The 71,915-nt window shown below is 37.1% G+C and overlaps 5 protein-coding genes across 5 annotated transcripts; all 5 read right to left on the bottom strand.

Moving 5' to 3' along the window:
- Positions 1-14,478: 14,478 nt before the first annotated feature.
- LOC133815601 (uncharacterized) lies at positions 14,479-15,342 on the bottom strand. Its single transcript, XM_062248419.1, has 3 exons — positions 15,191-15,342; positions 14,824-15,103; positions 14,479-14,730 (listed from the first exon to the last, which is right to left on the bottom strand). Exons 1-3 carry the CDS (start codon positions 15,340-15,342, stop codon positions 14,479-14,481), a joined length of 684 nt encoding a protein of 227 aa, XP_062104403.1.
- Positions 15,343-23,312: 7,970 nt separating this feature from the next.
- LOC133819582 (desiccation-related protein PCC13-62-like) lies at positions 23,313-25,312 on the bottom strand. The gene is made up of 3 exons (XM_062252864.1): positions 24,875-25,312; positions 24,542-24,767; positions 23,313-23,800 (listed from the first exon to the last, which is right to left on the bottom strand). Exons 1-3 carry the CDS (start codon positions 25,264-25,266, stop codon positions 23,417-23,419), a joined length of 1,002 nt encoding a protein of 333 aa, XP_062108848.1. The 5' UTR covers positions 25,267-25,312; the 3' UTR covers positions 23,313-23,416.
- Positions 25,313-26,393: 1,081 nt separating this feature from the next.
- Positions 26,394-28,468, bottom strand: LOC133819579 (protein REGULATOR OF FATTY ACID COMPOSITION 3, chloroplastic). Its single transcript, XM_062252862.1, has 5 exons — positions 28,124-28,468; positions 27,729-27,783; positions 27,585-27,644; positions 27,400-27,477; positions 26,394-27,190 (listed from the first exon to the last, which is right to left on the bottom strand). Exons 1-5 carry the CDS (start codon positions 28,382-28,384, stop codon positions 26,739-26,741), a joined length of 906 nt encoding a protein of 301 aa, XP_062108846.1. The 5' UTR covers positions 28,385-28,468; the 3' UTR covers positions 26,394-26,738.
- A 676-nt stretch (positions 28,469-29,144) lies between these two features.
- Positions 29,145-34,372, bottom strand: LOC133819581 (uncharacterized). The gene is made up of 10 exons (XM_062252863.1): positions 34,145-34,372; positions 32,529-33,454; positions 32,298-32,427; positions 31,748-32,199; positions 31,472-31,552; positions 31,296-31,394; positions 30,445-30,603; positions 30,211-30,297; positions 29,966-30,037; positions 29,145-29,790 (listed from the first exon to the last, which is right to left on the bottom strand). The coding sequence occupies exons 2-10, from the start codon at positions 33,351-33,353 to the stop codon at positions 29,467-29,469; spliced, it is 2,229 nt and encodes a 742-aa protein (XP_062108847.1). The 5' UTR covers positions 33,354-33,454; positions 34,145-34,372; the 3' UTR covers positions 29,145-29,466.
- A 3,059-nt stretch (positions 34,373-37,431) lies between these two features.
- LOC133819583 (F-box protein At5g49610) lies at positions 37,432-39,075 on the bottom strand. Its single transcript, XM_062252865.1, has one exon. The coding sequence runs from the start codon at positions 38,745-38,747 to the stop codon at positions 37,665-37,667; it is 1,083 nt and encodes a 360-aa protein (XP_062108849.1). The 5' UTR covers positions 38,748-39,075; the 3' UTR covers positions 37,432-37,664.
- Between the last annotated feature and the right edge of the window lie 32,840 nt (positions 39,076-71,915).

Genomic DNA, 71,915 nt, shown 5'->3' on the forward strand with positions numbered 1-71,915 from the left:
TGGTGAACCAGAATTCTTTTCAAGCTTTCCCTCCATAGATCAAAGTCTCATGTTCCATCGAATTTCTCAAGTTCGAATCTAGCTGATGTAGTCATCTTTGAATGTTGATCAATCTTGGATGAATCTTGGTCCCTTCTTGCGGATCACGAACCTGGCTCTGATTTGTTGTAAATTCTCAATCAAAAACCAGACTCATCTAAGATATAAACAGATCAAACAAGTCAAAGTGACAATCACAAATACACAAACTAATGAATAAGAACAGTAAAGAGAACAAAGAATTTATCCTGATTCCGGCCCTAGAGATCAATATGATCCCTAGCCATACTCCAGCTGAGCATCATCATCTCGAATCCACTATGATCAATCTGAACTTGTACAAACACCAATGATAAAGAGAGCATACAATACTCGAATATGAAAGAACAATCTCAGCACTTTCCCTAGCCCCGAGTACACCCAAGTTCTTAGTCTCAAAGAACTTTCTCTCTGGCTCTCTCTTTCTAAGATTTAATTACAAGTTACAAACTGAAAAGAAAAGAACTTAAGCTATTTATAGCACATAGCTGTTACAGAGTAGTTGTAACCGAATCTAACTAATTCTCAGTTCCAGCAATGAGTTAGTTGTTACAATTAATACTTAAGAGGATTAAATACCACAATGTCAGTAAACTGTTTTTGAGTTTTAAAAAACTAAATCTGTGATTGGTATTAAATTTGAAAATATAACAGAAATTGAAAACGTGATTGGTTCAGCTGAATCTGAATATTATTTTAGTTGTATATATTTTATATACATAGGTTGTATAATATTAAATTTTGATTTATCAATAGATTTAATTAAGTAAAATTTAATTATATTGATAAATTAAAATTTAATAATAGTGCATTGATTAAATTCATAACAATATTGCATTGTCATTAATTTTGATTTTTTTTTCTAAATTAAAGTTACATTTTTTTAATTAACTAAACATTGTTGCTATAACTAAGTCACATTTGTCCAGCAATGTCTTCTATAAAATTTTCCATCGAGCCATATAAGCTTGACTGAAATTAATCTGTGGTGCCTCAGATTTTCGTACTTCATCTCCTTCTTGTTGGTTTTCTATTATTGTATTAGATTGGTTTTCAATTCCTTCAATATCTTCAACAGGTGTGGCATCAACTGAATATTGTTTAAACATTCTATCATTAATAGAATGCATTTTGATCCAGTTGTGGATAGCGCAACATGCTATTGGTATTCGACGTTGCTTTCCAAGCAAGTATGGAGGCATTGACTTCAAAACTGGAAACCTGGCTTTTAGAAGTCCAAAACAACGTTCAATCACATTACACAATGATGAGTGCCTATAATTGAATAACTCTGTTGACGCCGTTTTTCGTCAACAGATAAAAGAAGAGCACAAAAACAATGAATAACAATGGCCAAACAGTACAAACAAATCAAACACACGGCTTTTTACGTGGTTCAGCAGTTAAATCTGCCTAGTCCACGAGTCTCTGTTATTAATCTTAAGATTATCTCTGAAAAATTCTTTAGTATGAATTCGCCAGAGTTTTCTCTCAAGGATCAGAATCTCGGTCCATTACAATGGTGCATGGCTTCTCTATTTATAGAGAAGGATGCAGAATACTATCCCACATATTTTGGGTAGTTACTCTTTTGTGAATAAAATAAATGGCTTTAAATGCCTTTAATCATATAAAAAAGGAAACGTCCCTGAAGACCAAGAAACGCATAACTGACTAAATAATATCCCACGATTCTTGGGGATTTACATCAATAAATGAGGATTACATCTCATGTTTACAATATTTGTAGACATTCAAGGTGGTCATATCGTATCTCCAAGGCTTCAGCATCTCAGATTTCACGTCATTGTGCGAGCCACTGACTTCTCCCGAGCTAACATTGCTTTCGAGATAGTACATCGAGCTCAAGATCCCTGCTCCGAAGTTGTTCCTAAAGATGAAGGGCTCTCAGAGCTACCTTTCGAGATCGAGATCATTTCAAGGTCACTACATTCGAGGTCATGTATCATACTTTGCAGGCTCGATTTACAATCGTAGAGCATACCCTAACCCTCACGAGACCATTTAATGCGAACTCAGCTTTCGAGGTCATATTTACTATGGCTCGAAATCTGGGTATAACATCTTGCCCCCTCAAAAGTATTTGTTCAAATCCTAAGAGAAGGAAACTTTTGAACTACTTTTTCTGGGAACCGTACCGTCACAATCTTTAAAAATGGACACGCGTCAGCCGGGTATTGCTCACTTTAGGCACTTGAGTACCTTGGGAACACGCCCATGATCGTCCATCTGACAAATTTTCGGCGCCTTCTTTTCATTGATCCCCATCCGTTCGATCTAGTGAGCATTCCATTCGACGCTCCTGATTAATTCCATTTTTCCACCTATATATACAAGACCCCCCCCCCCCCCCCCTCTTCATCTTCTTCTTCACGTTTGTTCATCGTAAGCAAGAAAAGAAAAACAACCAGAAAACCAGACTCTCCTAAGAAGCTTCTGTCCTGCGCATGTTTTCTCGACCCAAGAAACAAAGAAATCCTGGTCTGTTCGAGTCAGTGAGTTCTTTCTTGCAACCTCTTCTTCAGTAGACGATTTCTCTACAATCACCATCACTGTGTAAGTATGCCATTTCTGTTGTTTTCAGTTTTTTTTTTTTATACTGTTTTTGATGTGTATGCTAGTTTACATTCTTAGCATAATAAGATAGGGGGTTTCATTTCAATAGGCTTTCAGGTTTCCTAGACTTTCCCTGCTGGATTTCACATCACTGGTTTATGTCCAGTTTTAACGTTTGAGCAAAGTTTCAATTTTCTGGGTTTTGAAAATTTTAGGCCATGTTTCTTGTCCACTAAGTTTTCGGGTAAAAACCCTTGTCCTTGACAAATGCACGAAAACCAAGAATGCCCTTCCTGGCTAACCGCCACCTTTCTTTCCCTTGAATTTCGGGATTTTCAAAAAATCTTCCACGCTCCTTTTCTCTCCCGTGGAACACACGTTCTGACTCTTTAGTAAGGGTCTCAATATTTAATTTCTTGTTCCTAAATCCCCGAGCTCATACCATCGAGCTCGTGATTCTTGCATGCATGGCCCTCACCATTTTTTTCTTTCTCGTTAGATGTCACAGAATCTGGAAAGACGGTGGGGGTCATTGCGAGCCATCCCTTACGAGCCCAAACCTCCGAGCCCAGAATCGCTGTTCGTCTGGAATCAGCGTCGGATAAAAGAATACGAGCTTGCTTGCGAGCAAGAGGACATTCGAGCCCACTATCGCCGTCAGATAGACGAGGTCATCGAAAAGAAGAAAAGAGTTCTTCGGGAGGCCATCTACCCGGAGCCCAACCCAGGACCTAGGCCAATCCCCCTCGACCCTGCGTTAAAAGTCACGGTTGCATATCATCTGGGGGAACTCCAATTTTCTTTAATGGCGGAGCCTTCGTCTTCGCAGCATAGGAGGGAGATGTTCGAAGCTGAGTTCTACCAGAGCTCGGTTACCACCACCGACCAAATAACTGACATCCTGGCCCTCCATGGCCTTAGTTCGTTAGACACCCTGAAGTGTCGAGCTCCGGCTAGTCACGAACGGAGCTGTTTCGCCCCTGGGGGCCGCGATGCCAGTGTGAAATACGCGGCCTGGAGCCAGGAACATATAAGGGCGGGAGCTCTGCTACCTTTGAAATCCTTTTTCAGAGACTTCATTGATTTCGTTGGGTTGGCTCCATTCCAACTCAACACCAATTCGTACAGGGTGATGTCTGCCCTGAGATCCTTGTTCCACGAGCTGCAGTGGAAAGGACCTTCGCCTCAAGAGATTTTATATCTCTTTTGTTTGAAAAGTAACCCCTCCCGAGCTCGGGGAGGGGATGGTTTTTACTATCTCTCGAGCTACCCTAAGGAGACGAAGATTTTCGAAGATCTTCCCAACCACCCTCCTGACTCCAAAAAGGCTTTTTTCTGGACAGACGGTCTGTCCCCGTCTCGACATCGTTCTTTCAGGCGGATTCGTAAGTACTCTTGTTACTTTTATTTTTTTTTTAGCTTGGAGTTTTAGCCCTTAAGACCATACTTAGCTGAAATGTGCTTCGCCTTTCAGCTAATTTTCAGCGTCCCTCCCCCTCCAAGACAATGAGGGAACACAGAGAGGCCTTGCTCGGACTTCCTTATGGAAGGAGGTCTCTCTCGTATCTTCTTCATGAGGACCAGCTCCGAGCCTGTGGGTTGTTGGGAGAAGGTCAGTCAACCTCTGACTGGTCTAATAAAAAATACGAACGTTGGGAGGAGGTGCCACAGCCCACAAACACCCTTCTTCCGAGGAGAGAAAAGAGGGCACCTCTCCCAGTTCGCTTGAGGAGTCCGCGATCTGGGAACGAAGCCAACGACGAAGCCTCGAGCTCGGACTCAGATGAAGGTAAAACCCTTCCTACTTCGAGAATGTGGTCCCCCACTTTGCTAAAACACAGACCCAACAGGTTAGTCTCGTGCCCACAGGATAGATACCACTTCTACATATGGAGTTGGGTAGACGACTGTGTCCATAGGTTCGATAGTGGGCTCGGGAAATATGATACCATGTACACCACGGACGAGGTGTGGAATGGGATAGCGGTGCAGTACGGGACCAATGACTATAGGGACCTCTCGAGGTTATCACCAACTTATAGGGAAGGCACTCCCCCCGCCTCTTCTGAAGACGGGGGAATTTCATGGTCCCCAAGCTCAAGCTCGGGGGAAAGTTCCAGTTAGGTTTTTTCTACCATCACTCTATACGTCTGTGATACTGAAGTAACTTGTACACCTCTTTTACTGACTCACTGTGTTGACTTGTGCAGGCGATATGGACTCCGACCTCGACGCCCTTATCGACAATGCGGGTGCCAAGAGGAGCAAACGCCCCAGGGCAGGGGGACTGAAAACCAGCCAGCCAGGGAAAGGCTCCAAGAGATCTAGGAAAACGCCTCCTCCTCCTCCCCCGCCGGCTTCGAGCTCTGCTGCTGCGTCGACTGGCCAGACTAACGCCCCCACGACGATGCCATCCTCGCAGGCCGTCGTCTCTGCGGTGGCACCGGCCTCGCAGGCTGGTGTCCCTGCCGTGGTCGAATCCCAACCTCCTGTGGCGGGTCAAACGTCTTCTGCTCAGCTCGCCAAGAGACCTTCTGCTTCTCGAGCTCAGAAGCTAACCATCTCCACCCATATGGACTCATATGTGGTGGATAACGCTGCCGGACCTCATGGATCTATGCTGATTTCGGATGTCATGTCCCGGATCGGCCAGAGCTACGGCAGTTTCGAGGCTCCTCAGTGGCAGTGCCTAACTGGCACCCGAGACCGCACTGTCCTGTACGAGAAGAGTATCGAGCACACTTCCGCAGTAAGTATCTTTCTACATTCCTTTTGCTTATATTCGTACTGTTCCGAGGCTAATGGTGGTTTCTTCCTTTTTTCAGGCTCTTGCCTTCACTGCCCAGCTCAATTACGAGCTGAACAACGAGATCCATTCGAGCAAGACTCATGCTCAAGAGGAGAGAGACCTCCACCTTAGAGCGAACGACGATCTAAAGGCGGCGAATACTAAGCTCGAGGCAGTGGTTAAGGAGCGTGAGGAAATGGCCAAGGAGCTCGGAAAGCTGAAAACTGAACTCGAGGAGCAGAAGAAAGATAACATCCAGCTTCAGGAGACCAATAAGATGCTCGAGGAGGACAAGACCACCACCTTCGACCTTATAGAGGATGTCAAAGCTCGCCTTACTGCCGAGTACAAAGAAAAGAAGGAAACAGCGGTCGACTCAGCCATGTACCGGATGTGGGCTTATAACGAAGAGCTTGACACCAGCTTTTTGGGTCCCCACGAGGCGCCGTTTCTTGAGCGATGGAATGCTCGGCTCGAGAAGGAAGAGGCTGAACGGCTTGAGAAGGAGAAGGCTGAGCAACTCGAGAAGGAAAAGGCTGCTCCGGGCACTGTTTCGGAGGAAGCTCAGGAGGATAGTCATGTTATTCGTCCTGAGGGATCCGGTGCCACTGATGCTGAGAAGGCCAAGGAGACTCCTCTTCTTTGAATCTGACCTCGGGGAGATCAATTTTCGGGGCTGCGTCCCCTTATTTCTGTAATTATTTTAATTTATGCCCACGGGGCTGATACAATTCCCTTTACTATTCTTTTATATGCTTACATTTCTTGGCTCGAAATATTTTGCACATTTTTTCATTGATGAACCGGTTATGTTTATTTATTCATACAAACATAGTTTGGATTTTTAGGTTCGAAATTCGATGCATTCATGCATAGTGTATTCGAATTATCCGCTTCCGACCTCGTTACTTATCAAGGTCGGATATTACTTTTACCATGAACTCAAGAGTACTTATATGGTGTGTAATATGAATGATCTGGTTATATCTTTTTTTGTTTAGTCACTTTTCCTCATCCTCAGTTCTTGCTCCGAGGTTAAGAGTTCGAAACTATTTTTCTTTAAGATATTCCAGCCTCGATCTCGACTTATCTCGTGATGGGTTTAGGCTCCCATTTATCATCGATCGATAATTTGGCTGGTTAGTTCCAAATCTGTTAAGCTTGCACATCTGGTTAACTCCAAACGTTTTAGGTTTTTGGTAGTTCGGTTATGTCCGAACTATCTAAGCCCGCGTACTTGGTTATTTCCAAATACTTAATGTTTTTGATAACTCGGTTAAGTCCGAACTATCTAAGCTCGCTCGGTTAAGTCCGAACTATCTAAGCTCCCGTATTTAGTTATATCCAAATACTTTATGTTTTATTATTTTATTTTTTTTTAAGCTGGTGGTATGTATAACAATGATGCCCCCTTAATATCCCATGAGTGTGACCATAGGTTATTAAATTAAGAGAGATTGCAAAAATAAAAATAAATTACATGTGAAACAAAGTAGACCCTTTATTTGATGAAATTCAAAAATATACTAAATACAGATAGAAAATCATGGTTACAGGCGACACTTCTTACGCTATTGATAATATGGTCTAAGGTGTTCGCCATTCCATGCTCGAGGTATCAGGCTCCCATCTAATCTCGCAAGTTTGTATACGCCAGGTCGGATGACTGATTCTATCTGGTATGGTCCTTCCCAGTTCGGCCCGAGCACCCCAGCTGCTGGATCTCGGGTTGCCAAGAATACTCGTCTCAAAATCAGGTCTCCCACTCCGAAATTTCGATCTCGAACCCTCTTTTTGAAATATCTCATGGTTCGTTGCTGGTAAGCAGCATTTCTCAGCTGAGCCTCTTCTCTTTTTTCTTCAATCAAGTCTAGGGTTTCTTCGAGCTGAGTATGATTGGAACTTTGATCGTAAATCTGAGTTCGGATCGTCGGAATTTCGACCTCGATGGGCAACATCGCCTCGCAGCCGTACGCTAGAGAGAACGGAGTATGTCCTGTTGATGTCCGAGCTGTTGTCCTATATCCCCAAAGGACTTGAGGCAATTCCTCGGGCCATCGTCCCTTTGCCTCTTCTAACTTTTTCTTTAGAGAGCTCTTGAGAGTTTTGTTAACGGCTTCGACCTGACCATTCGCTTGAGGGTGAGCCACTGATGAAAAACTCTTTATTATGCCGTTCTTGTTACAAAAGTTGGTGAATAAGTCGCAATCGAACTGGGTTCCGTTATCAGATACAATCTTTCTTGGTACTCCATATCGGCATACGATGTTTTTTACCACAAAATCAAGGATCTTTTTCGAAGTTATGGTCGCCAATGGTTCAGCCTCCGTCCATTTCGTGAAGTAATCAACGGCGACCACAGCATATTTAACTCCGCCTTTGCCAGTTGGGAGTGAGCCTATGAGGTCGATGCCCCACACCGCGAAAGGCCATGGGGATGTCAACATGGTCAGTTCGGAAGGTGGAGCTCGGGGTATCGTGGAGAATCTCTGGCATTTGTCACACTTTTTTACGTACTCGAAAGAGTCCGTTTTAATGGTTGGCAAGAAATATCCTTGGCGTATAATCTTCTTGGAAAGGCTATGCCCCCCGGTATGGTCTCCGCAGAACCCTTCATGAATTTCTTCAATGATCTTCTTAGCCTCGGGAGGGGTTACACATCTAAGCAGCGGCATGGAATACCCTCTTCTGTATAACCTTCCATCCAGAATGGTGTAACGAGGAAGTTGATACATCAATCTTCGAGCTTGATTTCGATCTCTTGGAAGAGTTCCATTTTCGAGATAATCAACTATTGGACTCATCCAGGTCGGTTCTGTTTCAATCATACACACATCTTCCTCGTCTGGCTTAGTAATGCTGGATGCGGATAGGTGCTCTACGGGTATAACATTTAGCTCTTCATTTTCGACGGAAGTGGCGAGCCGAGCTAAGGCATCTGCATTTGAGTTTTGTTCTCGGGGAACCTGTTCGATTGCATAAAACTCGAAATACTCTAATGCGGATTTTGCCTTCGCCAGATAAGCTGCCATTCTTGTGCCACGAGCCTGGTATTCCCCCAAGATTTGATTAACCACGAGCTGGGAGTCGCTGTAGCAATGTATAGCTTTGGCCTTGAGCTCTTTTTCTATTCGCAGTCCCGCAAGTAGAGCCTCGTACTCAGCTTCATTATTAGATGCTTTAAAGCCAAATCTTAAAGCAGAGTGAAATTTTCTCCCTGCAGGAGTGATCAGAATAACTCCTACCCCCGCTCCATTTTCATTTGACGAGCCGTCGACGTAAAGTTTCCACAGCTCGTGGGCCGTGGTTATTACCTCGTCGTCGGCTATACCAGTGCACTCCACTATAAAGTCTGCCAAGGCTTGTGCCTTAATGGTCGTTCTCGGATGGTAGGTGATCTCGAACTGTCCGAGCTCAACAGCCCATTTAAGGAGTCGACCTGACGCCTCTGGTTTAGATAGGACTTGCCTTAGTGGTTGATCTGTCAGTACATGGATGGGATGTGCCTGAAAGTAGGGGCGGAGCTTGCAAGATGAGTGGATTAGGCTGAGGGCAAGCTTCTCCATCAATGGATATCTTGACTCTGCCCCCAGTAATCTTTTACTTATGTAATAGACGGGTTTCTGCACCCTCTCTTCCTCCCGAACGAGCACCGCGCTTATCGCGTGTTCGGTGGTTGAGAGGTAGAGGAACAATACTTCTCCCGTCTCAGGCTTCGAGAGGATGAGCGGTTTGGCTAAGTGCTTTTTGAGCTCCTGAAAGGCCAGTTCGCACTCCTCCGTCCATTCAAACTTCTTACTTCCTTTCAATAAGTTGAAGAATGGAAGGCCACGATCCATTGACTTCGAGATGAATCTGTTCAGGGCGGCCATCCTCCCAGTCAAGCTTTGGACATATTTATGCTTCCGAGGTGAAGGCATGTCAATCAGGGCCTTTATTTTGTCGGGATTAGCCTCGATCCCTCGAGAGTTGACAATAAAGCCTAGAAATTTTCCTGAAGACACTCCAAAAGTGCACTTCATAGGATTTAGCTTCATGTTGTATTTCCTGAGTATGCCAAAGCACTCTTCGAGATCGTCAACATGGTTCTTGTTAAGTTGAGACTTTACAAGCATGTCCTCAACGTAAACTTCCATGTTGTTCCCTATTTGCTCTGAAAACATCATGTTTACAAGCCGCTGGTACGTGGCTCCAGCATTCTTGAGTCCAAATGGCATGACATTGTAGCAGTAGAGCCCTTTATCTATGATGAAACTCGTATGCTCTTGGTCGGGGGCATGCATGGGAATCTGGTTATATCCAGAATAGGCATCCATGAACGACATCAGGCCATGCCCCGCCGTGGCATCCACGAGCTAGTCAATTCTTGGCAGCGAAAAACAGTCTTTCGGGCAGGCCTTGTTGAGGTCTGAGTAGTCAATGCAGGTTCTCCACGTCCCATTGGGCTTCGGGACCAACACTGGATTGGCTACCCAATCAGGGTAAAAAGCGTCCCTAATGAAATTGTTTGCTTTCAACCTGTCAACTTCCTCCTTTAGTGCTTTCTTTCTATCCTCGTCCAGTTGTCTTCGCTTTTGTTGCTTCGGGGGAAAGCTTTTGTCTATATTCAATGTGTGGCTCGCAACATTTGGGCTTATCCCCACCATGTCTGAGTGTGACCATGCGAAGACATCCTGGTTTTTCTTCAGAAAGCAAATTAATTGCTATTTGGCTTCGTCTAGGAGGTGTTTTCTGACCTTTACCTTCTTCGAGGGTTCAGCTTCGTCGAGCTGAACTTCTTCGAGCTCTTCCGACGGTTCGAGGTCAACTTTCTCCTCAATCCTTGGATCGATTTCCTCGTCGATTTCTAAAACCGTCCCATCTTTATTTTGTATGATAACGAGTGCTTGAGCGCTCGTTTGTTTCTTTCCCCTTAAAGAGATGTTGTAGCACTCTCTCCCTGCCAATTGATCTCCCCTTAATGTTCCGACCCCGCTTGGAGTAGGGAACTTGAGGGCTAGATGCCTTACAGATGAAACTGCCCCCAGCCCGACCAGGGCGGGTCTCCCGAGCAATACATTGTAGGCAGATGGTAACTCTACTACCACGAACTCCATCATCTTGGTCACCGAGACTGGATAGTCTCCCAAGGTCACAGGGAGTTCGATGGACCCCATACAGGCGGTTCCTTCTCCAGAAAAGTCGTACAAAGTGGTTGCACAAGCCTTCAGGTCGCGAAGGGAGAGTCCCATTTTCTCTAGTGTTGCTTTATAGAGAATGTTAACTGAGCTCCCATTGTCTATGAGAACTCGGCGCACTCTTTTGTTGGCAAGCTGCAGGGTGATGACTAGTGGATCATGATGAGGGAACTGGACATAGGAGGCATCTTCCTCGGTGAAGGTTATAGGTTGAGTTTCAACCCTTTGCTTTTTGGTGCCCTTGGTTCGGGTTCATAAGGAGACCCGTCCCCCGTCTTCAACTCATTCACGTATCGCTTTTGATCATTTCTACCCCCTCCTGCGAGATGAGGCCCTCCCGAGATGGTTATTACATCCTCTCCATCAATCGGTGGGGGCCTGTCTTCTTCCCGAGATCGGGAGTTATTATTCTGTGCCGCCGAAGGCGCGGCTATTCTCTGGCTTGCAGTGGTCTGTCCAGTACTCTGGTTTTTGACATACTGCCTGAAATAACCTCTCGAGATCAACCCTTCGATCTCGTCCTTCAGCTGTCGGCACTCATCAGTTGTGTGTCCGGTATCTCTATGGAACCGGCAATATTTACTGGAATCCCTTTTGGACTTTTGATTCCTCATTGGGTCCGGACGCCTGAAGGGGACCTGGTTTTCATTAGCCAGGTATATGTTTTCCCGAGACTCGTTGAGCTCGGTGTGCACTTTATATACGGAGAAATACCTTTCTCCTTTCTTCTTCTTTCCTCCTTCAGCCTCGGGGTTATTTCCCTCGCTCTTTTTCCTCTTGGAGGGATTCTCTGAGGTAGGCTGTGGAGCTGCTGGGTCAGCCGAGGTTGAGGCGGAGTTAATGTTTATCGTTGTAGTTTCGGTCTGCGAGGTCTCCTTGAGCGTTGACCTCGCCTCCTCTACATTGACAAATCTCTGCGCCCGTCTGTTAAACTCGGTTATCGACCTCACCGGTTTCCCTTGCATGTCATCCCAAAGGGCACTCCCAGGTAAAACACCAGCTCGGATAGCCATTAGGTGCCCACTGTCATCCACTTCTCGAGCTCGGGCGACCTCAAGATTAAATCTTGTCAGATAGCTTTTCAGTGTTTCGCCCGGCTGTTGTCGGACGTTGGTCAAAGTGGATGCCTCTGGTCTGACTCCCATCATAGCCCGAAACTGCTTCTTGAAGTCCCTAGACAACTGATCCCATGAATTTATCGAGTGTCTCTTGTACTTCTCGAACCAACTCTTGGCAGGTCCGGCCAATGATGTTGGAAACAACATGCACCTGAGCTCGTAACCCACGTTACTAGCTCTCATAATAGTGTTGAATGTACTCAGGTGGTTACATGGGTCGGTTTTTCCCTCAAACGCTGGGACGTGAGGAATCCGGAACCCTTGGGGAAACTGAGTGTTAGAAATATTGGGAGCAAACGGCTCGAGCTCCTCGTCAGAGTCCTCATATCGACCGTTCCCTCGTTCATTCTTTAAAAACTGACCCATGTAGCCACCTGAGTACATTCAAAACTATTATGAGAGCTAGTAACGTGGGTTACGAGCTCTCATAATAGTGTTGAATGTACTCAGGTGGCTACATGGGTCGGTTTTTCCCTCAAACGCTGGGACGTGAGGAATCCGGAACCCTTGGGGAAACTGAGTGTTAGAAATATTGGGAGCAAACGGCTCGAGCTCCTCGTCAGAGTCCTCATATCGACCGTTCCCTCGTTCATTCTTTAAAAGCCTAAAGGCTTTTTCGAGCTGATCGATCCTTTCTTGGACTGGGTCCTTAGGTGGTGTCTGGAATTGATAATCATTGATCATGATTCCAGGCTCGCGTCTCCGTGAGGGATCTCTACGCCCATTCAGGTGATTCCTCAGGTCTGGATTTGTCTGATCTCCCTTCCCCCTGCTCTGATTCAGATGATTTCGCAGGTCAGGACGATTCTTGCGGCTTCCAGTATTTTTACAACCTCGGTCGTGTTTACTGACGGACCTGGTTTCTCCGGACTCGTCACTGGTGAAACTCATTGATCGGTCATTTCGCGATGGGTTCTTCCTATGTCGCCTCGTCTCCGCAGTGCGAGACCGGGACGTCTGACTTCTCTCAGATTGTGCGCCTCTCCACTCTTGGAAAGTCTCCCTGTGCCCTTGTCTATCCCCCGTACGCCCTTGATCCTGATTTCGAACAGGTTGAGCGTTTCTACGGGGAGGTGAAGGATATCTTACGGGAGACGGAGGGAACCGTATGGGCGACGGTGGTGGTCGCTCTTGCCTCGGCCTAGAGGGTCCAGAATTTGCCCGAGATGGGTCAGTCGTGTTCGGTGCACTACCAGGAACCTGAGTCCGAGCCTCGGCAGGAGCTCGGTTATTCTCAGTTCCTGCAGGCACTTCCACAGGCGGATTAGGCAGGACCCGAGCTCGGGTACTCCTCTGGGGCCTAGAAGGAGCGAATGGCTCTGCTGGTGCTGGAGGTTGAGTCGGCCTCCTTGTGGCAGCATCTTTCCGTGGATGTCCACGGGGCCTCTGGGGAGGAACATGCACGTCCCTTGGAGGAGGGACTTGGTTTTCGCGCGGAGGCGGGGGCTGAGCCACCTGCGCCTCTGTGGCCATCCTAGTCAACTCCTCATTCCGTTTGTTGGCTTCTGCCAGTAGCTGTTTCAATTGCCGATTTTCTAGTTCTACAATAGGAACATAACGCTCAGGATTGTAGTACATGTCCTCATCCCTTGGTTGTGGAGGTGGTCCCCGGGAGTCAGATGACCCACTTCTTTCATCAGCATCCGGGTTCTCCATTGGTTGTTTTCCAGGACGCCTTGGGTAATTTTCTTCAGGAGTGTTCTGATTGTTTGCAGCCATGAATCTCTCAGGGATGAATGCTTAAGGCTCTCAATGAAAGCACCAAACTGTTGACGTCGTTTTTCGTCAACAGATAAAAGAAGAGCACAAAAACAATGAATAACAATGGCCAAACGGTACAAACAAATCAAACACACGGCTTTTTACGTGGTTCAGCAGTTAAATCTGCCTAGTCCACGAGTCTCTATTATTAATCTTAAGATTATCTCTGAAAAATTCTTTAGTATGAATTCGCCAGAGTTTTCTCTCAAGGATCAGAATCTCGGTCCATTACAATGGTGCATGGCTTCTCTATTTATAGAGAAGGATGCAGAATACTATCCCACATATTTTGGGTAGTTACTCTTTTGTGAATAAAATAAATGGCTTTAAATGCCTTTAATCAGATAAAAAAGGAAACGTCCCTGAAGACCAGGAAACGCATAACTGACTAAATAATATCCCACGATTCTTGGGGATTTACATCAATAAATGAGGATTACATCTCATGTTTACAATATTTGTAGACATTCAAGGTGGTCATAGCGTATCTCCAAGGCTTCAGCATCTCAGGTTTCACGTCATTGTGCGAGCCACTGACTTCTCCCGAGCTAACATTGCTTTCGAGATAGTACATCGAGCTCAAGATCCCTGCTCCGAAGTTGTTCTTGAAGATGAGGGGCTCTCAGAGCTACCTTTCGAGATCGAGATCATTTCGAGGTCACTACATTCGAGGTCATGTATCATACTTTGCAGGCTCGATTTACAATCGTAGAGCATACCCTAACCCTCACGAGACCATTTAATGCGAACTCAGCTTTCGAGGTCATATTTACTATGGCTCGAAATCTGGGTATAACAAACTCCATCGCACATCTAGGATGGTTCCCTCTTCCTCTAAAGCAACACAAGTGATAACGTTCACCACGATATGGTGCTAGAAACTCAGACATATTTGGATAGCCAGAATCAACAACATAGTATTTACCTATATTAAAATCACTTATTATTAAAAGGGAATGTGAAATAAAATTATAATGCATCAAGACAAGTGTAATTTAAGACCTGGTGGTGGCATGGGAAAGTTATCATCTTTTCTAATTGCATCAAGAAGCACTCGAGAGTCATTAGTTGTTCCTTCCCATCCAACGTAGACATAAGTAAACATCATATTAAAGGTGCATGCATCCATTACATTTTGTGTTACATTTACTTTTCTTCCTCTATATGCAAGTTGTTTTAGAGCTGGTGCAACTACACTTACATGAGTACCATCAATTGCTCCAATACAATCCTACACAACAATTCAGATAAATCATTACCAACTTCAATTAAATTGATATGAATTATAACAAGTATTTTATTAAAAATAATAAATAAAATTTACCTTAAACCATGGGAAATACTTCGAATTATTTTGAATTTCTACTTGCACAGTGTTAAAGTGAAGAGGCCTTATTACTTCATTTCCTAAATAACACAATGCATCTAGCACTCTGCCAAACTGATGACAAACAGTTTCTACTGAATGTTGATATCTTTCGGCCACAGTCCTAACTCGTTGGTTGTGTGTTACTATCCATAGAAACATGACAACAACTTCTTCAACACTAATTACCCTGTCATGTTCTATGACTTCCATTTCAACTAATCGACGACATAAAGATCTAAAAGTATTAACGTCCATTCTAATTGTGTAAAACAATCTATCAGGATGTCCATTTAGCAACTCAAGTAATTATTGACATCCAGACATATCTGAAGTGCGCAGTGGTCGTCTAATCTGTTGAGATTTTTGCATCTCATGTATTTGATTAGCCATGAGAACTTGACCAATTAATTCCTCGCTTGATGAAGATGAAGTATCACCAAATAATATTTCAAACTCCTCATCCAAATCATCCATCTTAGGTACCTAATTATGACAATAATAAAATTTCAATCACGACAATCAATACCAAGTCAAGTTCATTACACATTATCTAAGAAAATGTAAACTTCATGGTTTAGTAGTTCATAACAAACAAAGTCATAATAAATAAACAATATTAAATCACTCCAAAAATGAATCAAGATAAGCATGTCGACGCTCCTCATTCATTCTCATGAATATTCCGCGCCATTCCGGGGTTGTTACAAACTCATGCAACGCTTTGAGGTATATTTTGTTATCCAAGTCTGGAATACCATCAAGAATGTTTTGACAATCTTCCACATTGTAATAATTAGTGACATTGCTGGTTTCCTCGCTAATTCTCCTTTCTCTAGATTCATAATACTTACGCATAGTCTCACTCCGTGTTAATGATGCCTCAGTCTTAGCAAAAATACTTTTTGCAAGTTCTTCCATCACTTGGTCGAAGGCAGAATTAGTCCCTTTGTTCTTTTTCTCTTTTGGTTTTGGTGCATCTGGTGGAGCAGAAGTAGCTCGACGACGTACACGAGTAACTTTTTCTTCCTCTCCATAATTATCACCATCAAATTCAAAACCAACATCAACGTGTGCTCCAGTGCCAACAAAATGACGCTCTTGTTGCCGTTCCTCAACTGAAGACGACAGAAGTTGAGTAGAGGCATAACTCATACCATTAGTGGTTGTTTTATTATTGAATATTTCTCCAAGCATCTCATAATGTTGCAATCCTTTTTTTCGAAATCTCTTCGCATTTGGATATTTCTACAAAAATCCAAAAACACACAACATTACTACATAACATGAATTTAGAATAATCAAGTAATCAACAACACAAGTATATTATAAGTTTATTACCTTTAGATAAGTATCTCATACTTCATCACTTGATGTAACATTATTTTTTTGAGGATCCTATCCCATACCAGTTTGTTCCAAAAGATGAGAAAAATCTCGATGTGCCTTTCTCAACCGATTGAATTTGGATTTCAATTGAGGCATTTTATATCTCTTTCCAAAAGAATTAAATATGTCATTTTCTATTTTTAACCATCCTTTTTTGTCCAAAGTTGTTGTTTGTAATCCTTTTTTGGCCTCTTCATACAGAAAACCAATAAAATGTGATTCAATAGCCTCAGGCCAAGAAGCATGATCGTCAATGTCTACATTCTTCGCATCCATCTAATCATAATTTTAACTATCACAATCTATGTCTTCATAATTAATTCTTATTTTAAATTTATTAGCCCAAATTTTCAAAATCAAACATTCAAATCAAAGAATTCCAAGATGTAAAGAAAGTGGAGTGAGTGAGAAAAAGAGCTCACCTCAGATGTTGCAGATTGAGAACAAAGGGACTATAATGGTTTACTACCAAGCTTGTTCTCTGCATTACAACATACAACCATTAAAAAAGTCAATTTTACAATAAATATTTAATAAATAATTATGCAAAGAAGGTTTTCTTTGTGTTGCAATCAAAATCTAGGCACAAACTAATATAAATCAATGAATCTGACTAATACATATATATATATAGATCCAGTTGATTGATGGACATATATATAATATCAAAAAAGTTATACTACAAGTTTAAGCAAAATATGCACTCGTCAAGTTTCCTCACAGCAAAACAAAGTATGATTTGATGTTATAAACTTATAATTAGCAAAACGTTTCTATATTGCATCAAGGCCTAATGATTTAAATCGTTGATTATATGAAGTCTAATAAATAATTGACTAATAGCAAGAATAAGCATTGCATTCACAAATACCAAACATACATATGTTGATATCAACTACCAAAAATGTATTCAAAAGACAACAAATTAAACAAAATCAATCAAGTGTGTGTACTAGAGTATATATACACATCAAAAGCATCAAACTCACAAATGACTAACATAGGGAACATAAATGGCAAACTCAATGAAAGAAAACTAATGCTCATAAGAGCAAAACTAGTACGGCCAACCAAGTGTGTAAAAACCATTATCACTCTTTACTACTGTTCTCCAAAAAGTATCTAATAGTAATAATTCATAAAATACTAGTAAAGCAACATCATTATTTTAAGAAAAAAACAAGAATACTTCCTAAAGTGGCTTTACTACCACACACCTCAATCTCAATCTTTTCTTCTAAATTACTTCCTCTAAATTCTCATTAATATTTTAAAATTGAACATAATATATTTCAAGTAAACTTCAGTAAAAAAAATATCAAAATCCAACAACAATAACTCATAGAAGACCCAGTATAACAACATCACATAATAAACACATAAGGAATTGAATCTAAAATAGCTAACGAATGGACATAATAACACCCGATATCTACATCAAAGGGACTGTAGTGATAGCTACATCAAATGCATTAGTTTAAGCCTTATAAATATATATATATAACATATATATGTTATGTGATGGGAGATACACTACAACAAAATCCTAACTTTAATAATAGAGGTCAGCACTAGAAAACTAGTGAACTAGAAAAGTTTATGGTTCACTCAATTGTACATTTCTATACAGAGTTGATTAAATTGTAATAACATATAATAAGCACAAGTCTACACACCATTTGCTAATTAGTATGTTAGTTTTGAGATAGTGTACTTGTCTGCAAGTACACACTGCTATAAGCATCCAAAGAATGCAACTCTTTATCTAAAAAACTTTCTTAGAAATTAAAAACAAACTTCTGAGTAATTATACCATATAAATTATATTGATTGACAATAGGTGATATGGGATCTCTCTCTTTGCACATACATTTATACATACGAATTGTCCAATTTTACTTTTGTATTTTTGCAGCTCTATTAACAGTGGTGCATATTTCATTAATGCTCTTACTGTAATCTTTTCACTTGAATCATTAACAACAATAACAATCACTCCAATATCATACAACTATTAACTTGGTCAAATTTTGACAGCTTCTAAAATTTCGGCTAAAATCTTTTTTCTTACACTATAAACCAAACTCAAGAAAGTACCTAGAATTAGACTCAACCGTAACACAAGAGCCTCCATTTCAACCCTCAACAATGACATACAACCCAAGATTTTACACACACACACACATATTTATATATATATATTCAAAGAAGATTTTACTTAAAGACTTAAAAAAAAATGAATTCTCACAATAGAATACTAAAGCAAGGAATTCCATTTAGTGATAGAAAGTTAAAGAAAGATATAACGAGTATAAATTTACACAATAAAAAGACAAACTAGTAGGCCATAGAAGAATCATTACGTTTTCCAGACACTTATTGGAATTTTCCTACGAAACAAACTAAATTCTATCTGAATTGTAAACACCACTTGAAAATTTGAAGCCTAAAAGAAACAATTCATTACAAAAAGCGCAGGCTTAATTCATCCATTAATTAACTGAAGGAGAAGAAAGAAAGCTGCTCTTTTTCTCTGACAACAATTGTTCAGAAAGCCCCAAATAAAACCTGTAATGATAAGCTAAAAATGAACAGTCATGATGATAAGCTGAAAATTTCACATGCCCAAAAAGGCCTTTGAATTCATAAAACATATAGTAGGGGGAATCATTCATTATTCATTTTCCTCCCCATACTTCGTCACAACATTATAATCTTGATGATATATCATATGTCTTAACAATTACGCCCATATCTTCACATAATTAGACATTATTGTGTCCAGTTCCAATACAATGAGCAACTTCTATGGACCACAGCAACAAGTGGTCCAGCTTCCTTCATTGGTAGATGTCTTGTAGTATGGTACCCATCACTTATTTTTCCAAAACGTAATAACATAAAACACTATATGGTACTAAATCTTCACCAAAAGAATATGAAGTAGTAAGAATTTTTAGTAATTGCATACAAAGAAAAAAAAACACATATACTCGCACATAACTTCAAACCCAAAGCTTAGTAATACCTTTTGTGGCCGGTGCAACAAACACAAAAGAGAGGGAGATCTGGAGTTGGGAGATATGGAGGGAGATCTGGAATGATATCTGGAGTTAGGAGGGGCGGCCAGTTGAATGAATTTGATGAGATAGAGCGGTGTCATCGTTGAGCTTACAGCAAACCCACACAGTCGAGGGCAGGAGTGGAGAGAAATGGAGATGGTCTGATTTTCACGAATGATGGAGGGGAGGGGAGCAGAGAGAGAAGTGGATTTTTTTTTCAGGGATTTTGGGAAGAAGTTAGAAAAAGTGATTTTCTTGTTTTCAATTTTACAACACAAAATCCAGATATTGTTTTGGATTTTGTTTCAAAAAACAAGCTTCCAATCATGTATTTTTGTGGGGTCCACAAATTTTAAGTTTTCAAAATAATAAAAATGGATTCAAATACCCTACCAATCAGAGCCTTAATGTCAAATGCAAATTTCTTGAAGTATTTTGATGAGATTGACAAAGATGGAAAGAAAAAATGAGGGATACTGAAATGGACTGGGAGAATGCAACAGTCTTTGTGAAGTTTTTGGAGACTTTGTACGAGGTGACATTAAGGTTTAATGGATCAACCTATGTTACGACATACAAGTACTTTATTGAAATATGTAATATGTAGCACACTTTGTATTAAATGGAAGTTAAGGAGGATGACTCGTTGTTAGTGAGTATAGCACAGAGCATGAAAGTGAAATATGAAAAAATACTATGGAAAGATTGAGGAATGTAATGAGGCCCTTATAATTGCCTTGGTTCTTGACCCAAGATACAAGCTCAAGTATCTCAATCATTGTTTCAAAGCTTTTTATGGTCCACTGACATGCACTCAGATGGTTAATGAGGTAGAACAAACATTACGATCCCTGTTTGATTTGTATGGTGGTGGGAATTCTACATTACTTCAGCCTCAGCCTAGTGGATTCCTCTTCCTCATTCACTTTTACTTCTAGTTTGAAGAAGTATGCTTCATTGCTTGTACAACAAAGGAATGAGGAAGTTGGTGGTAAGACAAAGAATGAGGTTGATAGGTATCTAACTGGGGATGTTGAACCTATGATTGAGGGTGACAACTTTGAATTTTGAAACGGTGGACCAGAAATGCATCCAAGTACAAGATCTTGTCAACCATTGCTTGTGATGTGTTGGCCATACCAATTACAATTGTTGCTTCTACGACTACTTTTTCGACTGGTGGTCAGATTTTAGATCCTTTTAGGAGCTCATTGAGACCTAAAATGGTTGAATGTTTAATATGTCTCAAAAACTGGTGGAGCAATTCACATCAACCAACCATTGTTCGAGACTACATGGATGAAGTAAAAGTGCAAGAGACTTCAGAGATTCTCAAGTCTGGTAAGTTGGTAAACAAACTTTTATTTGGTATTTTAGTTGTAATTATTGTTTGAATCATATTTATGGAAGTATATAATATATGGAATCTATTGATATATTGCAGAAATCACAGGTGATGATGCTACTGCTAGTGCTAGTGAAAAATGTTTCTACTTTACCTTCGCCTTCTGGTTCTATTAATGCTCCATCTACAGCTTCATATGTTGCACAAGGAACTGAATGAATGAAGATGAGAACCTCATATGATGTATCTTGACTTGTAAGAATTTAAGAACCTCATAATTCAAAATTCATACTTAGCATTTTTGTTTTAATTTATTTAACTTATTTATTTTTCTATGTTAAGGTTTACATTATTTTGGAATTGGAAATTGGGGAGGAGAAATGGAGGAAATGAAGGGAAGGATGATGGATGACTTTTTATTTCTATATTGGCAATATTTTATTTGGACTTTGGACATTTTGTGGACTTTTTAAGTTTGAGTAGTTTAGTAACTTTTGTTAAGGACTTTGAATTTGGACTTTTGGACTATGGTATCGGTATGGTTGGTATGGACTTTATAATTTTAATTAAGGAGTTTGGAAATTATGGATATTTGTTTTTTGTTAGAGTTGGAACTTGGAATGGTATGGGTATGGTTGGCATGGACTTTATAATTTTAATTAAGGACTTTGGAAATTATGGATATTTTTTTTTGTTAGAGTTGGAACTTGGAATGGTATCGGTATGGTTGGTATGGACTTTATAATTTTAATTAAGGAATTTTGAAATTATGGATATTTGTTTTTGGTTAGAGTTGGAACTTGGATGTTTCATGTTAGTTTTATATTTGTGAATTGGAATATAGCCAATACTCTCTTGTAATATTCAAGTCAATACTCAATATTTTTATAAATTAACCCAATTGTAAAAAAAAAAAAAAAAGAGTTAATAGTCTAATTTTGCAAGGGTAAAAAATAAAAATAAGTAAAGTCTCGGGCCCACCCGAACCCGACCCCACCAGAGTCTATTTCGGTCGGGTTTGGTTACACTTCTTCCCCACCCGAACCCGAGGTTCCCCCCTCGACCCAGTCCAAACCCGGTCTAACCCTGACTACATTTCGGGCGAGTTCGGTATTACCTTCTCTTACCCGAACCCGACCAACCCACCCAATGTGAAGCCCTACCCTCCACTCCCTTATTATTAATATCATCACTTACACAACGATAATTCATTTTCACGTGAACCGAACGGTAACAAATGACCACTTATTTTTATATATGTTTGTTATCCCTTGTTTTTTATTTTTAAATATTTTTTAATCAATTTTATTTTTTATTAACAAAACAATGATAATTAAAAAAGAAGAAGAAAAAAGTATTTCATATAATAAAAAAAGTAGTCTAATAAAAAATGATGATATCAATGTATAATAATATTAATAGTAATAACATTTTTCAAGTACTAATGGTTCTCACAAGATCACTAGATTATGTGGAAAGAAGAAACTTATATGAATATTTTTAGGTGGTCTTGTGGTGGAGTTGGTAGAACCATTGTTGGACATGATCTAGTCACAATTATTAAACGTATCATACTTACTAACCCATATGCATGTTTACTAAGTATCATGTTCATAATAATGTACTCGCGTTCGTGCCAAACATGTGCCTTTATTGTACCTATTATCGTACTATGTTATTACAAACAAAAAAAATACTAGTTTATGTCTATATTAATCTATATTAGACTAGGCTTATGTGTTCTTATCAATGTAAACTAAAAAGGACATCACTTATAGGGATAATTAATGATATAAAGTAGAATTGAATAGGCCATCAAGGTTCAAGGGTTGGATGCCCAACTAAATTTAGATTTTATTGGATGAAAAGTAATAAGATTGATTCGGTTAACAGATTATGTATGTTTTAAAATCTAATTCAAACTGAACTAATAAATCAAAAGCAAATTGTGCAAAACTTTCGAATTCTTCGAATTGATGTGCCCATTTTAATTTTAATGATTTCACAGCTACTCGTTCCATCACTGATCTAATTTTACATATTTATTATCAAATAGATATAATAATATATAATGTGTTCCCTGTTATTGATAAAGTTTAACCTTGATTATATCTCCATAGCTTTCTAGCGTTAATTAATAGCTAGGAACAACTTTGCAAGCAAACAAAATACAATATATTATACCAGTGCAACCACCTTCATTTCAGTTATATAAATATGAACATATTAATTAACTACTTAAACTTGAGTTCGGTAGTTAATGGTATATTATAAAATGCTTGCAATTTTTGTAGATAGCGCAAATAATTTTGAACAATAAATTTTATTAGAGTTTAAAGTATTTTAATTTTTAAAAGTAAAGAAAAACATATAAATATATATTGCAAGAAAAAAAAATCAACCAAAAGCTCTTTTCTAGTGGGACTTTTCTGGATTCCAAATTTATACTTCTTTTTCTAGTGTATTTTTGTTATTCTATAGGCTTTATTGTCTAAATTATGAGCTTTTTGGATCAAAAAAATCTCTCCACCAATAGTGTATCTCTTTTTCAATCATTATGTGATTGAATCAATTTTAAAAAATAATCTAAAAAGACTATAGTTTTATATTTATAGTATTGATTAAACACAGTCAAACACATACTTGCATGGTGACCAAAAAAGTTTAGAGAAGTTGTGTTATTAACTTTCTTAGCTTGGAATCCAAGCTATGAAACATGCACGTACATGCATGCATGTTGTAATAAGATTGATAATTAAGGAATAGGAGCAAGATATGATCTAGCAATATGACCATTAGCTCCCTTAGGATAGAAACCCCCAGCCACATGTTCATCACCATTTCCACCATATACAATTCTAAGTATCTCTTCCGGTGTCCTACCATAAGAAAGTGAGTATTGGTCTCCGGCGAGCACATTTCCGGCCACTCTTCCCTCGGCGCCTAGAATGGGCAGTACCACTAGCCCTTCGTCTTTGAGACCACCATGCCCTAGTTGCGTCCTTAGATTAGAAATTTGGTTTGTGAACTCTGCCACAGTTATCCCATATGGCTTCACTTTTGTCATTGCACGTTCGTATAGCAATGCTCTAATTACAGCGTCTTGGCCTGATTCTACACCTAAAAGACCCGCCACTAGCTGAGAAAATGAAAATAATTATAAGCATTATATACATGTCTAATAATCCATAATGAAAAGCCACTAACATCAAAATCTAGGGTTCGATCAACCTAAGGTCGACACTAGCTTAATATTAATGAAAAGTCATTCAGTAGAATAAGAGATGGATTATAGTCTAGACTCAGTAGTGAGACACTAATTGAAAGAAGTCTCATATTCGATCGAGCTTATAACTTACTTTTATTATGTGATTTCTAGTGAGTGTGGTCTCGCCATACATAAAAACTAAGGGATATTTATATATTTTTGCCAAAAAGATATTTTACTGTTTCAATTCTTATATTTTGGTATCCTCATATTTGATTTTATAACGTAATGGTGTCCCAAATAAGTCTTCTAATGTTGATTTCTTTTAAAAATTATGGAAAGTTCGAAATTTAACCAAACACACTCTTTTAATAATGACTTTTTTTATTTTATAATTAGTTGTTTGGATACATTGGTATTATTATAAATTCTAGTAGAAGAATAAATTTTAGTAAAATTATATAAATAATTTACCAAAGGATATTTAATGTGACTTAGGGTGTCATTTTGTAATAAAATGAAAAGTGAGGGCATCAAAATGTAAAACTGGAATAGCAAAATACTTTGTGGGAAACAATGAAACTATGGAGTAGCAAAATATCCCAAAAACTAATCTATAATGAAAATAAATAAGAGCATTTTGATTTAGTATATATAGATTTTGAAGCTTACTCTCTTGGAAGTAGCTCCTTTGAGTTTTGGGTTTGCTCCTACATATCCAGTGAGTCCAACATAGGGAACCAAATATGAAGCTAGAAGAAAGTTAATAGAATTGGCATAAGGATCAAAAGGGGGCCTCAATGTTCTCCCAAATGCAGCATCCATAACTTTGGCAAATGAAGATGAACTTAAATTCAACAATGGCCTTGGGAACCCTTTCACTGTATTTTGAATAGCCCTATAATGTCAACATCAGAACCAAAAGAATTAAACAGTTTTACTACATACACACAAATTAATATAAGTAACTAAAAAAAAGTGAAACCAATAAGCATAAGAAAGAACCTCAAGTGTCCCACTTCTTGCCACCCAAATTGCAAGATGAGATCCCTTGTGAGAGCATCCAAATTGGCCTTTTTAGTACCAATAGGTGGTGGACCACCTTTAGTCAAGTTTGGAGCAACTTTGTCTAAGCCATAACCCAATGCTCCAAACAAGAAGAACTCTGCTTCCAAAAACTCTAGATTTAGAGGAAATTCCAAGAGATCAACATCAGAATCTGGAATATATATTGAGGAAGTAGACTGAGATTTTGGAATAATTAGGAAGATTAGCAAAAAGGCTACAGTAGTGGCCATTAATGTTGTTCTTGACTCTCTATGCAAACTCATGTATTTCTTATTAGTGATGTGTGAATGGCACACTCTTTGTGTATATATACAGGTGAAGTTGTGCATGAAAATTAATACATGGCAAAAAAGGAGGATTTTGGGACACTTAAGAAATGAATACAAGAGAAGGTTTAGGAGAGGGCAGATACGTGTGATTTGATTCAAGTGGACTCTCTTTAGAGTCTGTCACGTGGCTTTATCATTGTTTAAATGTAATAACTCTCATATTGCTTAGTTGTTCGAACTTGGAATATATAAATATATATTATGACTGGCAAACGGTCATGAAAAGATTACTATCATATTGAATACTTTTCTGATCTCTATTAATCTTAATTTAAACAGAGTTAGGTGTGTGAAATAAAAGTATTAAAGAAAAATAAAGTAGTATTAAAATTCCTTTAGCATTTCATGCAGTTCCCATTAAAATGTATTAAAAAAAATCATAAAAAATTGATACATTAAAAGTAGACCAATAATAATGATGCCGATTCTCATGCTCATGGCGAACAAGTTTGTCACTTTGCAAAACTTTCTCTGGTTAGGGAGAATATTTGGGCACAGAAAGAGTGCTTGCAACTTCTCTCATCACTACTTTTAGCCTTTAGGACTACGCTGGTCAGAGCATAATTTTCTCTTATCTCTCCTCCAAACGTAAACCAACCCATGTTACATAAAACCATTCATATAAATGATAACATGAGAACATACAAATTGATCAATATTAAACATTAACAGAAACAGCCAAGTGGAGTTTTGAAGGTGATAAGCTTGGTAGGTGAGAAATCTTTCACATAAATCTCACTTAAACTCTTTGGCTCCACACTAGTTTGTATGTTATCAAACCTGCGCTCCTTTCTATGCTTAAGTCAGCAAAGCCTCTCTCCTCGCCATTATCTATGTCTACCAAACCTATATGAGTCAGCAAAAGACAGAACTTTACTTTACAGACTTCTTCTTCAGCTTTGGCCTTCATTTCTGATGTTGATTGAAGATCATTGAGTCCAGTCAAATGTGTCATAATGTTAATTATTGGGAGTCGTATTTTGGTTTGCTTATAATGTTATTGTAGTTGTTAAAGCATGCAAAATACTTGGTTATGACAAGTTAAACAATTTACAGAAAATAATATATTTAGTGAAACATAATGATGAGCAAGATTTATATGGCTCTTTTTCAAGTATATGCAGCTGTAAACACCAAAGGGGGCATCTCATCTCAATTTTGATGCCACTTGATTTTACTTGAACTATAATCAAACCTTAAAGAAATCTTCAGCCTCAAACCTTTGCCCATATCAAAACTTTAATGTAGTTGCAACCAAACAACTCCAAGTTTTCGACTATTTCTTCATGATTCTTTAGATGATAACTGCATTGAATAATGATAATCTACTACCCAATATAACTCTGCTTTGTATAGGCTATTTCTTTAACTCAATATTAGACAAAATATACTATCATCTACTACATGGAACTCTCCCTAAATCTCTCACGGCACCATAATCAAGGTGCAAAAAGGAATAACCAAGAAACTATCTACCTACCTACTTTCTCAGCTTTTAGTTTGCTAGTTTTGGATTTACCACCAGATTTGCTAGTGCTATCTTCCTCATCTTCATCACTGACTATAATAATCCCGTCTTCATCTTCGATCTCACCTTCAGCATCCCAATCCTCATCATATTCTTCATCATCATATTCTATATCTTCATCTTCATCATCATCCTCCATACCAGATCGCATAGAGTGAAACTCAGGAGGAGGAGGGCAATCCTCTGTGATCGCCTCATCCCTCTTAATCACAAGATGCCTAATGACTCTTTCGTCTTTGTCCAACATGCTCTTGAAATCGTTAATCCATTTAGCATCCATCTCAAAGTTCATCAAAAAATAATGTGCATTCTTTGCTTTCTGTATCTTGTATGCTAGTCTACGCATACCCCAATCGCTTATTCTCCATATCTTGCCTCTCTTCTCCCTTAAAAATTCTGCAATAAGTAATAACATTCTGTAACAGCTTGTAGCAGATTTGAAATGTAACTCCAACATTCAATTAGAAAAGTAAAATAACTTGTTTTATTACGACTAATATACAAATCCAAAAAGAATTCAAAGTGAAAGTAATTCCAAGAATACACTCAACCATACTTTAGTCAATTCCATGATTAGGAAAATAGAACTGGGAAAGAACAAATACCATTAACTTTTGCATTGACACTCTCAACCTCTTCAGCGTGCTTCTCATGAATTAGATAAACCACTTCATAGTGGCGCACTGCAACAAGGAGAAGAAAACAAAGTGTTAACAAGATTATGTTATAACAACAAAAGATTGCATTTTCCATGTTGAACAATCAATGCAGGGTATGAGTACACGCTTACGTCTCTGTTCCTCTTCCAGATCATTTTCCAGCTGAAGCTTCAGAACTTCATATATCTTCTCTGCAATTTGCCAAGAATATCAATTATTGTAACTTCATGTCCCAAAACAAGGCATAATCACTAGAAGAAATTTGAACCGCTTACCTTCTTCTGCATCAGCAAATTCAGGAACTAATTTACCATCTTTCTCAACTTTTTTCTGCAATTCAACAAAAAACAATCCCAATTCAAACTCAAACTTCAGCAGAAACATGCCAATTAATAGCCAAAACCTCTTACTTTACAAAAACATGTCACTTTAAACTATTAATCCTCACACCCAAATGGAAAAAAACATGACAGTTGATACAAGTGAAAATACTATAAAAAAAATCCACAAATTTTATATCTTTGAAGCACCAAGTTAATACTTTTTCATGTTAAACACTTCGATAATACGGTGAAGACTATAATGGGACAAATACTTGATTATCATCTTCATAATATATATAAAAAAAAAAATCAGAACATTGGGATAACAGGAAAAAAAAAAAGCAAACCTCTTTGAATAACACAGCTTCAGGAAATGGGCCAGTAGCTTCATCTGGTTTAGGTACAAAATGATGAGTGTCTTCTTTTCTGTTCTTCTTGGCTCCAACAATGACAGAGACCCTCCGGCTTATGTTGAGAGAGAGTGAAGAAGAAAACCCATTTGAGAAAAATAGGAGGCGTAAGCTTTGATACCCAGAAGACCCAATTCGATTGAGAGGCTTTGGAGTAAGAAAAGCCGCGGAGGAGTGTAGTTGTAGTAGAGTCTCCATGGGAAGGAGGAGGAGACCACCAGGCTCTTTGTTAGCCTATCCGTTTATGAAATTTAGTAAAGGGTTATCCTGAGTTTGGATTTGGTGCGGTACTGCTCTGAATATAAATATTAACAACCACCAATCAATCAATTTTTTTTATTTTTCACTTGTTGTACTAAAGTAAATTTATCGAAAAGAGCGATAAAGATAATAATTAGAACCAAAAAAAATTATATTTATGCTTGTTGATGATGATTATAGATTAACCAGTTACTTTTTTTTTTTTGGTAAATTTGTCTGATTTCTTTTAATATTAGTTTGCTCACCAGTTTCAAATAATTATAAATAAATAAAAATTATAAATTAGTAAAAAAATATAGTAGCATATGCTCAAATTTAATCAACACTTAAAAGTAAGTGTGCATTCAAAATATGCATGTTAAGTGAGTTTCAGTTTTGATAAATATAAAAATTATATCTAAATTATTTGTGATTGGCTAAATCTGTCCATGGAAGAAAGAGTAAAAATATTTAAGGTGAAAGTAATATTTGAAGATGTGCTTGTAATTGTTTGAAACAAAAGTACCTAAATGAGAAAACCGATGAACCAAAATTATTGTTTACCGAAGAGCATATTCATCATCAAGCCATAGATTTTTTTTTCATTTTTAATTATATTCACTTGCCATGTGCCAATATCTGGTACAGTGGTATTCTATTAAGTCTTTTTTAAGACACTCCCAAGCCTTTGTGGGAATGAATGAATTGAAATGTGAAAGGATGAAAAATTACTGCCATTCATTTAAGCAAGCAGTGACATAAGAGTACAAGTATATAAATATATATATAGTCCATGTAGATATGGAGGAGAATGAGGAAAATTTCTGAAACAAGAAAATGATGCCGGAAAAGAAAACGAAACACTGTACAAACTCTGCGATATGCAAGCTAGAAGGGATTCCAGTCATGCCAGCATATACAATTGAGAACTTTACTCATACAGACTTTCCTTTTTGGAAAACACAATTGGCCATTGTAAAACTTTATATACTCTAATGCTCACAGAGTCAGACACTGCTCCAACCCAATTGTGGGGCACTTTACCACTTCTTTCCCTTCTTCTTTTTCTTGTTGCTACTGTTATTATTGCTGCCGCCGCTCTTTGCGCTGTTGTTTCCAGGTTTGGAAGATGGGCTATCGTTGGTGGCATTGCCGCCGTTCATGTTCTCAAACATGCCTGATTGCACCGCGTTCTGAAGCCATTCAAAGAATTCTTCCTCTGTCCTGCAGTCTTCCACATTGGTCGTCGGCATTTTACCGCCTTTTTGTCCTGAACTGGATCCCTTTCCAACATTATGCTTGGTGGTTAAACTAGTGTTCACATGAAAACTAGGCTTGTGAGTGTTGGCCGGACATCTCATTCCCTGTGACGAGTTTTGGAAAACAAATTAATTCCATCACAAGAATTTTTGGGTCATCAAGAACTTCCTTTAGCGAAGCATTTATACAAAATACAAGAACTTCCTTCCATGTTACAATCTCAATTTCTCTCATTTTCTCACATAATTATTTTCAGAAATGATGAGAAAGCTTAATTACCTGACAGATATACCATTCTGTAGCATTGTATACCTTGCTATCCGCACAAACAAATGCAACAGGAGCATCTACCTGATCATAGAGCACTATGTTAAATTGCAGAATTAAAATTTCCAATCGTGCCAACAACATTCTGCTGATATAGTCATTTTGTGACTTTTCCAGTCTTTCATCCCCCCAAAATGTGAATATCTATAAGGTAATTAATAAATAATAATAATCTTCAACTTGTATTATTTAGATACCTTTTGTAACAATCCAAAAATTAAGGGTTGGGAAGATTGTTCTACCCATCCATCACCATCCCTTGCTGGATGAAAATCTTTACAATCCTTCAAAAAAGAATACATAAACCCAGGTACAGTGAACATCTCCATGTTATGTAAATAACCACATGTTAAAAAAAAAATATAACTCCAAAACTTGATATTTCATATGAAGCTAAATGAAAGACAGCGCCTAAACGTAAATGAACAAACCTGGCACCATCTTGCTTGAGATTTTGATTTCCTAGTGAGTACCCAAAGATGAAAGTTGTTGCACTTCTTGCAGGCTATTCTCCTTGATTCTCCAAACGGATCCTCACCATCAGCATCTGAGCGTGCCAATCCAGAAGCAAATAAGCCATGCCCTCCATTCTAGACAATGAATTGCATAAAATGGTTAAGTAAAAGAAGAGGTCTGCAAAAGGAAAACCATAAACCTTGCCCCAGAAAATTACTTGAACTTCACAGGTATTTTCGGTTACAAAACCAAAATAATAATTATAATACTAATAATTAAAGGACTAGCAAAAGCAATAACCGTATTCCCTGACCAGCAGGATTTATTTGTTTGATTTGGTGACAAGAGTTTCACCCATAGGGTTGCATGCACTTTGTTTGGGTAATTTATTTTAACAGCAGTGGTACAGAGTGAATTGAAGGAATTTAGAGATGTACCAAACATGCAAATAAGGTCATAGAACTTGACAGGATTCAGGTTCCAACCTGATCTTAATTGTATTCTCAGGTTTAATTGTATCGATGATATAAATATTTCAGAAGCAGTGTCTACTTCCAACACATCAAAAGTTCACTTCCGTCAGTTTGTGTCATGAATCATCCCAAGTCACTAATTCAAGCATGATTATCATTTCTAACCATTATCAAAAATGCGATAAGAAAACCACCTCTGTGCCTGAACATAAGATCTTCTTGTAAGGTAAATGATTTCTTTCTATTTGTTAAAACATTTATCACATATGTTGGGCTGTTCCCAGGAAATCTAATTTTCTGCAACAAAACTAAGGCACTGGGAAGCTGAAATGGAATGATATGCACATTTATACCTTTTGTGATGTACTTTGGAACCTGCGGAAAATGTCCAGTAGCTCCTCTCGTCTTAATTCATCATCATATGTTTTTCGCTTCACTGAATCGAGCAAAACCTTGAGAAAGGTAAACAACAAAAATCAGACTGGAAAACAGAAATTTAAAAAGGATCAAATGGGAATCAATAGTTTACCTCATATGCGTTCTGAAGTTTCTTAAAAGCTTCCACAGCCTTTTCATTTCCCATATTTTTATCAGGATGGACCAGCATTGCCTGGTGATCAATTAAAAAAAAAGTCCATTACAAAAAAATTAACATTTTAAGACACCATTAATTATACAACTAAAAGATGCATCACCAAATATCAGAAAAGGAAAAATTTACAGATTGACCACACAATAATTAGAAAATCCGGCCCAAAAAAACTTCCAAAATAAGAGCATATCAAACAATGATAAAACAGTGCACCTTTTTCCTATATTCCCTCTTCAGTAAAGAATCATCCACATTTTCGTACCGTGACAAGCCCAACACTGAATAGAGATCAGTACAGTTTAACAACCGCACAACTTCATCCTCAGAAGTTGACTCGGAATCCACTCCACTGGTTGAAGGTGCTCCAGGGCTACGATCAGTAGAAAATCCTGGACCAGTTTCAAAGGCTGAAGAATGCGTCTGATCACTGTTGAAGAACCCTTGTTGACCTTGCATCCCAGGTGTTTGTTCAGTGGATCCTTCAGGACTTCTATTCTGATTTATATTATTCTTTAGGAAGTATATCAGAATATCACTCGAGATAAAAGCCAGATTTAAAGCGACAAGTAAACCAAGCCATCCGACATATGTCCAAGCACAATACACAGAGTATACAGTGCTGATAAACAGTGCAGCACGTTCACGGCTGAGAGCAAATGCCAAACCTGAGTTGTAAGGGATGTTAAATCTCAGTAATGCCTTATGAAGAGCAATTAAAAAGAAAAACAGATCATTATCACTCATACAGAGATAAAAGGAACACCTCCAAGGAAGATAACAAGCACTGTTGTCCAAAAGCTTCCATAGAGCCACAAGAAAATAGCTCCAGAAATGGCAGCCACCAGAATTCCAAGAGTAAAACCAACAAAAAGTCCAATTAAAGCAGCTAAGGTCTGTACAGAATTGGTTGAGAGCACAAAAAAAAGATGTAGATATCAGCAAAAGGTTATAACAAGCACAACTCATTGCTATATCAAATGAAAAGTAGACTCACCAAAACAACAAGGAACTTGAATATTCCAACCATAGCAATCAGAGAAAAAATGCTGCACCATATAACTGAAAAGAAAGATGTCGTCCCCAAGCGTATAAAAGAATCCATGCCCCTAATAGCACAGTCTAACCAAACCATTAATATCAAAAGCATTATACTCCCGAAATGCATTAGCCATTTCAACACAACAGGATATGCCTGCATAATCTTCATTTTGGCATAATCATTAGCCTTCTGTACTTTATTTTTTAGTGTCGTAAACAAGGGTCTCTGTCTCTCCAGCCATTCATTGGTTGCCTTTATGGTGGATAATGCCAATGCCCTCAACTTTCTTACGACCACATTATCTGGGAGCTCCATATTTTCCAGTGCATTTTGGATACGTAGTCCATTCAATGAGTAGGATGTCCTGCCCTTTCTATTTCTTTTAACATGATTGGCCCTAGGTATTGATACATTTTCCTCTGCAACACTTGGACCTTCCATATTGCCACTGCGGTCTTCTGGATCATTTCGTAACGGCTTTGGCAGCTCCACACTGTCTGTTCCATTCACGGCTTGCTTTTCTTTCTTCGTTTGCTTATTAGCTTTTTTCTTGCTTTTATGCTCGCCTCCAGCATTATGAGTTTTGCTCGTGCTCCTTGCCAAAGGACTGTTTGGATGGTTACCATCTGGGAGTTCCTCTCCAGGAAACACCTTCAAGTCACTTTCTTTTGCATGACCTTTTACATCTGGTTCTGCAGACCCTATATCTGAAGACCTTCTTTTATGGTTTGATGAATGGCAATCGAGGCCATTCTTCTGCTGATTACCTTTCCGAGCCATAACTTAACAATTATTAAATCACAGTTTGTAGGGGAGTTTAGTTATGACATGGCCTGATTAACAAGGCATCCATATCATTAAGCTAAAGTTCGGAATATGATCTGCCAACAAAGAAGATAGATAATCATATTAGATTACATATGCCAAAAAGGAGTAACATTAATTAAGAGAATTCCAAACACAAGTGGTATTCTAAATCTCATCAGAAAAGGGAAAACATATTACTTGAACTAAAAATAGAAATGACTAGAGTAAGACTAGATAAAGTAAAACTTCTAACAATCCATTTAGTACAAAAGCATGACAAGACTAGAAAATTAACAACAAACAAAAAACTTTTCTAATCTAAAGGCGCAACGACTTACTAATTCTGTACATATTCAGTCATAGACAGCCAAAAGATGCACGTAGAGTAAAACCATCACGGGAAAACAAATAATTTCAATGAAATTCAAATTGATAAGTATCTTAGCTTTACACTATCTTTCTTAAAAAGACTGAGAAAACAAAGCACACAAGAGGCAACGCAAGTATATGAGATGCCTGTCAACAAGACCATTGAAAATCATCCATGAAATATACAAACAGGTCCCCCAAAAAAAATGAAGAACACAACAGGATAGGCCCAAATTTCGTATTTAGATGAAAAGAAAAAAATAACACATGTCTCATAATCCAAAACAGATGCAGCAAAAATGAATTTTGACAAACACCGTGTAAAAACAAAAAGCTTGGACAAGACCCAGATAACAAAATCTGACATAGATTACAATTTTCAAGAGCATACATACCTGAAGCTAACGCAGAGGTTCGAATGTGAGAGAGAGTAACAGAGAGGTATAAGTTAAAAAACCTCAGATAGAAGTAGAGATAGTTATAGCAGAAAAAGCAATAACGATTAAATTATGGCAAGTTCTTGAAAGTGTACATAAATTTGGTCCGATTTGGGAGTTTTTCACAGGCGATACATGTCGGAGTTTTGGGACGGGGAGATACACACGAGGTTCTCGAAGCCAATGACTTCTTTGATTTGCTTTGGGTCTCTCTAATCCAGAATTTTCAATGTGGGCTTTTTTTTGGGCTGAAGACTCCCTTCGGCCCAATCGTTTGCGAGATTACCATATAAATGCTCGCAATTTTTTATTTTCTTAGAAATATACCCCTTTTTTCGAGAAAAATGGAAATACCCAAGTTTTGGTATATAAGTTTGATGGACAATAAAAATTCAAGCCTTGCTGCTGGATTTAGAATCTTTGATCTTCCTGGTAATGTTTATAGTAAGATCATTCTATTCTTTTTATTTGTTATTGTGACATGAATACAGATGGGAACAGGGTGCAAATTGGGTCGCTATTGCCTCCCAATCATCCCCGTCCCCACTTAAGTCCCTCGTCCTCATTCCCACCTTATTTTAAAAATGTATATATAAACATATTCATAATAAAATATGACAAATTTAAAACATAATATGTAAAGTGTGTGTTTTATGTTAAACTAATAACAAAATAAAATATGTATACATGTAATAAAATAAGAATATTTAAATAAGGACGGGGGAGTTTCATCCATGTTCCCATTTGGTCTCCACATCAATGAATGGGATGGAAAAATGTCTCATTCCTCATTTAGGCGGGGATTCACTACCCGATTAGGCGCGAGTCCGAGAACTCATTCCCGCATAATAAATCTTCACCCCTAGTGATGAGTAACCAATGGATGATCAAATAGGTTGAAAAGTGCATGATGCTCGAAGGCAAATGTTTATATGCTTCTCTCCAAGAACGTGTGTAGTGTCCTATGTTTTTCAGTTCTCAACCATGCTCTATTTCATCGTTATGATGGCATGCGTGCCATACTTTTTCAAGACATCATTGAAGTTACTCATTAAAAAGATTGAAAAACATCGATCTTATAGCTAATACCAATAAATTGGAGAAAGAAAGAGCAATCTTTCTTTTCTTTTTTCTTTCGAACAACCGTTGATATCTGGTCCTTCCAATCCCACTTGGATACCCTACACACCCCAATTCCATGTCCCAAGAAAAATGGGTCTTTAAATTATTATTTTTCATTTATAGAGACAAAATTGCCCTTAATATTAAAATAAATAATAAATAAACTAACCCCTTCTTCATCCATTTTTTAGAGCCTCCAAACCACTTGTATACCTTCAAGTATATTTTTTTCTTATGAGAAAAGACCAATTCTTATTGTACTTTAATTAGATGAAGAGTACATTCTAGTATGCTTGTGAAAATATATATATATATGTAATTGGCGACATAAATAGTTTGCACTTGTAGTTATATACCTAACCTTTTTTTAGCCATAGTAATACCTAATTTTAATAAAACAGTTTTGTTATTACCTCCTCTGTTTTTATACTCACACAGCAAAACACAAAGAAAGTAGTGACAAAATTATTATTTTAGTAATTTATAGGTATTACTGCACACAAAAATAAATATTAGTACAAACGGTATTTATGCCGCCAATCACCTTATATTATAAATATATATATATATATAAAAAAAATTATGGAGAAGCCTATATAACATTTATATGCCACATTGATAAAACTAACTTAATGTTTATAATAAATTTGTGGGCATGTATTTTAATTGATTAATATTCTTTTGGCAGGACCATATTATGTTTACGAGTGATCATCAAACAAACCACACTTAAAACGTGTATTTTTTTTTTCTTTTTTTGGTGTACAAATCGTATCCCTATTATTACTTTTTAATTTTATTTTAATTTAAATATTATAAGCTGGGAAAGTACCAAGCATGAAATTTGTAGATATTTTGAGTGTAAAAAATGTGTATTACATTTATTAGAAAAACCTCAAACAAATATGTAATTACTAGTGTAAAATGAATTCTTAAAACATTAAATTAAAGAAAATAGAAACTATAATATTTTATATCATAAGATGTAATGGCATATTTTTTTGTTCTTGTAGCTTTATGTCATATAAACCACTCGATGATGTGTTAGTAAAAAGATAACTATATTTATTACTGAGTATGCGATAGGATAGGTTAGGATAGGAGGTAACAACTCCCTTAACTATTAATGCTCCTCTTCAACCAGCTCACTCACCTCAACTATTAACCTTCTTTGTTTTTAGTGAAAGTGAAGATTTATTTGATGATATGTTCTCGCTATTTAATCATAATATCAATCCAAATCTTTGTCCTTATCATAAGATAGTATTCACCCTGTTCTCCATAAACTTTGTCAGTATTCAAGGTCTAATCCAAATTGTCCAATACCAATAATAGACTAAAGAAACTTATAATAATAAGACAGGCCATGGCCCCCTAGTCAAGTCATTAGTTGGAAAAAAGGTCCTTAAAGACACAAAACAAACATTGACCATTGTTGTAAACAGCAGCAGAACAATGAAGTATCTAATCACCTGTACTATACATGTGCTGAAAATATGTGTAGCGTAATCTAATATGCATACACTTTTGAAATATATGCTTTATAGACACTAAACTGATGATGTCCTAAAAAGGCAAACCTACTCAATGGCTTCACTTGTGAGTGTGAATGTGGTTGTTAAGAGTTAGGAGGACTAACGTTCAAAACAGACACTTTTGTGCACTCAAAAGTCTCGAACCTTGTACACCACAATTCAACTGCACAAATTAGAACAAATTCAACAAACGTATTTTTTGAAATCACATTCATTGACCTCTGCCTTTCAGGCATGCCATTGCACCATCTAAAGTTAAGATTCTTGTATTAAACTATTGGTCTTGCTTAATCGAAACTTCGGCACTCTAAGAAGATCAGTCTCGTAAGTTTGCTCTGTAGCTCAATCCTTGCTTAAGTCTAACAATCTTTTTCATTTACAAGTTAGGATTGTGTCTGCAAATGAAATTCTGAAACAGCTTTGATTTTAAACAATAATCACACTAAGTTTGCATTCGTGATCCTTAACAGAGAAAGACTGAACTGTGCTCATTAAGAAAGTTGGCTACCAATACATGGAATTCAGTATTATCTAATATATGTCAAGATCCAAAGTAGAAATCAATCAGGAATTTACATAAGCGAAATGTGGTTGAACAGTAATTTTATTATAAGGTGAAACTAGAATCAACAAGTAAACTTTAAATACAAATGAAAAAGGCAGAACTAAGCTTTCATGAAACAGTAGAACTCTTCCTCCCAAGTCAATAGCTTGGTTATCATTAATCGTGAAAATGTTGAATCAATAATAATTTGGAAGAAATTTTTCGTAGGAAACTTATGTACAGTGATAAAAAGAAGTGTGCCAACGTACCTTCACAGCTATTGACAAGAGAACATTGTGCTCCGAAATGCATGTGCTGAGAACCACAATGGAAGTGTGCAGCTATTTTTCACAGAGTACATCTCTTTCCATACTCGACTCTTGCGATGATACACCAATACCTGCTTGTGGGTTGCTAAGAAAACCACCTCACCAGTCTGACATATGGGAAAGATACCTGGTACTAGTCCTTTAATACATCTGAGACTCACCCTATCCACCAAAACCCATTCCTCTTTCTCATAATTCTTCAAAACCCAGATATTCATCCAAGTATCAGAAATCTGGATCACAGATAAGCAACCATCTAACTCCAACAAGTAAACTCTATTCCCTGTCTCCTCGCTCACTTCATATGGCATCGGCATCTTCCTCCACGTATCACAGTCCAAATCAAGCACAAGTATACCAGAGCCACTTCCTGTTAGCCAATGAAGCCCCTTTTTGACAAACACCACTTGGTTCTTATTCATATGTGTAAATTGCTCATCTTGATAAGAAACACACTTCCTCCACTTGTTTGACTCAGAATCAAACACCAAACATATGAATGTCCCATCTGGCCTATGACCAAAGTTCCGGTGATAACCAGCTAAAACAACATTAAACTTCTGAGTTGATAAATTACAGGCCAACCCCACTAGAGCTGCCTCACCATCAGGATAAAATCGAGTTACAGGCCTCTCTCTACTCCTAGGAAGCAGCTTAAACTCACGAGTCATTGGATTACATACATAATAAACACCTCTATCAGGAATACTAGAGCAACATAATAAACCATTACAAGAGGCTCTAATCCTGACTCTATCCTTCAAGAAATCCAACGAAAACTCAGAAACACCCAACCTATTATCAACACAAATCAAACTAGACTTTAAGTGTAAGGACTCAGAAATCTCCACCAATAACATGGGATTCTTAGCTGAAACCTCATTGAAGAGCTGAAGAAAATACTTATCCGAACACAATCTACACCATAGTTTACACACAACTTTGCTTCTATAAAGAGACTTTATAGGTAACCTTGCTAGAATTTGAAGGACAACCTCATCCGGGAAAATCCCATCTCTTTTTGAATTCATAATTACAAATTAATAATAAAATGAAATCTCAGATACCCAATTATGAAAATCAAGAGTAGGATTGAGATTTCGCTTACCAAAGGCAAATCTCCAGGTGGGTAATGGATAAAACTTCATTTGATATAGAACCAAGGGACATTGATGGCTTTAAAAAGTCGCCATTTCTAGTCAACCCCAGTTATTATTAAACAAGAAACCCAAATGGGACATGAAGAGATGAACGAATTTGGGGGAAGAGGAAGAGGGATGGAATAAAATTAAAGAAAAATCACTCACTAATCATAGTCAAACACGAAACGAAACGGGAATATATTATGCGATGCCTCACATCCTTAAAATCTTCTGATTGTCATCGTCTATCTGCTTAACTTGCATTTCAGACTTTCTTGGGCCCAGCTCTATTGGGCCTGCCACAGGCCCATAATATGAACATTTTTATGAAGAGGAAATGAGATTGTTAACAGAGAGTGCAAAATTATGTTTTTTTTTTTTTTAAAAGTTAACCTATGGATTTTTTTAAGATTTTTTACTTTTATGGGTGTATTTTCTCATATTTTTGTATAAAAGTTTGTTTATGTCATAGTTTTACTCTTAATCAAGTTTTATTAATTTGGAAAGGTGTGTTTGTAATTTGACTATTAATTTTTTAGCTTATTTGTTTTTTTTATATTATTTTTATATAACTAATTTTATATTAAATTTTTCTTTGGTTATTTTGCAATTTTTTTTATGATATGAATTGTGTTTATTATTTTTTTATTTATTATAAACATTTTTTTTCTTATTTTTATATTGAATATTTCTTTTTTCAAATCATGTGTAAGGTAACCAGTTACTTGATTGATCTTTGACAATTATGTAAAAAAAAATCCTAGAGCTAGGTTAAATAACATGTACCAGGAGGAGTAACCAGTTACCTTGAGAGGAGTAACCTTCTGCCATAAGAGGGGTAACCAGTTACCATAAGAGAGGTGACGGGTTACCCATATTAAATATGAAAATAAACATCAAATTTGAATGAAAAAAAGGAAGAACACTTCATTAAAAAAATGAAAAAGTAACTATGATTTTAGTAACATAGGTAACCAGTTACAATAAAGAACCCAGAAATATACACACACATCCTAACGTGAAGGTAACCAGTTACCCCTAGAAATATATACACAAAAAATGTGAATGTAACCAGTTACCCCAAAAAATATACACACAAAGAATGGGAAGGTAACGAGTTTCCACAAATCTGAAGATAGAAAAATAAATCCAATCCATTTCCCTTCTCTCCCATCTTCTTCATATAAGTTTCTTTTTTAGATTTGAATGTTCACATCAGAGTAACTAGTTACCCATTCATATTTTCATATTTTTATTAGTTTTCTTTCCAAATTTTGGTGTTTTTATAAGGGTTACAGTAAAAAGAAAATGCTAAAAAAAATTATTTGAATTTTTTTACACATAGTGGAAAAAACTATAAAAAAAATTACAATAATAAAAGATAATAAATAAATAAAATATTAAAATAATTATGTAATGTTTAAATATGTGTGAAAAAAGAGAAAAAATAAAATAGAATGAGAAAAGAATAAGTACAAAAAATGAAGAAAAAAAAGGAAAAAAAAGAAAACTAAAAAGATATGAAAAAAAAACAAAACAAAAGAAATGATGAAGGAAAAAAATAGATGAATGAATAAAAATGAAAAGAAGAAGAGGAAAGATAATAAAAAAATAGAAAGAAAAAAAAGAAAGAGAAAAAAACTTATATGTGTGAAAAAAAATGGAATGAGAAAATAATAAATACAAAAATGAAGAAAAAATATGAAAAAAAAAAACAAAACAATACAAATGAAATAAAAAGAATAGATAAATTAATAAAAATGAAAAGAAGAAGAAGAATGAAAAAATGGATAGAAAGAAAAAAGATAAAGAAAAAATTAGTAGAAAAAAAAAAGGAAATATGGAATAACAAATAAGTAAGGAAAAAAAATAACTAAATAAATAATTAAAAAATGAAGGAAAAAATAAAAAAATTGAAAATAAAATAAAATAAAATCACCTTCAAAACCAAAGAAAATACAACTATGATAAAAAAATGTGACATTTCCATATTTTAGTTAGCTACTTCTCATACTTTAATTTTGTCTTTAATAAATTTTCCCATATAAATTAAGAAAAATATAATTCCTATATTTTTACACATTGATAGTATAAAAGCCATATTTTTAAAAAATTTCTTATAATGAATCTTTATAGGATTTATTTGTCAATATATTTTTTGTATTTTAATTAAAATATATATTATATTTTATGATAAAGTTTAGTATTAATTATTTTCAAGTGTATTCATCTAATTTTATACATTATCTTTATTTTTATTATATTTAGGGAATATACTCATTTGGTATCCTATGTTTTTGCAAAATATCATTTTGGTACCTTTTGTTTTCAATAATACTCATATGGTACCCTGTATTTTAAAATCGTACATGTTTGGTACCCTAAACTCAGATTTGATAGATAAAATTTTGTCAATATGATTAAACTGTCATCAGTTATATGTAATTATGTAATTAAATTTAAATTTATAACTTACATAATTGACAACAATTTGATTAAATTGACAAAATTTTATCTATCAAATCTGAGTTTAGGGTACCAAATATGTACAATTTTAAAATACAGGATATCATATGAGCATTATTGAAAACAGAAGGTATCAAAATGATACTTTGCAAAAACATAGGGTACCAAATAAGTATATTCCCTTATATTTAATATAAATTACGTTTTTATATTAATAAAATAAGATTTATCAATTTTGTTTGATTTTCGTAACTTTTTTCATTAAACCTTATTACTTCTTGCCTAAATAGCATTTGGGTTCCTAAACGTCACCACTTTTATTTGTTAGGTTTCCAAGCCCTAAAAATTAAGAGTAAAATGGAATTATAACAACATCAAAATAAAATATCGTCTATCTTTTTTTTACTCTCTTTACATATTTTTAATTAATTAATTATTACTAAATATACTATTTTAGCGATAAATATAAGTGCCTATTTTTCTTTATCTTCTTCATGATTCATTGCATTTTCTTTTCTTCTTTCAAAGATGGAGTGACTCCATCAACGAGTAGTTTACAATCACGTTGGAGTACCCCATTTCCAATAACTTTGATAACATATTCATGGTGTTTCCCCATTTTTTACATCATATTCTTCTCTATGTATTGTCACGATTTATTTTTCTTTAATCAACTATGTAACTTCATCAACAGTTATGGTCATGTTATTAGGCGGTTTTTCATATAGTTTAGTTTTTGGGTGGTATTTTTGGATTTATGGGTATATTTTTATATATGTGGTTGATTGTGTCCCATGTTTTATTTTTGAAGAAGTTTGGTGGAAAATGGTCATTGTTGGCGTATGAAAGTAATTAAATGTTCATATTTTTTATTTTATAATAAAATAGCCGATTATCATTTTAATATTACATATTACCAAATATGCTTTTTAGCAAATTAATATTTTATTCTAAATATTTTAATATTATGGTATATGTATATTAGCTTTATTTAGTTAGTTGTTATTTAAAAAAAAAAATCATTTTTTATGTGTTGTTGAATGATATATCATACCACAAAATACATATACTGAGTCGAAAAATAATATATCAACAAAACTGACAAAATTATTACTCAAAAATATATATATTATGCTAACAAAATTATTTACTACCATTAAAATGTATATACCATGATACAAAATTATATACTACTGTTATATATAATAAGATAGAAACTAAATATCATCAAGATAAAATGATATATCATACCACAAAAAACATACACACTAATTAGAAAATAATGTACCAACAAGTCATAAAAAAACTTAAAAAATCAATATAATTTTAAAATAAAAACTAATATATATATCACTATATTAAAGATATACGCTTCTAAATAAATAAATAAAATAATTTAAAATGACAATTCAGTTAATTAACAATATAAAATGATCATTTCTCTACAATTTCTCATTTTTGAATCATTGTGCTTTTCAATTAAGTAGAAAAAATAAATCTAACTACGTTTATTGCATGAATATTTTGTGTGTGTGTGTTTGCTATGAAAATGTATGAGATGACTGGTTTTTTTATTTTGTGTTTTATATAATAAAGTGTAGTTATATCAAGATTTGTTTTAGTTGTGTATGTGTTAAAGTGTTTTTATCATAAAATGATTTAGAGTAACCTGTTGTATGTTTAATAAAAAATTCTAAGTTCTTTTTGGAGTTATTCGCGTTAAATATCAATGTTTTGTTGTAAGCATTTAATAGGGTTTTAATTTTATGTTTGTTCGTGGTTACCTTTATAGTTGTGATTTTTTTTTTTATTTTAGTGTTGATGTGCAGGATGTTCTTTACATGATTAAACCCTTAAAAAGGTCTGGGAGTATGGTGTAATTTCTATGTGACAAGTCTGCAATGTCAAACTTGCACTATTACAAAAAAAAAAAAAATTTAGGACTCGTGGAGTGCGAGTCTTTTATTTGAGAGTCTTAAAAAGTAAAGTTTTTTCTGTTGAGTGTCTTAAGTGAAGTTTTTAGGGCTCCTTTCGTGTGCCTTAAAAAATGTTTTTACAACTCGCAATGCATGTCCTTAAAAATCAAGTTGAATGTATTTAAATAAAGTTTTTAGGGTTCTCTTTGCATGTCCTAAAAAGTTAATTTTTTTAAAAAAAATGCAGCTACATTTTTCATTTTGATTTAAAAAAATATATCGCATTGAGTATTCAAAATGTATTATATATGTTAGATTTCTAAAATTTCAAAAGAAAATACTAAAAAACGCCAAAAAAAAATTAAAAGAAATTTAAATTTCTCAACATGAATTGTAAGTTAGCTTATAACATCTTTCACTTTGTTCTAACCAATTATAAAAATGGCATCGCCCATTATTCTTGAATTTCGTCAATTTCTTGAGTAGTCACTAATAACTTTGTTGTAGTATTATATGAACTTTGTTGTAGCAAAAATAAGTCAGAGAGTTGTCTTTGTCCACTGAAACTTTGATGTAGCATTACATGAACTTTACTGCAGCAAAAGTAAGTCAGAGAGCTGTCCTTGTCCACTGAAAGTTTGCTGTAGCATTACATGAACTTTGCTGCAACAAAAGTAAGTCAGAGAGCTTGCTCAAAATTGATGTTGTAGCATCATATTGACGTTGCTACAACAAAAATGCCTAACTCCGCAACCCATTTAATTTCATTTTCTCTGCAACCATAAGCACATTAAACCATCAAAATCCAAAATCTAAAAGAAAAGATTTACAATATATTTATATATATATATATATCTTCATATTTTCTTTCCTGTGTCTTAAAGAACTTGAATATTTCAATGGTCTAAATAATATACTGATCAAACAATCGTGCTTGGTTGTCTTGGCCAATTGAAGATATTGAAACAATGCACACCAAATTATCTTTTATTATTTTGATATTTAATTTGACATAAAACCAAACATTGAAAAAAAAAACATTGTTATTACTAAGTTATTAGCCTTTAGTTGAATAAAAAAACAGTTGTAGTAAACTTAAAATAAATTTTTAACACCATTAGACTTATGTCCTTCATCTATAATTTCTACACGCAAGCATGCGTGATCGTGTCAAGTAATAAAATCTGTAAAAACAGAGATCGTCCTACAAAAACTATTAACCAATTACCAATATTGTTTTTCAAATTCTATTTGGTGATTAAAATTTAGATGAATAATTAAAATTAAAATGAATAATTCTAAACTACGAATACAATTTAATTAACTATAAACAGAACAATGAATCAACGAATTAGAAATCAATAATAAAGAGCCTAGGAATTAATTTCATCAACTTTTCATTCTATTAATTTTACTGATCAATTCTAAATATCTTCTTCCTATTCTAATAGCAGGTTAACATAATTGATTCCTATTCTTTTTCAAGATATAAGATCTCAGCCTATATGCAGGTTTTCTACATTTATGTGATAAACTTAAACATATAAAAGACATTAAACATGGAAACCTAATTACTACACAAGTCATACATGTACTTTCATCCAATATGCAACCTATGTCTATATAATGATAGCATATTCAATTCTCATCTTTCGAATTTTGAATCAAAACCATTAAATCAAGTAAATAGTGATCAAGTATTTACTAGCATTAAACAAACATCATATAAATTAAAATAAAGAAGAAGTATCAATAGAACATCATAATAAAATAAAATAAAATTGAAATTCAAGTGACTACATTAATCCCTAGATAAAAGATCTAGTTCATAGATAACATGATGTAAATAAAATTCAAATAATTGTTCATAGAAAATAACCTAAAGAATTTAGATGAAGAAGAAATTTAGAAAGTCATAAACCAGAAAAAGAAATCTAATTACAGTAGTCATTTCTAGATCTAGGGTTTATACAACTAAAATTGCCTGCTAAATTCGCAGAATAATGTCCCTTAAATAGTTTTCCAATGCTCCCAAGTGAAAAGATTGTTTTGTCCTTCTAAAAGTGGCTAAAAAAATCTCAAAAGTGCGTCGATAGCGTTGTAGCGCCATTAACAGAGTCAAATTGCATCAAAAATTGAGGTACTAGCGCTAAGGCGCTACTCTTCAGAACCTTCAGGCGCTGGGGCGCTATGGACAAAAACAAAAGATTTAAAATCGCCTTTCTAGCGCTGTAGCGCCACTATGATAGCGTTGTAGCGTTATCCACAGAAACAGTACTCGGACCTATTGCTCTCGAAAGACTCGATTTTCTCCAAAATAACTCCATTTTCTTCCACTTTCACTTCATTCCACTATTTTCACCATCTTAGCATCAAAAACCCGAAACATGAACAAACAAGCATAATTCTGCAATAAAATAGCCCTAAACTAATGAAAACTGTCCTAAAAACTAGACCATAAACGAGCCTAAAACTCATTTATCAAACTCCCCCAAACTAATCCTTTACTCACCCTCGAGTAAAGAATCTAACTAGACTTAAACCTAAACAAACCAAGTTGACATAACCAACCAATTCCAACACTCAAGAATGCTATGCACATATAATTCTCAGGAAAAACAATCATGCTATTTAAAATATCAATCTAGATTTTTAGTCAAAATACTTCACCCCTTCACTGCAATCCATTAACGCCAATGCTTATTTAATCATAACCTGCAAATAAAATAATTGAACCACTTTATGCACATCAAATTCTCACCTCATAACCAAGTTATTTCCATATGCATGTACTACTTACTATTCTCCATTAATATAAACAAATGCACAAATAAGAATCAATAGGGTTTTACAAAGGTTGTAATAGAAGGCTTAGGTACACGTAGATAAAACAACCATTTTAAGCTTAATCATGCCACAAACATTCCAACTAACAAACTTTCTCATCAATTTCATACCACTCATCCCTTGTTACCCCTTTTTCTGTGCAATGATTGAGATTTTTTTTTTCTTTTCCAATACAACGATTGAGAAAACTATGAAAAACCAACTCATTCTTATTTTTCTTTCTCATAATACACTCCCCCAAACTTTGATTTTTCAAGAGATAACTATTTGGGAGTGTAATCATTTTGCATTTTTTTTTCTTTTCTTTCTTTAACTTTTCTCAATCATAAGGAATTTTCTGAATAATACATGATACATAACATCCCATTACACATTCACTCCCCTCACATAATAGTTTTCATGCTCATGGTATGGGTCAAAAGAGTAAATGGTAATCCAATTCATAGCTAGGCTCAAAAGAATGTGTTAACAAGAAAGCAGTTATAAGGCTCAAAAATGGTTAACTAAGGATAAAATTTAATAAGGATAGCTTGAAAGGCACAACCAGTCCAAAAAAAAATTGCATATATCATTTTCCTAAATGTGAATTGTTTCAAATTTCATCTCAAATAGTAAGCAAACAGGTTCTAGAATTTTTTTCAATCCACAATCCAAATTCGACATGCATAAAATTCTCAATTATAACATTTGCAAAACATGAGCAATAGATCTCTAATGTCAACAGATCATAGTAAAAAAACAAAGTAATCTAACCAAGCACACATATTTTTTTTCTTTTTTCAAAAGCACATCAATTTTTCCTTTGGATTATACTACATACAAGTCAATCATATTAAAATGGCAATTATCATCAACTTAATTCACACTCTAAAACACAACTCAATACAACTAACTAAAAAAAACAACGCATCAAATAACACTAAAAATAAATCTCTCCCCCAAACTTAAAACCTAACATTGTCCCCAATGTTTAAAGTGCATAAAGAATGAGAAAAGAGACTTACCTAAACTGCCATGTCAGTATGGCAGTTGTGGAGGCTGTGACGAAGGTTCCTCAAATGGTTAAGATGGCAGAGGATGTGGTTGTTGAAATCCAGCAAATGGTGGAGGCAGAGGTGGAGAGAATAGTGGAGAATATGGTGGATACGGTGGTGGTGGAGAAAAATAATTCTAATCTGCATCATTCAAAGACCATCGACTCACTAAATTATTTAAGCGAGCCACATGGTTCACTTCGTACTCGTACCGCTGTCCCATATACTGATTCATCATCTGATGTTGCTGAACCATTTATTGATTTTGTTGAACAAGATAATCTAACCTATCATTGACGCTCTGCATTCTAGGGTCAATACTACCCCCCAGCAACACCGGTTCGGCATCTTCTTCCACCTCAGTTTCAACACGACATTTACCTTTCTTTCTTGTCTGAGGCCCATAAAGAACATGTGCGGGATAATCCTTCATTAAAGAAATAGATAAAGGTTGCTGCAATGAGTAATAAATATTCGTTACGAACTCGGGCACTGCATCTTTGTAACATAACATAGTGATCACAGACCCATGGCCCAATCCTCCAGTGGTATGGCCTTTCCAATGTACTCAATGTTCTCTTTAATCCACGAACCCATGTTGACAGTCATACCCGTCATCAAAGCATACATCAAAAGTACTCGATCCCTAGTCATGTATCTATGCACATGGTTGTTGAGATGCAGAAGTTTTGCCTTTACCTTTATCCTTAGACTTCCCATCCTTACTTTTAGGAGCCATGGTATCTATGCACTCAACACCACAAAACCCAAAAAAAAAAAAAATGCGGCAGCACCTCCACTTAAATTATATACTTTCCTTCTTCTAAATCACCCTATAAATCCAATATCACATAACAAAATACCCAAATACCACATATCACACCAGCAAAAACCACTTTATACCCAAAGACAAGCAAAATTTGTACCCACCTCAAATGAGTGAAAACACTTACTAGCCTTTGAAATGGCCTTCCACATGCTTGAATGACCAAAGGCCCTTGAAAGTTTGAACTTTCTCCGAGAAATTTGAAACTTTGATTTTAGGGTTCAAAAATTTGATTTTTAAAATTGGTTTTGGTGGAAAGGAATAGATCAATGGGTAGTAAGGCTGAGAAAAGAGAAAGGGTGAAGAAGAAAGATGGTAAAGTATGGTGAAATAGCTTGGAAGATGCTTTAATGGAGGATAGATGGTGGTAGGGGTCGATTTGAGTAGAGAGAAAACAGAATGGGAGAAGAAGAAAATGAGGTTTGGGGAAATTTTTTGAAACCCTTACCTTTTTTTTTAAGTTTCTAAAGTTTTAGGGCGTTGTAGCGCTATGAGTATAGTGTTGTAGCGCTGCTTGGCTATTTAATCATCATGTGGGTTCTGGAAGTAGCGTCGTAGTGCTACCTTGATAGCGTTGTAGCGCTATCAATTGTGGAAACTTCAACAAATTAGCGCGCCATAGCGCTTGTTTTCAGCCTTGTAGCGTTATATCCTAGACAAATTGACTGAGCCTATGCTCGTAGCGCTTAGAATATGGTGTTGTAGCGCTACATGCTCCTCTACTTTAAACTTTTTTTCACATTTTTCACGGTTTATGAATTTCAATCAAATTTATTCCAATTAAAACTAAAAATAACTAAAAAAAATCCCTAAACACATTGTTCCAAACAAAACAAAAACAAATAACATAAAATTAAAAATAAAAATAAAAATAAAAATAAAAATAAAAATAAAAATAAACATAGGAATGCCTCCTAGGAGCGCTTTCTTTAACGTCTTTTAGCCGGACTATTTTTTCATTCAATTCCGAGTGGTTCCATAATCACCACAGACTTGCATTTTTCCATCGAACCTTCTAAATGATGCTTCAATCTCTGACCATTCATCTTAAAGTGTCTCGCTTTCTCGCTATGAATTTGCACCGCTCCATATGGAAATGAAGCAACAACTGTGTATGGTCCTGACCATCTCGACTTCAATTTACCGGGAAATAGCTTAAGTCTAGAATTAAATAGCAGCACTTTGTCTCTCGGTTGAAAATCCTTCCTAAGTATTCGCTTATCATGAAAAGCCTTCAACTTGTCTTTATAAATCCTCGCATTCTCATAAGCTTCATCCTGAAATTCATCTAGCTCGTTCAACTCCATAAGCCTATTTTGTCTCGCCATAAAGAGATCAACATTTATCCTTTTCACAGCCCAGTAAGCTCTGTGCTCAAGTTCCACCGGTAAATGACATGACTTCCCAAACACCAATCGATACGGTTGTAGAGGCTGAAATCTACAATGATTGGAAAGGATGGATCGCGGTCACTGACAACCTGTAGAACAAAGGAAGAAAGGCAGTAAAAGCCTTGGGACACCGGGGTGGTGCCAACCGAAGGGACTCCGACGGTCAAGTCAGTAAGCAATTCAAGCATAGGATAAAGAAAATGTAAAGAAAGTAAACAACAAGTGAATAAATCCATTGTAAAATGGCAGTGAGGGATGATATAAATGATCGATCTGGCAGTATTCGGGAGAGATTGAGAGTTTTTAAACGAAAGATCCCCCCCCCCCTCTTTCAGGTCTAGAAACTTGCTTTTATAGAGTTTTCAATGGTCTGTTGCTTAGCCACTGAGGAGAGAGCGTGAGAAGCAATCTTCCTCCTGAAAAGGAGGAAGACCTATTCTCTTGAGTGAGTTATAGATTGACCCAACTCCCTTGCCCACGTTTTTGACTTGTTTTGTTGCTATAAAGCTTTTTGGGCTCATAGAGTAGTCAAAGTCCAACACTACTCTTGATGAGTGGGCTAAGGTTTGTTTGGGGCAAAGACTGGGCCTGGTTGTTCAGAGTAGTTTCTTACGGACTTAAATTGATGGTCTTTTTAGTGTTTAATGGGCTATAGTTTCTGATTGGGTCGATGGCATAATTGATTTGGGCCTGGTGTAATTTTTGGTCACTACAGTTTGTCCCTTACTTTCTGAGTCAAGTTAAGTTGGCTCGGAGAGTAGTAGCGTCGACTGGCAAAAAATTAAAATATGCAGTTTTGACAATTCTATTGAGTGTCCTAGAGAAAAAGTGTTGGATGTGGAGAGCAACTTAGGGTGGAGTTTGGACAATAATATCGCGTGTAAGATTAAATATATATTTATACATATATATATATATAAAATGACGTGATGCAAGATTAAATAAATATATATATATACATAGAAATGATGTAGAGTTCATGTTTTCTTTCTAAGTCATGTTAACAAAATAATCATTCTTATTTTGGCAAAATCACGTGACTAGGTGTAGATAGAATTATATATATACATATATATATAAAGTAACATTTGCCATGTATTTTGAATATACCACACAATATCTACTTTTGGGGCTTCGTGGGCCTATGTCTTTAGTCTTAAGTCTTATTTCATGCATATAGCCTTAATGCTTGTCATCAATATTGTGGTCATATTTTAGACGTATACAAACGCCTGATTCAAAGTTTGACAACCCCTCAAGTTGTCATGTCCCTGGTAAGAACTGAGTCTTTTTATTCAATTATTATATCATTTCTATAGAAGTTTAAAATATCATTCATTCTTATTTTTTCTACTGGAAGAGCAAAAAAAAAGAATAACGTTTGGGACTTCTCTCCTCCGGCCAAAGAAAGCGAAAAATTCAGGTTTAGTTCTCTCTCTCTTTATATATATGTATGTATATATGTATATATCGGTATATGTTTTGGGGTTTAGTTGAAATTTGGATGGTATAAAAAAATGCATTTCTAGGGTTTTCATGAAAGGTTTAAATGTTTTTGGTGTTCTTGATATTTTGGCTTTTTGATTTGAAATGAATGACAAGAAAATTTTAAATGTGTTTATGAGCTTTGGTGTTTGTGAGTTTTTTCTAGGTTTTTATTTGGCAAGTATTTTGCTCAAATTTTGACTAAATGTTTGAGACAATTTGGTGGATTGTAGAATGAGAAAATGCTAGTCTTGATATCACATATTTATTTGGGGATTGTAGAGAGTTAGAATTGGTGGACCCAATGTTATCCATCTGTCTTGGGATTGTAGTGTACCAAAGAGGGTCACTCCCAAGTTGTTTATCCATCTTGGGATCATAGGGTACCAAAGAGGGTCACTCCCAAGCTGTTTATCCGTCTAGGGATCGTCAAGTGCCGGATGAGGGGGCACTTCCATGTTGGTGTCCCTAGTAAATATAAGGACGGACGCGGGGATGTGCCACCAAAAAACTTCTTTTCTTGACGTAGGGTGATAAAAAAGGGAGTATCCCTTAGGCTGTCCCTAGTGTAGGGAACTAAGTCGTAATACTTTGGTGGATCATGAGCAAGTGTTACGCGCTAAAATGGGACGCTTTTATTGGTGTCTCCAGTGGACTCGTTGTGTGAGAATAGAGCCTTTGAGGTTCTATGTCCTTAATGTGCTGTGTAAAATAGCCAATCAGGCTTTTTGTGTTGCAATATCATAATATATATATATATATATATTTGTAAGATTTTGACAACCTATGTCATGAATAGGAATTTATGTCGAGCGCCAGGAGCGTGTTCTACCCTGCATTTGTAGAGGTAGATTCTGATACTGATAGTAATGGTCAGCAGGTTATCAATATGGATGACGACTTTCGTGATGATGTCCTAGATGCTTTGCCTATTAATCCTGTTACAGTGGTAGATGATTATTATGGTGGGAGTATTGAAGACCATGATGTCGTCGGGTTGGCGGTACCTGGCGAAGAAGCTCCTGTGATGGGTTATATATTGGCGCAACTGGTGGGTGAAGATGATGGGCCAAGCTTTTCTGGCCGATCACAAGGTATTCTACGGGCAAATCTTGAAACCCAACTAACAGTTACCCTTTTAGCTAAGATGAGATTATCTTTTGGTATTCCTCATAATATTAAGATGAGGTTACCCAGGTTTGTCGAACGGGTCGATTGGGATACCCCTGGTTGGTGTGGTATGTATGAGTACACCTTTCATCAAGGCTTCAGGTACCCCTTCCCCCCTTTTGTTTCAAAAGTACTTAACTGGTATCAGATAGCCCCTAGTCAGCTAATGCCTAATGCATGGAGAGTGCTTTTAGGCATCGAAAGGTTTACTGAGGTGTTCGGGATGAGTGTTGAGTTAGTAGAGTTTCGTGCTCATTACATAGTGAGAGAACATGATAAAGAGAAGGGAAGATATAGTTTTGTGTCTCATAATGAAGACAAGTCCTTGGTTTGTAATATAAAATCCAATGATCGTGGGTGGAAAGAATACTATTGTTTCTTTCATGGAAAAGAAATGTTCTTGCCTGGAGCCAATAGGTTTCCCACTAGTTGGCGGGTATTAGGTAGATGTTGCATGCTAGATTATTTTACCTATTTTTCTTGTGTCTTTTGTTTCCAACCCATTGAAATCCTAATGTTGGTGTTTTTATTTTTCCTTTTGTAGATAAAGAATTGACCATACTTCCTGCTCTGTCGTACGATAGTGACCAGAATTTGAAGAAAATTTTAGCAATCCCTAAAAAGCAACGAAGTTGGAAGAAATTGCTGGAGGAATCAAATTTGACTTCCAGTTTTCTTTGGAGCAAAGTCGAGGGGCGTAGTGAAGGTAATCTTCTTAATGGACCGAATGGTCGAATTCTTGTTTTTTTGTTGAAGCGAGCTTTAGAATTGATTAGTATCGAGTTTATTCTTCTTATTCATCTGACAGAAGAAGAACGTAATTTAGAGGATAAGTTTTCGAAAAAGATGTCTTTCAAAATGCCTTCCGATCCTGATGCCTTGGCAAAAGCCAAGAAACCGGCGAGTAAGAAGAAAGGTCATTCGTTGGCTGTAGAGCCATCAATAAACCCCGTGCCCTCAAAGAGTATTGCTCCTTCAAAGGCCATCGACGGAGGAGGATCAAGCAAGAAGCCTAGGGTTGATTTTGATGAAGAGGAAGAAAATATCTCTGTCATTATTCCAAAGAATACTTGTGTGTATTCAAACCCTTTGTCTATTGAGGGATATGTCGAAGCCCTCTTGTGTCCTCGTGATGAGACTCGTTTGAAGGAAATGGGATATGTCGAGTCATCCAATGATTTGGTGTCTGGAGCTTATCGGGTAAGCAACCTATCTTACTTATTTCATTTTTGTATGTTTTGTCTGCACTAACTCGTTTATTTTTACAGATGATGCGATTCATATTCATCGAGACCATCAACGCCTCGGAAGGGAAAATCGTGATCTTAGAAATTCCAACACCGAGCTTCGGTCGGGTCTTATGAAAGTTGATGAGAGGCTTAAGGAAAGTAAGGAATTAAACGAAGAGTTGAAAAGGCAATTAAAGGATAAAGAGAGCGAACTAGTTAAGGAGAAGAATAATTCAAATGATTTATGTGCTCAGCTAGAGGACGCGGTGAAGGCCATGTGGAAAGCTCGTAAAGAACTGTTGACAGAGTTCAAAGAAGGCAAGTCTAAGGATTGGAAGGTAGACGAAGAGTTGGAACTCTACGTTCGTATGTTTGAGGATGAGGTTGGCCCTGCCGACGGGGGGTCTATTGGTCCTAGGTTTTGCACGGGTATTCCTCAAGATGAGGATGGGGGCATCTAGATTGTTGGACATGTCGTTGGGGATATTGTGGAGCATCAGTTTATTATTGATTCTGAGGTGACTCAGTAGCATGTCGAGTGTTATTTCTCGGTTGGACGATGTTTAGTTTGTCAACGCCTAGTTTTTTTTTTTTTTTACGCTTTGCTCTTTTGTTGGTTTACCATTGTGATGTTGGTTGTTGAGCCTTTTGATGCTCTTTGTTGAGCCTTTTGAATGTTGAATTATGCTCTCTGTTGTATTGTTGAGGTTTTTTTTTTATTTATTTTTTTATGTTAAACCGTGTTGTTCACTATAGCTGAATGTTGGTGGTCAACTGTGATTGATGTTTAATGAATATCATACAAATTGACCAAGCATAAAGTGATTGTTATCATGGTCCTCTACAGGAGGTATGTGATTATCTCAGATAGCACCATTGGTAGTATTCTACAATGATATCAGACGTTAGGCGACAAACAATAGCTATTCATCATCCATCTGTCAGAGATCCATTCATTGGTCTGAGGACCGTCGAGTGCCAAAAAATGCCTATTTATGGCCATCCATCCGACTTGTGTCCACCATCCATCCGAGATCCGTCCATCCATCCGGGGACCGTCGCGTGACAAAAAGTACCAACCTAGGGCAAGCCATTCGTCTGGGGATGGTCGTGTAACAAGGAGGTGGCAACATAGGGCCATCCATCCGACTCGGGATGGTCGCGTATCAAGGAGTGGAAAACTTGGGCCAACCGTCCATCTAGGGATGGTCACGTGACAAAAAGTGCAAACTAGGGCAAGCCATCCGTTTAGGGATGGTCACGTAACAAGGAGTGGCAACCTTGGGCCAACCATCCATTTGGGGATGGTTATGCAACAAGGGGTACCAGCCTATGGCAATCCATCCATCTGGGGTGGTCAGGCAATAGAGGAATGGTTGATTTTGTATGTAAGACTTGACCAAGTGTAAATTTTATTGTAAAATGACAATATTCATAATCAATATTTTTGTTCGGCTGAGAAAAGTAAAGTAAAGTTTCAAAAGAAGATATTCAAACCTAAAATCGTCATAAGTTGTCTCTACAATTATTGTCTTGGTCTTCTCAAGCATTTCTGCAACCTTCTCCTTTCTCCCCAGTCCAAGTGTTGGTATGTTATATGGCGATGCTTGGACTTGTGTCGAGTCTGAATTATTATGCATTATCAGGTGTTCGTCCAGGTTCACTTCAGACTTCTGATACATGGATCATCACACACTAGCCTCTTGACTATTATCTTTGAATCCTTAAGTCAATATTGAGATCTTATAATAAATAATAATAAACAATTGAAACTTCTTACCTGTTTAATGGGTAGTCATGGGTTAGCTTTCCTTGGCCAGTCTTCGAATCCTGGAATGTCAGGGGTGTGGTCGACGGCAAAGTCGTCGACCCTTCGATGTTTAAGTCAGTATTGTGATTAAAATAATGATAAAGGTTAAGTACTTGTTTCTTCCACTAGGGTTAAGAGTTTAGAAATGATACAGTTTTAAATGAACAACGTTCCAACTGTTACTTATGTTGCGTCCATCATATGCTTGAAGTCTGTATGCACCTTGTCCTACTATTTTGGTAATCTTATAGGGCCCTTCCCATGTCGGACCTAACTTTCCAGCTCCTGCTTCTTTTGTATTCTGGAATACCCTTCTCAAGACCCAGTCGCCAACATGGAATTGTCGAACTCTGATATTCTTGTTAAAGTGTTGCGCCACTTTATGTTTGTATGCTGCGATCCTTATTAATGCTTGTTCTCTTCGTTCATCTAATACGTCAAGCTCGTGACCCATGTTTTGCCAGTTTCTTGCATCTGTCGTGTGCTTGAATCTTGTAGAAGGGAGTCCTGTCTCTACGGGAATGACTGCCTCGGTTCCATAGGTTAGCGAGAACAGGGTTTCTCCAATTGAAGTCTTTGCTGTTGTTCGGTAGGCCCATAGTACTCCTGGAAATTCATCTGCCCACCTTCATTTTGCTCTGTCTAGTCTTTTCCTTAGCGATGCTACCACAGTCTTGTTTGTCGCTTCCGCTTGTCCATTTGATTGTGGGTATCTGGGTGTCGAGAACGAGAGTTGTATTCCCCATTTTTTTACAAAAATCTTGAAATTCGATACTTATGAATTGAGAATCGGTGTCCGTCACAATCTCCCTTGGCACCCCAAATCTGCATATGACATTTCTTCAGATAAAACTCTTGACTTCTCGGTCCCTGACTTGCGCATATGCATCTGCCTCAACCCACTTGGTGAAGTAATGAGTCACTGCTAACATAAATACTCTTTGTCCCAGCGCCGTTGGCATCTTTCCTACGATATCCATTCCCCACTTCATGAAGGGCCATGGCGTCAATGTTGAATGGAGTTTCTCAGGTGGCATATGCGACACTTGATCAAACCTCTGGCACTTGTTGCACCTTTTAACAAAATCAATTGAGTATTTCCTCATTGTTGGCCAATAGTACCCAGTTGTAAGGGCTTTGTTACACAGGCTCCTTGATCCATAATGGTTTCGACATTCGCCTTCATGTAGCTTCGTCAGTATATACTTTGCCTCGGCTGGGTTCAAACACCTGAGTAAAGGACGAGTGAACGATATTTTGCATAGTCAACCGCTGCTGAGGGTGAACCTGGTTGCCTTTGTCCTTAGCTTTCATGAGTCGTTTTTGTCCTCCGGTAAAGTACTGTGGTGCAGCTACTCAATAATTGGTGTCATCCAAGATTGAGTGTCGATGGTGTTCGTTGATTGTTCTGGTTGCTTCCACACGGTTGGCCATTGCATGTACACTACTGGGATTGTAATCCTATTCTTAATTTGGATTGTCGAGCCCAAGTTTTCGAGTGCATCTGCATGGTCATTCTCTTATCTAGGAACTTGAACAATTGAAAATTCACTGAAGTGTTTTACCTTTTCTTTTACTACCTCCAAGTATGCTGTCATTTTTGAGTCTCTTGCTTGGTAAGTTCCATTGAGTTGGTTGACCACCAGCTGGGAGTCCGAAGTGACTTCGATATTCTCTATATTCAATTCCCTTGCTAAGTCGAGTCCAGCAATCAATGCCTCATATTCTGCTTCATTGTTCGTAGCTTTGAATTCGCACCTAATGGATCGTTGTATAATGTCTCCAGTTGGGGTTGTGAGCACTATCCCGAGTCCACATCCTTTGCTGTTGCTTGACCCGTCAACCGAAAATTTCCATTTGGTATTTGATTGTTGTTCCAGACATAACAACTCCTTCTCCGCTTGAATCTACATATCACTAGAGAAGTCTACAATAAAGTCAGCTAATACCTGAGATTTGAATGCGGTCCTTGGTTGAAATGTGATATCATATTCCCTGAGTTCTACAGCCCATTTTTTCAATCTTCCTGAGAGCTCTGGTTTGTGTAGTATGGCACGGAGTGGATATTGTGTGAGTACCACTATAGGGTGACACTGGAAATAGGGTCTGAGCTTCCGTCCTGTTGTGACGAGTGCCAGAGCAAGCTTCTCTAGCTGGTTGTATCTGGTTTCTGCATCCAATAGAGTTTTAGATATATAATACACAGGTTGTTGCTTACCATTTTCTTCTCTTATGAGAACGGCACTGACGGCTGTTTCTGATACTGCTAGGTAAATGTAGAGTGTTTCCCCATCTTTAGGCTTGGCCATCAGTGGTGGTGACGAGAGATATGCCTTGAGTTCGTCGAGTGCTTTCTAACATTCTTCTGTCCAGATGAAGTCTTTGGTCTTCCTAAGCTTTGAGAAGAAGATATGGCAGCGTTCAAATGACTTTGATATGAATCGGCTTAGTGCTGCTATCCTCCCATTTAAACGTTGTATATCTTTGATGTTCTTAGGTGGTTGGATGTTTTGGATTGACCTTATTTGCTTTGGATTTGCTTCTATTCGTGCTTGGTCACCATGTAGCCTAAGAATTTCCCTGATGATACAGCAAAAGAACATTTGGCAGGATTTAATTTCATGTTTTATTTTTCAAGTACCTTAAACGCTTGTTGGAGATGGTCAAGGTGGTCTTGTGCAACCAACGACTTGACTAGCATATCATCTATGTAGACCTCCATCGAGTTTCCAAGCATCTCTGCGAACATCCGATTAACTAGCCTTTGGTATGTTGCCCCCACGTTCTTGAGTCCGAAGGGCATGACTTTGTAGCAGAACGTCCATCGTTCGGTAATGAATGTTGTCTTTTCTTGATCTTCCGGATGCATGAGTATCTGGTTGTATCCTGAGAAGGCATCCATGAAGCTGAGTAACTCATGTTCGGCTGTTGCATCCACCATCATATCTATGTGTGGCAATGGGAACGAATCTTTGGGGCATGCCTTGTTTAGATCTGTAAAATCAATACAAACTTGCCACTTACCATTCTTCTTCTTTACCACAACAACATTAGCTAGCCAATCAGGATAGTCGACTTCTCGAATAGACCCTATGTCGATCAACTTTTGGATCTCTTCATTGATTACTTTGTTGCATTCTGGAGCAAACTTTCTCCTTTTTTGCTTGATTGGAGGATAGTATGGGTCTACCTGCAACTTATGAACAATAATATTAGGGTCAATACCAGTCATGTCCTCATGAGACCATGCGAAACAGTTATGGTGCTTTTTCAGGAACTCGATGAGACGAGCACGAAACTCAGGTGTCAACTTTGATCCTATTTGGATGGTATGCTCCGGGAAGTCTTCACTGATGCTCACATCATCGAGATCCTCCATCTCGGGCTCTACAGGTGCACTCGATGATGTAGCATGTTGTAGTTGCTATGCTGAGGCTTGTTTGTCTTTCAATGTAGTCTGATAACAATCTCGAGCCATCTTTTGTGCTCCACAGATCTCCTTCACTCCCCACTTAGTTGGAAAATGGATGACCTAATGGTATGTAGATGGGACTGCTTTCATTACGTGAATCCAAGGACGCCCAAGGATGGCGTTGTAGGCTGAGGGTGAGTCGACTACCAAAAATCTGGTTTGGAGATTGACTCCTTCGGCATACACATACAATGTCACTTCACCAACAGAATGCTTTTGCTCACCACTGAATCCCACAAGTACGGTTGACTTACAGATGACGATAGATTCATCAATCCCCATCCCCCTAAGAGCATGTAAAAATAAGATGTTAGCTGAACTTCCATTGTCAATCAATATTCGTTTAGTTAAGCAGTGTGAAATAAATAGTGAAATGACTAAAGCATCATGATGAGGATTAAGCAAATCTGTGGCTTCATCATCGACGAAGCTTATGGTCTGTCCGGTATAGTTTGTTGGTGGCCTCTTTGGTCTTCCGTCCATCCCCGAGACTTCCCTTGCATGTCTCTTGGCAGCTGAGACTCATTTTTGATCCTCCAGATATTACGTTGCATGTCTGTGTGTGTTGGAGTGGCTCTGGTGGCGTGGTTGGTCTGGTATCTCCCCCGGTCATGGTGATTTTTCCTTTGTCTGAAAAAAAAGTCTCTGAGTTGACCTCAGCGGAGAAGTCCTATGACCTCAAATCGTAGAGCGATGCATTCTGTTGTTGTATGGCCATGATCATTGTGGAACTCGCACCACTTGGTGGTATCTCGTTTATCAGCTGGCTTTTTTATCTTTTCAGGCCACTTGACTTTGTTTCCCATCCCTTTCATAACCACTACGATCTCCACTGGGTCTATATTTAGATTATACTCTGGGATGGGTGTTTTCTCTTGTTCTCTTGGTCTTGTGGATGGTAGTGTGTGCCTGGGCTCCCTTCCTGGTCTGCTGGTTCTGGTAGTTAGGTGTAATTCGCGGTATGGGTTATATTTGTGTTCTATTCTCCTTGTGCTTCTGCTTTCTCTTGTATTTGGGTAGGGTGAATATGTAGGTCTGTTTGATTCATCTTCTTCCCATTTGATTTGAGCCCAAGCTTTGTCTAGCACATTTTCCATGGTCCTGCAAGGATACTTGGTTAGTTCTTTATAAAGGTTTGAATCTACCATTAGTCCTTTCCGAAAGGCTGTAATCCCTGTATCAATGTTGCATGACGTGATGGATACTTTCTCCGTATTGAACCTAGCAACGTAGTCTCTAAGTGACTCGCCCCTCCTTTGTTTGATCCTATAAAGATCATTAGATAACTTCTCCAGCTTCCTGCTACTAGCAAATTGCTCTACAAATATGTTAGTTAATTGAGCAAATGAAGAGATAGAGTTATTAGGTAGGTCTGTATACCATTGGAGGGCTGTCCCTACCAAACTGGATCCAAACCCCTTACACATACAAGCCTCGCATAGCTCGCGAGGGATGGCGGCTATGAACATTCGTTGCTTGTAGCTTGCTATGTGATCATCCGGATCTGTCGTTCCATCGTACATCTTCATTAGTGGGAAGACGAACTTTTTTGGCATCTCCGCGAGTGCTATGGCATCCACGAATGGAGAGTCTGCAAAGCTACTGGGTAAGCTCTTCCGGATTGGCGTTGGGACCCCTGGGATCCTATGGATCATGGCTTCCATGCCTTCAAGCTTCTTTGCCACCAGCTGCTCAATCATCTCTTTGGGTGTTAGCATAGTGCTCCGTCCTGCAGATGGAACAATAGAAATGTCAGATGGTAGAGTAGTTGGAAGGGTTAGATCAAAGGTCCTGGGTGGCCCCCCCGGAGTACTCGACATTGGGTTGTCTCCTATTGGAGCAGGTGGCACTTGTTCGTTTTCCATAGGATTGTCGACTACCGGCGGGGGTCCATGGGTTTGGGTTGATCCTCCTGGGATTGATCCACCAGTTCCATTAGTTGCTGGGGTCGACTGTTGGCCTGCTGTCTGATCTTGTGGTCTTTCTGTGACCGTCGATTGTTTGCCTGAGGCTTGGATGGACGCCGCTCCTGGGGTAGTATCGAACGGTTGCATGGGTGGAATTGGAGTGCGGAACCTTATCTGGGATTCAGCTGCGCTGCGTTGAGCAGATTCCAACATCTCCATTTTTTACTTCAATAAGGAATTCTCCTCCCTGAATGCTATGTTCTCTTGTTGCACCATTCTGAGGCTTTCGTTAGTATCTCTCATCTGGGCCATCAGGGCAGCTAGCTGAGCTTGGACGTTGATCTCTCTTTCTTCCAAGTTCTCCATGGCGATGGGATATAGTTTCTGATTGGGCCGATGGCATAATTGATTTGGGCCTGGTGCAATTTTTGGCCACTACAACGGTGACATACCGATCGGAGTTTTGAAGGCTGTGCGATAAGCCCAAAGTGAATCATCAAGCTTCTTCGACCAATCCTTCCTTGATGTATTTACAGCATTTTCCAAGATACTTTTAATCTCCCAATTTGACACTTCAACTTGACCATTCGCAAGTGGATGGTAGAACAACGCCTTTCGATGATGAACTCCGTAACGAGCACAAAGAGCAGTAAATGACTTGTTGCAAAAATGACTTCCTCTATCACTAACAATTGCTCTTGGAGTACCGAACCAGGTAAAATTATTTTTATGAAGGAATTTAAGTACCCCTTTACCATCACAATTAGGAGTTGATGCAGTCTCTACCCATTTAGAAACATAGTCCACTGCAAGTAGAATGCACTTATTATTATAAGATGACAAGAAAGGCCCCATAAAGTATATTCCCCACACATCAAACAACTCAACTTCCAGAATATCTGTCATTGGCATTTGATCTCTTCTTGATATATTACTGGTCCTTTGACAACAATCACAACTCTTGACAAAGACATTAGCATCTTTAAATAATGTAGGCCAATAAAATCCACATTGCAGAACTTTTGCTGCTATTCTTGTTCCTTCGAAATGACCACCACAATGCAAAGTATGACAATGAGATAGAATGGAAAGCATTTATTCTTCTGGGACACATCTTCTAATCACTTGGTCAGCACAATGACAAAAAAGAATGGGCTCATCCCAATAATAATGCTTAACTTCCGAATAGAACTTTTTAAGTTGTTGCCTTGACATGTTAGGAGGCACAACCTTCGCTACCCAATAATTAACATAATCTGCGAACCATGGTAGCTTTTCTTCACTGCCAATCAAAAATAATTGTTCATCCGGAAAGTTGTCATCAATTTGTACATTTTTCTTATTAGGATCTTCTTCTTATTCCAATCTAGATAAATGGTCTGCAACTAGATTTTCTGTCCCCTTTTTGTCACGAATTTCCATATCAAACTCTTGCAATAATAGGACCCATCGAATCAAGCAGGGTTTTGCATCCTTCTTGGTCATAAGGTACTTAATAGCAGAATGGTCTATGTAGACAATAACTTTATTACCAATTAAGTATGGCTTGAACTTATCAAATGCAAAAGCAATTGCAAGCAGTTCCTTCTCAATAGTAGCATAGTTTAATTGAGCATTATTCAAGGTTCTACTAGCATAATAAATTGTTCAGAATACCTTGTCAACTCGCTGCCCTACAACTGCTTCAACTGCATAATCACTCGCATCGCACATCAATTCAAAGGGAAGTTCCCGATTCGGTGGTGCCACAATCGGTGCAGTGATCAATTTCTCTTTCAAAGTATTGAAGGCTCTTTGACAAGCATCATCAAAATTAAACTATGCTCCATTCATTAATAGTGCAGATAGGGTTTAGAAATCTTGGAGAAATATTTAATAAATCTTCGATAAAATCCAGCGTGGCCAAGAAAACTCCGAACATCCTTAACTGAAATTGGAGGAGGCAAGTTCTCAATAGTTGAAACCTTCGCATGATCTACTTCTATGCCTTTGCTCGAAATCTTATGGCCCAAAACAATCCTTCACTCACCATAAAGTGACATTTTTCCCAATTCAGGACCAAATTAGATTATTTGCATCTCTTTAACACCTTTTTCCAAATTCTGTAGACACATATCAAATGAAGGGCCAAAGACTGAGAAATCATCCATAAATATTTCAATGCTCTTCTCCACCATATCAGAAAATGATGACATCATGCATCTCTGAAAAGTAGCATGAGCATTGCATAATCCAAATGGCATTCTACGAAAAGTAAACGTACCATAAGGACAAGTAAAAGTTGTTTTCTCTTGATCTTTGGGAGCAATAGGTATTTGGTGATAACCAGAATAACCATCTAAAAAACAATAGAAGTGATGGCCTGACAGTCTATCGAGCATTTGATCAACAAAAGGCAATGGGAAGCGATCTTTCCTTGTTGCCTTGTTTAGTTTCTGGTAGTCAATACAAATTCTCCACCCCGTCACTGTACGAGTTGGAATTAACTCATTTTCTCATTTTTGACTACTGTCAAGCTCCCTTTTTTCGGAACCACTTGTACTGGGCTTACCCACGAACTATTTGAGATTGGATAAATAACACCAACATCTAACCACTTCAAAATTTCTTTTCGAACCACCTTTTTCATAGTAGGATTTAGCCTCCTTTGAGCATCAATACTAGCCTTACTGTCCTCCTCCATGAGAATACAATGCATAACAGTAGAGGGGCTAATTCCCTTTATATCAGTTAAAGTCCAGCCAATAGCCAATTTATGAGCTCGAAGTACTCTTAGTAATTTTTCCTCTTCAACAATAGATAATGAAGGGGAAATAATAACAGGGAGAATATCATTCTTACCCAAATAGGCGTATTTAAGATGATCTAGTAAAGTTTTCAATTCAAGTACTGGTGGTTTCTTTATAGATGGTAGTGGTCTCTTGGGCCCTTCTCCAAGTTCCTCATATTTCTTCTTATAAATAGGTCCAGTGGAGTTTAGCCAATTTACATATTCAATAACCTCAATTCCATCATAGTCTTCCCCTCCTTGGGAAATAAGGCTTATCTCAAGCGGGTCTTCTACAAGTTTTCTCTTTGACAATTTTTCCTCAATTACATTCACACTAAAGCAACTATCACTTGCTCTAGGATACTTCAAAGCCTTGAATACATTAAATACAACCTCATCACCCTGCACTCTTAGCCTCAACTCTCCTTTTTGAACATCTATTAAGGCTTGACCAGTGGCTAAAATCGTCTTCCCAAAATAATTGGAACATCTTCATCTTCCTCCATATCAAGAACAATAAAATCAGCAGGAAAGATGAATTTTTCCACTTTGCAAGAACGTCTTCAATAATACCTCGGGGGTGTGTCAATAAACGGTCGGCCAGTTGTAGAGTAACCGTAGTAGGTCTAGCTTCCCCCAAACTGAGTCTTCTAAATACAGACAGTGGCATTAGATTAATTATTGCACATAGATCACATAAAGTCCTCTCACAATGAAAATTCCCAATGGTGCAAGGTATAGTGAAGCTTCCCGGATCTCTCAACTTTTGAGGAAGTTTCTTTTGAATTATTGCACTACACTCTTCGGTCAAAGTCACGATTTCATAATCATCCATTTTTCTCTTATTAGACAATATCTCCTTCATAAACTTCACATAACTAGGCATTTGTTCAAGAGCTTCCACAAATGGAATGTTAATGTGAAGTTTCTTAAATACTTCAAGAAATTTGGAGAATTGCTTGTCAAGATTTTCCTTTCGGAACCGCTGAGGATAAGGAATCTTTGGTGTAGATTCGGTGTATTTTGGCTTTTCTGTCTTTGGAAGGTCTTCAGTAACCTCTTCTTGTGCTGGACTAGTTACAGGTTGATCTTCAATCTTCTTACCCTTGTTTTCTACTATAGGCCCCTCATACTTAGTCCCGCTCCTCAAAGTGACAACTTAACATTGCTCTTTGGGATTCGCCATAGTTGAACTAGGTAAAACCCCTTGATTATGATCCGCCATTAACTTTGCAAGTTGGCCAACTTGTGTTTCTAAGCTCTGAATAGAAGATCTGGTTTCTGTCATAAATTGGCTCAATGAATCAGCGGATACCTCTGGTTTAGTCATTTGAGGCGGGGGTTGTTGATGTTACGGCATCTGTGGCCTTTGAGTATCATAAAAGGGACTTGAGTTTAGCCCATAAGATGGTCTATGTGGAGGATATTGAGGTGAATTTGGATGATACTGTGGTTGGTGCCCTTGATTATTACTCCACCACAAATTCGGATGGTTCTTATATGCTGGAGTATAAGTGTTAGGGTATGAGTTGTTATTCGGTTGCCTTAGGAAATTACCAATGGCTTGAACCTGTTCAAGTGGGATATCATCTACTGAATAAGAACTCGTCACTAAACATTGTTGAAAATGATGAGGGCCTCCACATGTCTCACAACTGATAGGAGCGGATTATAGTTGCATCGCTTGACTTGAAATGTTGTTTTGTTGTTGCATTTGTTTTGTTAGCGAAGCGATTTGAGCAGTGAGCATAGCAATAGGATCAACTTCTAGAACTCTTCCCACCTTCTTATTTTCTTGCTCGGATGGCCAATTATAATTATTCAAGGCCATCTCCTCTAAAAGCCCGTAAGCTTCGTTAGCTTGTTTACTCATAAATGCTCCACCTCTTGCTGCATCTATTATAGTCCTTGTGTTTCCCCTCAGTCCATTATAGAAAGTGTGCACCAACTTCCATTTCCTTATACCATGATGTGGAGATTTTTGAAGCAACTCTTTAAACCTTTCCCAAGCGTCATATAATGATTCCATCTCAAATTGACAGAAATTATTTATTTCACCTCTAATCCGTGCTAATTTAGCGGGAGGAAAATACTTAGCAAGAAATTTTTGAGCAAGGTTTTCCCATGTCACAATGGAATTGGCTTGCAACCAAATCAACCAATTTTTAGCTCTGTCTCTCAATGAAAACAAGAAATAACCTCAAATTGATTCCATCATTACTTACTCCGTTCATTTTGAAAGTATCACATAGCTCCAAAAAGTTGGTAATATGGAGGTTCGGATCCTCATTAGGTAGCCCCTCAAACTGAACGCAATTATGAACCATTTGGATAATTGAAGGCTTGATCTCAAAATTGTTCGCCTCCACAGTAGGTGGGCGGATACTATAATGTACCCCTGTAACAGAAGGGAGTACATTGTCCCTCAGGGGTAAGTCTGCCTCAACTGTAGCGTTCCCCGCATTACCCTAGCAACATTATTAACGTTCTGGGCCATCTTTTCAAGTCTTTTCTGTTTTCTTTCTCTTTTGCAAGTCTTCTCAATCTCAGGATCAACAGGTACTAGTATTTTCGAACCCATATACGTCGCATAAAAATAGGTCACCTGAAATTGAGAAATTTAAAAGCAACTCAATTTAGAAAACGTTAAATTAAAACCAAAGTAGATTGAAAAACAATTATATTTGATATTGATTATTAGTCCCCGGCAACGGTGCCAAAACATGATCTGTAATTTCTTCACGCAAGTATACGTGGTTGTGTCAAGTAATAAATTTTGTAAGAATAGAGTTCGTCCCACAGAGACTATTAACCAATTACCAATAACTGCTTTTCAAATTCTATTTGGTGATTAAAATTTAGTTGAATAATTAAAATTAAAATGAATAATTCTAAATTACGAATACAATTTAATTAACTGTAAACAGAATAATGAATCAACGAATTAAAAATTAATAATAAAGAGCCTAGGAATTAATTTCATCAACTTTTCATTCTATTAATTTTACTAATCAATTCTAAATCTCTTCTTCCAATTCTAATAGCAGGTTAACATAATTGATTTATATTCTTTTTCAAGATATAAGATCTCAGCTTATATGCAGGTTTTCTACATTTCTGTGATAAACCTAAACATATAGAAGACATTAAGCATGAAAACATAATTACTACACAAGTCATACAGGTACTTTCGTCCAATATGCAACCTTTGTCTATATAATGATAGCATATTCAACTCATCTTTCAAATTTTGAATCAAAACCATTAAATCAAGTAAATAGTGATCAAGTATTTACTGGCATTAAACAAACATCATATAGATTAGAATAGAGAAGAAGTATCAATAGAACATCATAATAAAATTAAATTGAAATTCAAGTGACTACATTAATCCCTAGATAAAAGATTTAGTTCATAGATAACATGATGAAAATAAAATTCAAATAATTGTTCATAGAAAATAACCTAAAGAATTCAGGTGAAGAAGAAATCTAGAAAGTCATAAACTAGAAAAGGAAATCTAATTACAGTAGTCTTTTCTAGATCTAGGGTTTATACAACTAAAATTGCCTACTAAATTCGCAGAATAATGTCCCTTAAATAGTTTTTCAATGCTCCCAAGTGAAAAGATAGTTTTGTCCTTCTAAAAGTGGCTAAAAAAAATTCAAAACTGCGTCGATAGCGCTGTAGCGCTAGGTTTTGGGCGTTGTAGCACCATTAACAATGTCAAATTGCATCAAAAATTGAGGTACTAGCGCTAAGGCGCTACTCTTCAGAACCTTCAGGCGCTGTGGCGCTTGTTTTGTAGCGCTGGGGCGCTATTGACAGAAACAAAAGATTTAAAATCGTCTTTCTAGCGCTGTAGCGCCACTATGATAGCGATGTAGCGCTATCCACAGAAACAGTACTCGGACCTATTGCTCCCGAAAGACTCGATTTTCTCCAAAATAACTCCATTTTCTTCCACTTTCACTTCATTCCACTCTTTTCACCATCTTAGCATCAAAAACCTGAAACATGAACAAACAAACATAATTCTGCAATAAAATAGCCCTAAACTAATGAAAACTTTTCTAAAAACTAGACCATAAACGAGCCTAAAACTTTTTTATCAGTCCTACATCCTATTTCAAAAATATGATGATCATCACCGAGTGACATATTTCTACCAACACAAAAACATATCATAAAATCTTTCTTAGCATCACCCCAAAAAGTAATAAAAAATAAGCATGCCCTTTTCATATTGTACCTATTTGCTTTAATAAAAAAATACAAATTAAGAAAATAAAATAAACATACAAAACAAAACTAAACTAAGTATAAAAAAATCTACAGAAAGTCGGACAGCATTTCCCCTAATTTACTAGCCTAGCCATCTGTCACAATCAACACCAACAAATCAAATAACACAGGTTTTCATCCATATATCATCGCAAAAAACATAATTCTCATAACCTACTTCACTAAGACATGAAAGTTTTCAACTTTCTGTTATCATCGCAACACATAGAATTCCCATAACCTACTTCACTACGGATGAATATCTAAGATATTCAAACTCCACTAAAGTTATACAGTTATTCAAAATTGTAAAAGATTGATTTTTTTTAAAACTAAATCAAATACAACATATCCTATTGTACTTCTCGTTGAGGATGATCCTAAGACTTATAGAGAAGCTATGCAATCGAGAGATAGTGCATTTTGGAAAGAAGCCATCAATGATGAGATGGATTCCATTCTTTCCAATAACACTTGGGAATTGGTAGACCTCCCACCGTGGTCTAAGCCAATTGGGTGTAAGTGGGTATTTAGGAGAAAATACCACACTGGCGGCACTATCCAAACCTTTAAAGCTAGATTAGTAGCTAAAGGGTTTAGGCAAAAAGAGGGTATCGATTATTTCGATACCTATTCGCCTGTTGCAAGAACAACTTCTATAAGAATTTTGTTTGCTTTAGCTTCTATACACAACTTGTATGTTCATCAATTGGATGTCAAAACGACATTCCTTAATGGTGACCTCAATGAGGAGGTCTATATGGAACAACCCGAAGGGTTTGTCCTAGCAAAATATGAACATAAAGTTTGTAGACTTGTAAAATCTTTATATGGATTGAAACAAGCTCCTAAGAAATGGCATGAGAAATTTGATCAAGCCATCATGTCTAATGGGTTTAGACATAACAATGGAGACAAGTGTTTGTATTCCAAAACTAGTAAGGGATATGTGATCATTGTTTGCTTATATGTGGATGATATGCTTATTCTAAGTAATAGCATGAAATGGATAGAAGAAACGAAGAGGTTTCTATCATCAACCTTCAAGATGAAAGATCTTGGAGAAGTTGATACCATACTCGGTATCAAAGTAAAAAAACACAGTGGTGGTTTTGCGTTAGGGCAAGCCCACTATGTTGAGAAAGTATTGAACAAATTTAACCATCTCATGGTTAAAGATGCCAATACTCCATTCGATCATAGTGTAGAACTAGAGAAGAATGAAGGAAGAGCGGTGGCTCAATTGGAGTAAGCTAGTGCTATAAGGAGTCTAATGTACGCTGCCCAGTGTACTAGACCTGATATAGCATTTGCGGTAAGTAAACTTAGTAGGTTTATAAGTAATCCAAGTGTGGATCACTGGAAGGAAATTGGAAGAGTCCTAGGTTATCTCAAGAAAACCAAAGGACTAACCCTTCACTACTCCAAATTTCCTTTGATATTAGAAGGATATACAGATGCAAGTTGGATATCCAATGTTGGGGACAACTTGTCCACAACTGGTTGGGTATTTACACTTGGTGGAGGTGAAATTTCTTGGGGTTCCAAGAAACAAGCCTGTATATCTCATTCCACTATGGAAGAAGAGTTCATAGCTCTAGCTACTACCGGCAAAGAGGCCGAATGGTTAAGGGATTTGTTGATAGAGATTCCCCTAATAAAAAAGAATGTATCTACTATATCGATATATTGTGATAGCCAGGTGAAATTGGCTAGAGCATACAACGGAGTGTATAATGGGAAGTCTAGACACATTAGTCTAAGACATGGATATGTAAGAGAATTGATTCAAAGATGAGTCATCTCAATATCCTATGTGAGAACAAGTGAAAATCTGGCGGATCCTTTCACTAAGCCACTAGCGAGGGATTTAGTGGCCGCATCATCTCGAGGGATGGGACTTAAACTCCCTAAAGAGATTCACGATTGATGGTAACCTATCTTAACACTAGTTATTCAACTAGTGTTAGGTTCAATAGGTAATAACAAGTCAATCAAGTGAATATTAGTTGTACTCAAAACAAGTCTCATCTGAGATATTGAGTACTTGTGTGTTACCAAGTGAAGGGTTAAAACCGAAAGGTTTTTTAATAGAATTCAGTCTTGTAAAGACAAGTATTTTTGGTAACGAAATACTGTAAGAATTCTACCTATATGGACCTAGGGGTGGTGCCACCTCTCATGAGAATTGGGAGTATTCTCAAGAACGTCCATGAATGGAAAGTGCACATGGCCATTAATGGTGCAAAGCGAGACATAGAGGTCTCAAGTGAACATCGCAAAGGTGTGTGTGTTATCACCGATTTGTTATCATGAAAAGATGGTTCAATGCCTAGTGCAACCTAATTTTCGACAAATTTTGTGATAATTACACTATAGTAAAGTTCAAGTTGAAAAACACTTTGCCTTATTCACTAATGCAATGACTCCTATAAGAGAGAATTCTTATTTAATCAAGTGGGAGATATTGTTATATTTCAAAATATAATGATTGATTAAATAAGTGTTACAAAAAAGAACTATTTAATCTAGTGGGGGAATGTCATATTATTTTATAATATAATGTAATATTATATTATATTATTATATAATGTTTTAGATTAAATAAATGTGACAAAGAGTGTCACATATTGTAACATATAATAAAGAGTTACAATATTTAGATATATGAGATATATCCAAATAATGTAACATATTTGGTGTTACAAATTTGTAACTTCCAAATATTACCCTTTATTGTGTAAATTTGTTGTTACACAATATTGAGATGAATTTCATAAAGCCATATGTGATATGGCTGTTAGAGATATGATTTTAACCCCAATAATGTGTTTTGGGAGTTACAAAATCATTTGGGAGGGTTTGGAACTGTTTGGAAAAACAACAAATTTTTTAGTGCTGAAAATGGTCGGTGGCCGCGGCCACTGAATGTTGGTGGCCGCGGCCTGTGGGACAGAGGCAAGTGGTCGCGGCCACTAATGTCTCTGGCCACGACCACAGGCTAAAAACTGACCATTTTTTCAATCTTTGTTGAATGACTCAAAAAACCCAAATAACTCCCAAATCTCATTTTTAATTACATATTAATCCAATTAAACATTGGTAACAGCCATGGGGGTTGGTGGAATTTGAAATTCAAAGGGTGTCTCTAAACTCTATAAATAGGAGCCTATAGCTCACTTGTAAGGCACAACATTTCTATCCATTAGAGCACTTGGCTAAAAACACCTTGAGTCTTGATAATTCCATAAAGCATTTTCTATAATCTGTGAGAGATCCCTTAGTGCTTGAGTTAGGGGGAAATAAGCTTTTGGACAAAGGTTTCAAACATTATTCAAGTTAGTGATCCCCAACACTCTTCACTTTGGTAGTGTGAGTGAGAGTTGTTTATCTTTTGTTTCTTGTTTCTTTCTTTCATTCTATTGTTTTTCATCTTTATATTCTTCTTCTCTATTTACTTGTATTTCTTGTTCAAGAGTTGTAATCTTTTCTTTTCTTTTGTTTCAAACACTTTACTTTATTTGTAACCTTTTGCTTAGAGTTGTATTTTACTATTCTCTTCTTCTTCATCATTTTCTTTGTTTATTTGTAATTTTCAGTTATAGAGTTGTAACTCTTTTTAATCAATCATTATTTATTGGTAATATATTTCATAGAGTTGTAATTTATTATTATTTCCATTGAGGTAAAATATATATTTTCCTAACATTCAAAAGCTTAACCCTTGTTTGTTTCAATGGAAGGTGAGACCATCAAGATCATGAACCAAGACCTAGTGAGGTTGGATAGGTTTGATGGGTCCAATTTCACTAGGTGGCAAGAAAAGGTGAGATTCCTTTTGACCACTCTCAAAATCGCCTACATTCTAGAATCCACTCTAGAACCTCTCCCAACACCATCCAACAAGGACACTCCCGAGGAGGTGGAGAAGAGGAGGAAGAGGGAGGAGGACAATCTCCTTTGTAGGGGTCATATCCTCAATGCCCTATCTAATAGGCTCTATGACCTCTACACTGAGACCAAATCGGACAAGGAGATATGGGATGCACTTGAGAAAAAGTTCAAGGTGGAAGAGGAAGGTACCAAAAAGTTTTTTATATCTCAATACTTCGATTTCAAATTTTTTGGTGATAAACCTATTCTTCCTCAAATTCATGAATTGCAAATAATTGTTAACAAACTGAAAGTTTTAAAGATTGAGCTTCCCGAGGCCTTTCAAGTTGGTGATATAGTGGCTAAATTACCACCAACTTGGAAGAGCTATAGGATAAGAATCCTTCATAAAAATAAGGATTATTCTTTGGAGGAGATCCAAAAGCATATTCGAATCGAAGAGGAATCGATATGTAGAGATAAACTTGTGGAGGGGTCTAATGGAGAGACTTCCAATGCAAATGCAGTGTTACAACCAAAACATCCCAAAAACAAAGGAAAAAAGGGTAACGAGAAA

Source organism: Humulus lupulus, chromosome 2 (genome assembly GCF_963169125.1).
Source record: "Humulus lupulus chromosome 2, drHumLupu1.1, whole genome shotgun sequence".
In the NCBI taxonomy this organism is placed as follows: domain Eukaryota; kingdom Viridiplantae; phylum Streptophyta; class Magnoliopsida; order Rosales; family Cannabaceae; genus Humulus; species Humulus lupulus.

What these genes read in the sequence shown, in the direction of transcription:
- LOC133815601 (XM_062248419.1), bottom strand. Translation starts at nt 15,342, where the DNA reads ATGGATGATTTGGATGAGGAGTTTGAAATATTATTTGGTGATACTTCA. An exon ending in CCACTGCGCACTTCAGATAT is followed by an intron (nt 15,104 to 15,190) that starts GTCTGGATGTCA and finishes TAATACTTTTAG; the next exon opens with ATCTTTATGTCGTCGATTAG. An exon ending in AGTATTTCCCATGGTTTAAG is followed by an intron (nt 14,731 to 14,823) that starts GTAAATTTTATT and finishes ATTGTTGTGTAG; the next exon opens with GATTGTATTGGAGCAATTGA.
- LOC133819582 (XM_062252864.1), bottom strand. Translation starts at nt 25,266, where the DNA reads ATGCACAACTTCACCTGTATATATACACAAAGAGTGTGCCATTCACAC. An exon ending in CAAGAAGTGGGACACTTGAG is followed by an intron (nt 24,768 to 24,874) that starts GTTCTTTCTTAT and finishes TTGACATTATAG; the next exon opens with GGCTATTCAAAATACAGTGA. An exon ending in AAGGAGCTACTTCCAAGAGA is followed by an intron (nt 23,801 to 24,541) that starts GTAAGCTTCAAA and finishes TCATTTTCTCAG; the next exon opens with CTAGTGGCGGGTCTTTTAGG.
- LOC133819579 (XM_062252862.1), bottom strand. Translation starts at nt 28,384, where the DNA reads ATGGAGACTCTACTACAACTACACTCCTCCGCGGCTTTTCTTACTCCA. An exon ending in ATTTGCTGATGCAGAAGAAG is followed by an intron (nt 27,645 to 27,728) that starts GTAAGCGGTTCA and finishes GGCAAATTGCAG; the next exon opens with AGAAGATATATGAAGTTCTG. An exon ending in TGTCAATGCAAAAGTTAATG is followed by an intron (nt 27,191 to 27,399) that starts GTATTTGTTCTT and finishes TACTTATTGCAG; the next exon opens with AATTTTTAAGGGAGAAGAGA.
- LOC133819581 (XM_062252863.1), bottom strand. Translation starts at nt 33,353, where the DNA reads ATGGCTCGGAAAGGTAATCAGCAGAAGAATGGCCTCGATTGCCATTCA. An exon ending in TCCAAAGTACATCACAAAAG is followed by an intron (nt 30,604 to 31,295) that starts GTATAAATGTGC and finishes TTCATTGTCTAG; the next exon opens with AATGGAGGGCATGGCTTATT. An exon ending in CTCAAGCAAGATGGTGCCAG is followed by an intron (nt 30,298 to 30,444) that starts GTTTGTTCATTT and finishes TCTTTTTTGAAG; the next exon opens with GATTGTAAAGATTTTCATCC.
- LOC133819583 (XM_062252865.1), bottom strand. Translation starts at nt 38,747, where the DNA reads ATGAATTCAAAAAGAGATGGGATTTTCCCGGATGAGGTTGTCCTTCAA.